At 40.4% G+C, this 72,089-nt stretch overlaps 1 protein-coding gene across 2 annotated transcripts; it reads left to right on the forward strand.

Annotated features, from left to right (window-relative positions):
• Positions 1-27,335: 27,335 nt before the first annotated feature.
• LOC127631024 (peregrin-like) lies at positions 27,336-60,602 on the forward strand. Of its 2 annotated transcripts, XM_052108963.1 has the most exons (16): positions 27,336-27,463; positions 28,443-29,206; positions 35,699-35,888; positions 38,607-38,894; positions 39,128-39,642; positions 40,075-40,249; positions 40,333-40,464; positions 42,594-42,722; positions 45,428-45,779; positions 46,131-46,433; positions 47,316-47,585; positions 51,759-51,906; positions 53,665-53,795; positions 53,886-54,001; positions 54,320-54,474; positions 58,072-60,602. In XM_052108963.1, the coding sequence occupies exons 2-16, from the start codon at positions 28,488-28,490 to the stop codon at positions 58,253-58,255; spliced, it is 3,807 nt and encodes a 1,268-aa protein (XP_051964923.1). In that variant the 5' UTR covers positions 27,336-27,463; positions 28,443-28,487; the 3' UTR covers positions 58,256-60,602. The 2 variants fall into 2 exon arrangements, 1 of the variants encoding a protein (XP_051964923.1); XR_007968908.1 differs by lacking the exons at positions 53,665-53,795; positions 53,886-54,001; positions 54,320-54,474; positions 58,072-60,602 and having other exon boundaries at positions 47,316-48,227; positions 51,759-51,813.
• Positions 60,603-72,089: the final 11,487 nt, after the last annotated feature.

Raw genomic sequence — 72,089 nt, forward strand, 5'->3', positions numbered from 1 at the left:
CAGAACCAGAATTACAAAACATTTAAAAAAAAAAAAAAAAAAGATAATAAATGATTTTTTCATCCACCGTAAGTGTGTGAATGGTGAGCTTTTAAATTTGAGTGTGAAAAATTGCAGGCAGTAGCCCAAAAATGTATCAGAATTTAATGAGTTAATATTTCTAAAACAGATTGCAGAACACTCCTCCGTCTCCCATTGGTTGTACAAACAGGTAGCCCCACCCCACACACACCATTGGTTGAGTCAGTGTTGTTGTGCCAGGCTTGACAGGCTGTATATACAAAGCACATAATGCCACAATGTTACACTTTAAATTGAAATCTACACACAAAAGGCTCACTTAAAGTTGTCTCTGTGTATTAAGCTGAGATGGGAAAAAGTATTTTAACTTTGATGTGATTGGCATACATTCACTACAGTTTACTGTCATTGTTGACTTTGTGCAGTCAGAGGTGTGTGAATGATAGCAATATGTATAAACACAACAAGCTGTTGCTCATGTGAACAGATGTGGGTATTTTACTGGAAAAGCTAATACAGAAATTGAATACAGGTTTCATGTGTGAAAGTGGCTAATGATACAAAGCCACATGAACATTAAACGCTTGACCCGTGTTGTGTGTGCTGATATAATGCATGTCTGATCAGACCGCTGCCTGCTGTTACACCTCTCTCTCTCTCTCTCTCTTTCTCTCATATTCATCTGTTCACAGGCTGGACCATTTACCACCAAACATCCGAGCGAGTCACCTATACATCTAGTAGCAAACTGCGCACTAGATTCCATTCCTTTTCTCCTCTTTCTTTCTGCATGTCTCGACTCATTTAATTTTCATTTTCCTCTCACCTCCATGAACACACACTTATGCCCATTTCATTTCCATGTCAGATGGCACTTTCCATGAATAGATTGCAAAATTATTAAATATGTAATACATTATTGTAGGTTTATTTTGACCTCCTGAGGTTGACGATTGACCAGAGGTTGTCCTCCTGAAGATTTCTGAAGCACCTAAATGAAACAATTCTTAATTTTTGTTTTTAAGGCCTGTTACCAAAATTTGGGACATGTGTAAATATGAAATATTATAGTAGTTTAAAACCCTGATTTGTTGTTATTTATTAACAAAACAACAAAAACAAATTTATTGTAACAGGGTGAAAATCATGAATTCGATATAAAGATTATGACACTGTTGTGTGATTTTAATTGTTGAATACAGACAGTTGAAGTGTTTAAAACTACCCACTATTCATGTTCATTGATTCATATCACATATAATACTCCTCACAACAACAACAACAACAAAAACATGGGACTTGTGGCTCTAATACTTAAAAAGTAATGGGACACCAAAGTTGTACCCTGTTCATGGAAAGTAGCAGATGTCTTCAGGTCCCGGAGTTTCTTCTCATTTCTCCTCTGTATGCTTTATGCTGGGCTGCAACTTTAATAACATGAGCCGTGTCTTCCATGGCCATTCTCGGCCTCACGCCTGAAGCAGAGAGAGTGTGTGTGGATGTGTCTGGCAAAGCCTTTGTATCCTCTATATCTGTGCGTTATTTCCTTTCCTAATGTCTCTCCATGTAAAAGCCCAATGCCAGAATAAGATGATGATTGGAGGTTTTCACGTGTTTGGAATCAAAAGACCAGCATTACAAGGGCAGGAGCTGGTTGCTATGGAGACCATCAGGGCTGTATTCATTTTTTTACCTCCTGTTATTTGGCTGTCACTTGCATGAGTCTAAAATGTCTCTGTCCCAGAAGTGTGTTATGTTTACACTTTGTTTCTGTTACATTTCACTTTTAGTGTTTTGTTTCTCTAGATAAAGGTTGATTTTTGGTTCTGTTTGTTATGTATTATAATGGGTCAAATATGTAATTTGGAAATTCTGCAAAATGTCAATTTTTTTATGCTTGTCTTATATATTTAGTCTCCTTTTTGTCAGAATGATAATATTTAGTAATAATATTTTTAATAAATTAAAATATTAGTGATTAATATAGTGACGTATTTAAAAATATTTTAGGCTGCCGATTTAACATGTTAATGTAAAAAGTAAAGCGTAAAAAATGAACACAATTAATCATGCCCCCAACTCGTACATTATTTCTGTAATATAGAACCATCCAAGCATCGGAGCATTTCAAGTTTGATGTCGGTCCTTGATGTTTTAGTGAATCTGTGTCAGTAGGGGGCAGTCAGCGTGACTCCAGCTGTACAGAAAACCAACGAGAGCAGCACAGTCTTCCATCTCCAGACATGTTTTTCAACATTTGAAACTACATTTACCTTGACACAGCGTCCTAAAATCCAAGCGCTTATGACTAGAGATGCTGAAAACTAGTGAGACGCTCCAAACACGTCCGTCTGATGCACGAGTACAAAGACCAACAATTCAAAATCGAACAGAGGGAAGTCAATAATAGTGTTATGATCAATGATATAGAAATAAAACAAGCAGTATTTTGACTTTTTTGACACCTGTTGTTTTGTTCAAGTCAAGTGGTTTTTATTGTTTTTTTGTCGTTAAACCATATGCAGTTAGTACAGTACACAGTGCAACTCAGGAAATGTGTGCGTGTGTGTGTGTGTGTCAGTCCAGTCCCTGAATAATGAGGAGTCTGATGGCTTGGGGGAAGACGCTGTTACTCAGTCTGGCCGTGAGGGCCTGAGTGTACCTCTTGCCAGACGGCAGGAGGGTAAAGAGTTTGTGTGAGGGGTGTGTGGCGTCGTCCACAATGCTGGTTGCTTTGCGGATACAGTGTTTTTTGTAAATGTCTTTGATGGAGGGGAGAGAGATCCCGATGATCTTCTCAGCTGTCCTCACTATCCTCTGCAGGGCTTTGCAGTCTGAAATGCTGCAAGTCCCAAACCAGGCAGTGATTCAGCTGCTCAGGAAGCTCTCAATAGTCCTTCTATAGAATGTAGTGAGGGTGGGGGTGGGAGATTTAATTTCCTCAGCCTTTGAAGAAAGTAGAGACGCTGCTGGGCTTTCTTGGTAATAGAGCTGGTGTTGAGGGACCAGGTACCAAGTTACCAAGTAATTTGGTGCTCTTGACGATCTCCACAGAGGAGCCGTTGATGTTCAATGGAGAGCGGTCACTCTGTGCTCTCTTAAAGTCAACAACCATCTCTTTTCAGAGACAGTTTGTTGGCTCTACACCAGTCCGTTAGCCGCTGCACCTCCTCTCTGTATGCAGACTCGTTGTTCTTGCTGATGAGACCCACCACGGTCGTGTCATCGGCGAACTTGATGTGGTTGAGCTGTGCATTGCTGCACAGTCGTGAGTCAGCAGAGTGAACAGCAGTGGACTGAGCACACAGCCAGGGGGGCCCCAGTGCTCAGTGTGGTGGTGGTGGAGATGCTTTTCCCAGTCCGGACTAACTGAGGTCTCCCAGTCAGGAAGTCCAGGATCCAGTTTCAGAGGGAGGTGTCCCGGCCCAGCAGGTTCAGCTTTCCAATCAGGTGCTGAGGAATGATTGTGTTGAATGCTGAGCTGAAGTCTATGAACAGCATTCGAACGTATGAGTCCTTTTTATCTAGGTGGGTGAGGGCCAGATGGAGGGTGGTGGCGATGGCATCGTCTGTTGAATGGTTTGTATGATATTCAAACTGCAGTGGGTCTAATGAGGGGGACAGCTGGGTCTTAATGTGCCTCATGACGAGCCTCTCGAAGCACTTAATGATGATGGGTGTGAGTGCGACGGGACGGTAGTTGTTGAGGCAGGACACTGAAGACTTGAACATGTCGGTAAGAACATCTGCCAGCTGGTCTGCACATCCTCTGAGCACCCTGCCAGGAAGGTTGTCTGGTCCAGCCGCCTTCCGTAGGTTGCCTCTACATAGAGTTTTCCTCACATCAGCCATGGTAAGACAGAGCACCTGGTCGTTGGGAGGAGGGGTGGTCTTCCTCGCCACCACATCGTTCTGCACCTCAAACCGAGCGTAGAAGTCGTTCAGTGCATCTGGGAGGCATCTTTGTCACAGGCAACTGATGTTGTCCTGTAGTTGGTGATGGCCTGGATGCCCTGCCACATGCGCCGCGTGTCGCCACTGTCCTGGAAGTGACTGTGGATTCTCTGGGTGTGTGCGCGCTTTGCCTCTCTGATGGCCGGGGACAGTTTGGCCCTCGCTGTTCTTAGGGCAGCCTTGTCGCCTGCTCTGAAGGCGGAGTCTCAGGTCCTCAGCAGCGCACGCACCTCCGCTGTCATCCACGGTATCTGGTTGGACTTGCTGATGTAGCTGGTTACTGATGCTGTGTATTCCTCCTAGTTGGTAGAGTCACCATATGTTGCAGCCTTACTTAACATGTGCCAGTCAGTACACTCAAAACAATCCTGAAGAGAAGAGATGGCTCCTGCTGGCCAGGTTTTCACCTGCTTCTGGAGCAGTTTTGTGCATCTGACGAGCGGTCTGTATGCTGGAATTAGCATAACAGAGATGTGGTCTGAGTAGCCGAGGTGGGGCGGGGCTCCGCCCGGTACGCCCTGGGATGTTTGTGTAAACAAGATCAAGCGTGTTCGCCCCTCTTGTTGCAAAGTCCACATACTGATGGAATTTAGGGAGCACTGTTTTGAGATTCGCATGGTTGAAATCTCCGGCGACAATAAACAGTCCATCAGGGTGAGCATTCTGCAGTTCGCTCATAGTCCCATAAAGTTCACAGAGCACCTTGTTATGACACTTTAGTGTTTTTCTTGTCTGCTGCTATAATTTATGATGTATTGAATTATTATGTTAAATGACGTTACACATAATATCATATTTAGAATGTAATTATTATTTGGTTATTATTAATATTTGGTAATTATTATAGGAGTTGGTAAACAGATCCCTCTGTCCCCCGGTGGAGGGCCGGGAAGAGAAACCTTCAGTTAAAGGTACTTTCTTTTTGCACGTTTTTTACTAACAGGGCAATTTCCTCTTTCTGGGTCACCTGGCCCGGAGATGCTGTTCTCACGGCACTCTGCCGCCACACCTCAACAGTCCCGGCACGCTGGACGTGGACCCTCCGCCCTCAGCCCCACGACTGTTCCCCGGCCGGCCGGATCTGACGAGTCCAGAGGACGCCGCTACTGGACCTCCTCCTCAGTCACTAACCCGCCCCCTGCCAGGTGTGCTTTGAGTCCTTTCTCAGCACTAGAGCCTCGGGACGCGTCCTTGCCTCCCGACGCCGTACTACCTGCTCCGCCCCACTGCGAAGCCCCGCCGGTTACGTCAAAAGTTATCGTCCCCTTAGCGCCCCCAGCACGGAGCTTGGATGCGTGTCTTGGACTTGCCAAGTCCATCCGACTCGGTTACACAATTCAGTTTGCCAGGCCTCTGCCCCCTTCATGGGCATCCGCTTTACCGCAGTACACGGCAAATACGGCAAATCTCTGTGTGAGGAATCGTCTCTTACTTAAAGACGCGATAGAGCCTGTCCCTCCAACTAAGATGAAGAAGGGTCCCTACAGCCCTTACTTCATCGTACCCAAGGAAGCGCGGTGGCTTATGACCGATCTTGAACTTATGAGTTTTCAACCAGGCTTTGCGCAAACTCCCGTTCAAAAAAAATGCTCACGTCGTCTCCTCCTTTTGAGCCAGCAGCGGTTGCTGTGTGTCACTCACATCCCCGGCAAACTCAATGTGATGGTGGATGCGCTGTCAAGACAACGCTTGCCCAGCGGAGAGTGGAGGCTTCACCCCCAGTCGGTCCAGCTGATTGGGAATGATTCGGCAAGGCCCAGGTAGATCTGCTTGCCTCCCGAGAGACCTCCCACTGCCCGATCTGGTATGCCCAAATAGAGGCTCCCCTCGGGCCAGATGCACTGGCACACAGCTGGCCCGCGGGGCTGCGCAAGTACGCATTTCCCCCAGTGAGCCTTCTTGCATAGGTGCTGTGCAAGGCCAGGGAGTGTGTTTAGAAGTCAATATATTGTTTGTTTTATTCCCATGAAATTGAAACTAACCATTCACTGGGCTGCAGTCCTGTTTACCATTGAATTCTTCAATCTGTCTGAGGTAGTCTTTTTTTCTCACTAGACATGTTCTTGCATCTGACTTTTGGAGCGTCTCACTGTGCCTTTTTGATTTTCATTGTCTCCTGCCATAAACACTTTGTTTTAGGACGTTGTGTCAAATTAAATGTAGCTGTTTTGAGACCCCTGCATCTTTGTATTTGTTTTGTATTTTACCTTGTGTAGTTTTGTTCATGTGTTTTAGACTAAGGGCATATCATACTAACATGTTGGCATCTGCCGAATTTTGCTATCATAATTATGCATGATTATATTAATTATGACCCCCCCCCCCCCGCTCTCTGCAATATATCTGTGATCCACCTGTTGAGAATTAGTCCAGTAGTGTCCAAGATTAACTTTTACCAAATATTTGCATGAAAATATTGCAGTCTTTATCTTCCCTGGAAAACTGACTGAAAATGTTGATGACGTCATCATGTCCACAGCGGCGAAGACAAAGTGTTCTCGAATAAAATTAACACTCCACTGGTGTATACAATAAATACATTTTAATAATCCTTACAGTACATAAAATAATATGTATATAAAATAAAAAAATTAAAATAAAAAAAATAAAACAGTATAAAATCAGTATAAAATGAATTAAAACGGTAATCACAGTGCAAAGGGTGACTGGATTTGTCTGACTATTTATTAATAGAAACTATTGCATTTGGAAAGAAGCTATTTTTGAATCTGGTGGTGCTGGATTGTATAGACCTATAACGCCTACCAGAAGGCAACAGTTGAAACAAAAAGTGACCTGGATGAGTATTGTCCTTGATGATATTTTTGGCTCTTGAGAGAGTGCGACTAAGTGCAATGTCTGACAAAGATGGTAAAGGGCATCCTATGATGTTTTCTGCAGTCTTGATGATTCTCTGCATAGCCTTTTTGTCGGCAGCAGAACACGCAGCAAACCACACAGAGATGCAATATGAAAGAATGCTCTCAATGGTGGATTTATAAAAGGACACCAGCAGCCTTAGATTCATGCTGTTTTTCTTGAGTATCCTCAAGAAGTGGAGGCGCTGCTGTGCTTTTTTTACAACTGTTGTGGTGTTGATTGTCCATGAGAAACGATCTGTAATATGGATGCGCAGAAATTTAAATGAGTGAACTCTCTCCACACTCTCGCCATTAATGAAAAGGGGTTGGTGGTGTGTGTTACATTTCCTAAAGTCCATTATAAGTTCCTTTGTTTTTGCAGTGTTTAGGATTAGGTTATTGGCAGAGCACCACTCAGACAGATTCTGCACTTCCTGTCTGTAGGCTGACTCATCCCCTCCCGTTATGAGTCCCACCACAGTAGTGTCGTCTGCAAACTTTATGATGGAGTTAGTAGAAAACGTTGGTGAACAGTCAAAGGTGTATAATGAATAGAGAAGAGGACTCAGCACAAAGCCCTGAGGTGAGCCGGTGCTAAGTGTGATAGTGGAGGATAAGTGAGTGTCAATTTTGACAGTCTGTGGGCGATTTGACAAAAAGTCCTTTATCCAGCTGCAGATAGGTGGGGGAAGGCCGAGAGTCAACAGTTTGTTTATCAGGATGTCGGGAATAATTGTATTAAAAGCGGAGCTATAATCCACGAAGAGCATCCTGATATAGCTGTTTCTCTGTTCGAGATGGCTCAGGGCAGTATGGAGAGTAATGGATAAAGCATCATCTGTAGATCTGTTAGCCTTATATGCAAACTGATAATTATCCAAGGAGTGAGGTAGACTGGCTTGCACATGTTTGAGTACCAGTCTCTCAAAGCACTTCATTATAAGAGGAGTGAGGGCCACGGGTCTATAGTCAGCAAGGCTATTTGATGCTGATTTCTTAGGGATAGGGATAATAGTTGCTGATTTCAAAGAGGAGGGGACAATGGCCTGAGCGAGAGATAAATTGAAAATGGTGGTAAAAACAGCAGAGAGTTCATTACAACATGCTTTGAGTACCTTCCCAGGTACCCCATCAGGGCCAGCTGCCTTCCTGGGGTTCACTGCTTTAAGAACCTGTCTCACTTCGTGCTGTTGAACAGTGAGTGCAGGCATGTCAGTGACCACAGAAGGGGGTAAATTATATGGGCTCTTGGTCTCAAAACGGGCAAAGAAGTTGCTCAATTCTTCTGCCAGTAGGACACCGTTTGTTGTTGTTACAATTTTCTTCCTGCCCTGATAATTAGTGAGATGTTGTAACCCCTGCCAGACTCGTCTCGGATCGTTATCCGAGACATAGTTCTCAATTTTCTCTCTGTAGACCCGTTTAGCGGTGTTAATTCCCCTCTTCAGATCATTCCTAGCAGTGGCATATAGGGCTATGTCTCCTGACCTGAAAGCCCAGTCCCGTGCTTTGAGAAGTTTGTATACTTCCGAAGTCATCCATGGCTTCTGATTAGAAAATACCCAAATACGTTTATGTACCGTCACATTGTCAATTCAGGTTTTTATATAAAAAAGTACTGTATCTGTGTACTCCTCGAGATCCCCTTGTTCAAAAAGCGACCATTCAGTACTTGAGAAGCAGTCCTGGAGTTGTGACAGCGCCCCCTCTGGCCATGTTGTAATGGTTTTGATACATGGCTTTGTTGTTCTTCTTAGAGAGATATAGACAGGAAGGAGGAACAGAGAGAGGTGATCTGAAAGCCCCAGGTGAGGAAGGGGCACTGCCCTGTAGGCATGCTTTAGGTTACAGTAGACATGGTCAAGAATATTTTTTCCCCTGGTGGCGCAGTTCACGTATTGAGTGAATTTGGGAAGCACTGACTTTAAGCATGCCTGATTAAAATCACCCGCAATCATATGGACTCCATCCGGGTAAGATTTCTGCAGCTTGCTGATGGTTTGATAAAGATGAGCCAAAGACGAGCTAACATTTACATCCGGTGGAATGTAGACGGCAGTCACAGTTACTACAGTCAGCTCTCTCGGTAGATAGAAGGGTCTGCATAACACTGACAGAGATTCCAGATCGCGGGAACAGTGACTGTCTATAACGCGACTCTGCTCACACCAGTTATCATTCACATATACACATAACCCCCCTCCTCTTTTCTTACCGGTGTCTCTGGATCTGTCCTGTCTGTGTAGCGTCCTGTCATTCAACTCGACAGCAGTATCGGGGATCAAAGAGGTAAGCCAAGTTTCGGTAATTATCATTATGTTGCAGTTCTGTATTGAATTATTTGCGGCTAAGAGTAGCTCCAGATCGCCGATCTTGTGGACAACAGATCTGGCATTTGAGAGGAAGAGGCTGGGGATCGCTGGTCTGTGTGGGTCTTTCCTTAATCTGACAGTGATACCTGCTCTGCAGCCCCGCTTCTGTTTTCTCTCACGCCGGCGTCTGCGTCGCTTTCCTGGAATAGCAATCCACAGAGAGCCCGGTTCTCTGGTAATGGAGTCAGGTATGTTATGAGTCCGGTGGAAAGATGACATAATTGCCCTGCTGTGGGCAACTCCAATGTTTATTAAGTCCTGACGACTGTAGGAGTTTGTTAACTGATACATATCTATCTGTAGTTGCGACAAAATAAACAAAATTAGACACAAAATTAGACACCAACTCGGAGAGCAAAGAGCCGCTGCACTCGCGTGCGCCGCCATCTACAACTGATATTCTGTAAAGCTGCTTTGAGTGCTAGTGGGCGTTCCCACTACTGGTTGCCTAGTAACGTTTATAAATGACATTCACGGATGTCATTCCATTGCTGTTGACAGCGAATCTCTTTTCTTGCCACTAAAAACAAACATTTTGGAGGGAAAAGACTAAATATAAATGGAATCATTACATAAAATGCTTTATATCAACGATGAATGAGAAACAAGGCGTGCTGTTTGCCATAGCGGCTGTTTATCTGCGGAGAAAATGCAAATGCCGGTCTGTCTGGGTCCATAAAATCCCCGCAATCTCAGATACACCTTTCCACGCAGTATTTTTCTTAAAAAATGTCCTTGTACGTGGGAAGAGACATAGAGAAAATTGCTAACAGCAAGAATTAGCCTTTCATCCATCTTTCCGTTACTGCAGGAGCTGAGAGAGAGAGAAGGATCACGTGAGCTCTCCCGTCTTCTCTCCTATTGGCTGTCGCTTCCGTTAGTCGCTCTTCATTTGAATAAAGTTGAACTTGTCTCAACTTTGTTGCGTCGCTGGACACGCCCACATCTAGTCGCCAACGGTCGCGACAGCTCGTGTCGCCGGAAGTCGCTGTGCTCTCATTGAAAATGAATGGTATGGAGTCGCTGTCGCGCGCAATGTCGCTGGCAGTGTGTACGCACCTTCATGCTATGACAGTAAGCAGAGATACAGCCTAGAAATACAAAATCATAAGCATCCTCCATATGTCATACCTTTGTAAAATTGTTTCATGGGGTTTTTAAAGTAGGATGATTTACATTTACATTTATATTTATGCATTTGGCAAAGGCTTTTATCCAAAGCGACTCACAGTGCACTTATTACAGGGACAATTCCCCTGGAATAACCTGGAGTTAAGTGCCTTACTCAAGGACACAATGGTGGTGGCTGTGGGGATCGAACCAGCGACCTTCTGATTTACAGTTACGTGCTTTAGCCCACTACGCCACCACCACTCCATCCCTTGATTTAGTCAAGCAAGTGTCTCGGACACCATCTTGAAGAGTACAGAATTTATATGAAGGATGTCCATGCAGAAGAACTTTGTAAGCCATTCATAAGACCCCCACCCACCTCATTACATCACAGATGAACCCTTCCTACACCTGATCCTGTGTCTGTTCACTGATAGGTTGCTGTGGTTTGCTGTCTAGCAGCAGCTGTCCAGTGGGCTGTGCTGTGTGCTTTGACCTGCCCCCTAATGGTCTCTGTGTGCTGTTTTGATCTCGTAGGGTCCACTCTCAAACGACTCTGTCTAGGCAAAGAGTGTAGCAGTAGTAACTATCTCATTTCTTTCTTCCCTCGTCCTTCTGTCTGTCTTTTGTTTACTTGACATTGCATTTCTGATGTTGGCATGGCCACATGTGTGATTACTGCTGTCTTTTCTGTTTGCAACAGCAGGTTGTGAGATGTGCGTCACCATCATTTTGATTTCTTTGTTAATGTGGACATTTTCTCTTTCGTAGTGCATGCTGAAAAAGTCTGTAGTGAAGTGCTTATTCACAATCTTGAATATCTGCATTTATGATTTTTTTTAAGTGCATTCATGATATAAATGTGTTCTTTGGTTTGATCTGTAATCCTCCAGCTGCTTATTTTAAAGTGAGAAAAGTATTCTACACTACTCCACGCTAGTTCACAAATGCAGATGTAAATGCTTGGTCAACACATTGCAAGCACGCAGTCCCGTTATACTTACTTATACACGCTTTTAGTTCCCATACTCTAATGATTACAGTACTGAAGTTGTTAGCAAAACTCTTTTTAGAGTTTATTATAGCGCAAATGTATGGTGGATTCTCACACAATTTGGTATAAAGCCAAGTTTTTGCAACCTGTAAGAGAACGCCAAATTTCATAACGATCAGCCATTCACAACACTAGTTATTAGCTGCTGATATTTGATTGGCTGCTGGTGAACATTTTTGTTGAATTATCGAATCATTATTTCAAGGATATGTTAGCACTTGACCCAAAGATGATGCGTATTTGTTTTGAACTTTGTCGATCAAATGGCAGCAGAGTTGAGAGAGTTTTATTTTTGTTGTAGCACCCCCTTTTGCCAGAATATTACAAAATATTACATAATTACATCTTCAAAATGTCCCGTTGTCTAAGCATACCGGGTTTCGTTACGTTTGGGCATTGTGTAGAAAGTAGAAATTGGCTAATTAATCTAATTGTTTTTGTCTTCTAAATGGATTGACATATTAAGTTTCGTTTGATAACTTTTATTCAGGAGCGTCTGTAGATGATGTATACTAAATTTTGTGTGAATCGGACAAACAACCTAGTAGGTTTCTCCAAAAATCAGCTTGACTCTAGGAATTTTGATTCTCGCACTTACAGAGTTATAAGTGAAATCATTAAAGTAATGTAATAGTGCTAACTAGAGTCGGATGGGGGTTTGTGCGGATGAGTAGTGGTTGCCTTCCAAGTTTGGGCTCTCTACGATTTACAGTTTCTGATGCCCAGATGTTGAGGGCAGGAAAAAATAAGAAAATCAGTACAAATAGTACAATAGGGTTCCAGCACCTTCTGTGCACGGACCTCTAAGAATCGAATTGAACAGAATCATAACCGGATTTAATGATGAATCACACCAATTCAGTAAACAAAATCAGAGCAAATATTCACAACCCTATTATTATTATTACATTTGTATAAACCGTGCTTTTCCTAATCACTAAATGATATAATTGGCTTTTGTGTAATTGCTTGACGAGTCTTACTTCCTGTCTTTAAGCAGTGGATCAGGCTCAGGCTCAGACCAACAACAGCAACAATAAGAATGGTACATTCAATTTGACCTGCACAAGCTGGTTGATGACTGGACGAAAGAAACACCTGGCTCCGCCTCTCAACCACGTCCCTCCACAAGTTGGATCAGACAACAGAGATCTCTTAAAATCTTCCAGACCAACCCTCCAAAGACCAGAGTCTCCAACCAGGTACTAGATGCTTTCCTTTGTTGTCCTTTAGAGTCACATAGACATCCTTATTGACACCCGAAATACTGCCGTGCAATTGTCATTGTTTTATCTGGAAAATGATAAGTGCATGGTATCATTAGTGGCTATAGATGGACTGATAATGAATTTTTGGAACCAATAATGATAATGTTTGTTAACTGATATGCAGAACTGATATTTAAGAATTTTTGACTTTTTGCACAATGGTAATTAAAAAATCATTAGACCTACAAACATAAAAACTAGGGATACACAATGTATCGGCCAATGAAATTTATCAGACAATTATAGACCAAATTAAAACCATCAGCAAATTGATTTTAAGCATGAAAAATCTATATGAAAAAAACAATGGTTCATTAAATAATTAATTATCAACTTTGTAAAAATTCAAATGCACAGTCCAGAAATACACAGAATGTGGAAGGGTTGACACATCTAAGAACATGTAATATTTATTTTTAATCATTCTCACATTGAGAATTTTTTTTTAATACAGACATGACAGTTGCGAGAGCGGCACAACTCTACATGATGAGGTAAAACCATCCAAAACAAACTTCGACTTCTGAGACACTGGTGTAGTATTCATTAAGGCTACATTATTGATTGAGTTAAGATTGAAATCGCAGTATGGTCTTGCACAATTAATAAACTTTAATATCATATAAAATGTACTTCATTCAGCGATTCAGTCAGCACTTCTGTCAGCATTGTGTGAGCAAGTGGCACACTCTAGTGGGGTGAATGGCATTATCCATTGTACCTCAATAGAACTCCGCAAGTAGACACTGACTACCACCACTGCAGTCGTGAGTTTGAATCCAGGGCGTGCTGAGTGACTCCAGCCTGGCATTGGGAATTGGGCATTCAAAATTAGGGAGAAAAGGAAAAAAAACTGCACAAACAGATTTTCTTTTTTTTTCCCACCTCATCATTATGCTTTTTTCAATATATATTTTTTATCTTTTTATCTTCTATGTATCTTTCAATGTGTCTCTCTTTAAAGAGCATCTATTATGGTTTTTCAAATATTACCATTCATGTAGTGTGTTATATAGCTGTTTGTGAATGTAAAACAATCTGCAAAGTTTCAAAAAGTGCATGTCAAATAGAGTTATTGACTCCCAAACGAAAGAACCGATTCTGAACACCTGAAACGAGTTGTTAGTAATTCCAGACTTACTTCCTGTACTAACCTACTTAATTTGGTAACAAAACACCTGCCTCTGGTCTTCATTGGCTGCTCGCAAACAGCTTTGACCCGCCCTTAAACACTACACTAAGCGGTAGACCAATCACAACAGATTGTGACATCTGACCGATCAGAGCAGAGTATGCTCCTCTGAAAGGAGGAGTTTAGAATAAATCCTTTAGAACGGATCATTGAACGAGTTGATATTGACACTGGGGAAAAAGGTAATGCTGCATTTAAATTGTGAGGAAATGAAAGTGTTTTTGACATTGGATGCATGTAAATCTATTGTATGAGACCTTTAAAACAAAATTAGGCACGTTTCAAAACCATAATAGGTGCTCTTAAAATATTAGGCCTTTCATGTGTTCAACAGGTCCAATCCATGTTCAATGGAAATTATTTATTTTTAGAACAATTAAAAGCTTTTGTGCCTCTTTGTACATTTTAAAAACCAAATTTCAGAGCAAACCAGTGATCTAATGACAAAATAAGGTGTGGCAAAATATCGTCATCGGGCAATAGTTTTTTGTTCAAATCGGTATAAGTATCGGCCCCAAATTTTCATATCGGTGGATCCCTAATAAAACATAATAGCATTAATATTTTAATAATAATAGTAAAAGTTATTAAAATGTAAATGTATATAAGACATCCATTAAGGGCTTGTTTACAATGGAAATCAATTGAAATAGTGCAGATGTTCACAAAAGTATGTTTAAAGTGAACTCGCTTTTAGTGCCAGACAGTGGATGTTTCACCTCGGAACTTGTGCGATACGTGTAGTGAACATTTTAATGTCATTTTGCAAAAATGTAGCCATAGTAACCTGATTTTCATGAGATCAGGCAGTCATTTCCACCTCACGTTCTCTGTTTTCATCTAGATAAGGGGCTCGATTCCTCAAGCAGCTGTGAAGTTTCATCTGCCCCTCTCATGTCCACTGTCAGCAGCTCTGGGTCCCATTATGCCTCATGGCATCACCAGCAACCACTTCCCCATCCATCAGCGGGGCAGTTACCAGATGCCCACTGCCCCCTTCCCTGGAATGATGCCAAGCGCAGTGTATCCAAACCAGTGGTCCAGTCTGCCCAGTCCAGTGGGAATTTCCTTTGGTGGTCAAAAGTCCAGACAACCCGATGTGCCCCAGCAAAGCCAGGACTGCGTGAGAGCACTGCTCTACAGGCCAGAAACTGCAACTAACACGGTTTATGTGTAATGCTAATCAATGCAGCCAAATAATCACGCTAACTCTACCACAACTGGTTACCGACACAAACAGGACACGTAGTTTCCCCTGGATGGGCGAATCACCAATAGTTTGCCGAGTCGCAAGAGTCCCTGGAATACCCCATACCGCTGTGTTTACTACGTTTCTAACTTGGTATCAGGTATCTTGAATTCAGCTGTGCTTGGATTGTAGTTGGATGGTTGACGCATCTGTACAAAGCTTTTGAGCCTGTAAAAAAGAAGTGTTGACGAGCCAAAAGTGCTTTTGTTTTGTTTTTTGTCTCAAATGAGTCTTGCGGGCAATGCTAGCACTACTATTTATTTTTTTTTTACAAACAAAGTGATCGTGAAGCTCTTACTCTGTATTGAGGTGTGTTAGGTAAGACTGAGAATACTGCAAGACTTTGGCCTTTAGGATTTCTACTGCCATACATTCGATTTTTTTTATGATTTTCCCCTACAATTCTTTGCATGTTGTCTGAACATGCATAGAATTAGTGAAAACACGAGCAGTGCGAATTTGAGTAAATCCTTCATGTTTATCCATCGTTCTTGTGTAAATTGAAATAAGATTTAATGTGAACATTTCAATAGGAATGCTTTTACGAATGAATGATTTGTTCTGCTCTTGAATGAGGCCCAATTCTCCAAAGCAGAAGCAGCTAAATCATTTTAGGAAAGTTTCATATGAAGTCCTATTTTCCAGTAATATTCAGTTTAAAGGAATATTCCGGGTTCAATACAAGTTCAGTTCAATTGACAGCATTTGTGGCATAATGTTGAATGCCACAAAAAAGTATTTAAACCAGTCCCTCCTTTTCTACGGAAGCTCAAAGGCCTTGCGTTATTATTATTTTTCTGTCTAGTTTTCTCGTGATCTCGACATAACAAAAAGTTGTTTTCAATAAGGCTATCTGGAGACAACAGTTAAACGCAGTGTTGCATAACGGATGACCGAATACGTCATTACTTTGATCAAGGACTCACTCAAGCTGAAATAGCTGAATGTCTCTCAGTCATTGACAACTTCCAGATTAGTGTCAGACACCTTAGAACTTTGTCGTAGACAATACAGTGACCCTGAACATTTGGTCAATTTCATTGCCAGCCAACTTGAGGGACCAGGACGTCTACATGACTGCGGTCAAGCCAGCCGCGATTTAGATTCGAGTGCGCACATATTGCCGTAATAATGGTACTTTGCGGAAAGAACAGAAAGACGAGCTTCTTGACTCCTGTTGAGTGCAGAAGAAAGCGAGTCTTACTATATTGATGAAAAAGCGTTTATTAAGTGTCTGTGACGTGCTGGTGTGTATTAATATGTTTGATTTAGCCTGTGTGAAAGGTGACTGGTTTAGAAGACTCTTGGCTAGGGCAGGTGAATATATTATAATCAAAGTGTAATGAACTAACATAACTTTACATTTACATATTACATATAATAAATTTGACGTTTCTGCCAAGGATCTCTCATTGTCCTTCATACCTTATAATAAACTTTGAATTGTAAATCCTGTAGGTCAATTAAAACTGTAGTTTTAATTGGCAAAAACAACTTTTTGTTATATCAAGATCACTAGAAAACTAGACAGAAAAATAATAATAACGCAAGGCCTCTTTGAGCTTCCATTCTTTTCTTAAATAAAAGCACAAATGTGTGTTCTAGTGAGACACTTACAATGGAAGTCAATGGGGTTTAATCTGTACACAGTCAAATACTCACTGATTCAAAAGTATAAACACAAGACATAAACAATATGTGTGTTAACATGATTTTACTGTCATTAAATCACTTACTGACCACATCTGTGGAAAGATATAGACAATTTACAACTTAAGTCCATGAAGATGTAATGTTATAGACCCTTTAAGTGATTTAATGACAATAAAATCATGTTAACACACATATTGTTTACATCTTGTGTCTATACTTCTGAATCAGTGAGTATTTTAATGTTTACAGATTAAACCCCATTGACTTCCATTAAAGAAGTCCATAAGTGTCTCACTGGAACACACATTTGTGCTTTTAAAGAAAAGGAGGGGTGTGTTGAATATTATTATTAATATTGTTATTATTATTTTGGTAATCAACCCTATGCTCCGAATGTTGTCGATTAAGTTTAACTTTTATTGAACCCAGAAAATTATTTTAAAAATATTTGTATTAAATTTGTAAGTTGCTTTTCAAAGTTTTCAGTAGCTATTTACACAAATGTCCAGCATTTGAAACCGTACCATTTCAGACCACAGGACAAATTCCCTCACAGCAGCGTATGAATTCAGGGGAAAAGTAGTGCCTTCATAAATGTTTTCCTTGAAAAGTGTGAATCAACTCAAGTTTCTATGTAGCTGAGTTGAAATCTCTTTTTAGAATGAAATAGCAATTTTCTTTTCACATTTTTATCCTTTTTTCCCCCTCCTGACATGATGGTTTATATTTTGGAATCCCCTTTAGAAGCAAGTTTGCATTAAATAAATTGAGCATGACAATTTTAATTTTACAGTGTAGCTAGTCAATAAAACTCTGTTCTGTTCCAGCCATTAGTTTCTGATTGGTCACGAGCACCTTCATAAGCAATACCACACTAGTGTACTGTACCAAAATGTAATTATGTATGTTTCAACGGTATTTACAAATGCAAACAGCTTGTGTGTTTACCGAGAGATCATGTGACGTACATTGAATGCATCAAAGCATCACAGATCCCTTACACTGTCATTATGAATGACTGATGAAATGGATTTTGGTGCTTGTATGTGATCGTGCTCTTGCAGAAAAACCAAAGTGCGCCACCTTGCTTCAGTGCTGTGAAACGCAGCGACTAGATCCAGTTTTGACTTCAGGAATTCAGGATTGAGGAACCTCAGCATGTCAAATGCAGGACTGATGTGTTGAGAAAGTTCCCCGCATGTAATTCAACCTCCTGCACAAAACACAGCTGTTACGGTGAGAAGCTGAGGAGAACTGAATATGCACAAGAAATGAGTTACTATTTTAATTATAGCTACTGATTTTTTTGTTCGGCTCTGTTATGACCACTTGCTCAGTTTTGACATTCATTTCAATTATTTTAGGAGGGCAGTGCAATCATTCATTTTCACTTCTTTATTGTATACAATTTCTCTCTCTCTCTGTCTCTCTCTCTCTCTCTTTCTCTCTCTCTCTTAAAATCTTATAATAAATCCTGAGTGATCCAGAAAATGCAAGCATTAAATATTAACCCATAGAAAAACACACACCACAATGTGCAGAAGAGTGTCAGTAGCCAAAATACACAATCCGACATATACTTTACAGTTTCATTTGTGTGTTAACGTGAAGCCTTGTTCATTTAGAATCAGTAGTCTTTATCAGAAATGTACATTTGAATTGGTTTTAAAGTGGAGGATACAGTAACAAGCAGCCTGTTTCCTCCACATGAATATTGAATCCTGTCATGTTCTTCTCCAGATGTTGATCACTTTGTTTTCATTGTGTACATCACCTTTGAATGGCTTCGACCTGCACAAGCTGTGAATTGTACAGTCGTGTTGTTTTTATGTGTTTGGTTTCAGTGTATCATCTACTACAATGTTCATGTATTATTCTCTCAGTTCCGTTTGTACAGGATCTTGTGCAGAATGATCTGCTATGCTTCCAGTAAGGAAGAGACTTCTGATATTAAACGTGTTTTCGCTGTTTAATACTAAAACATTGGCAATAATTCAAGGAATTTGCCATGTCTGGACTAAATTGATTGTACATTTTTCTGCATTGGCACTCTGTGAATGAACAATTGCTGATGTACACAATTCTCTGCTTTATTCTGTTTAAACCCAAACAAACTGCACTCGCAACACAAAGACTACAAGTTTCATTCAAAATAAATAAATATTTTGTGCTTAATAGCTATTATTTTTGTCAATTTTAATAGACACTGATATTCTAAGCTGTGCTCTTGAGATATAAATACTATATGGTATAAATTCTAAACATGCAATATAGCCTACATAATGCAATAATTAAATGACACTAAAAAGGCTACATAATACATGTGTTGTCAAAAACAAACTCGTTTTTGCACGTTTACTGAAAACCATAATTCAAAGCATGGTTTTATTATCCTCATTGTTTTATATTTAGGAATTTCAAGATAATTAACGCAGTGGAAAATATAATCGAAACTGATAATTACTTCATGTTTTGAAGCAATATGGCGTTATATATGTGCCTCATTCCTGAGCGAGTAATTGTAAGTTTTGAGCACAGAGAACTATATTTTGCAAGCACATTGCATTATATTTTTAACAGAAATTAACAATCGCAAATAAAAAAATCGTTTGAGCAAAGAAAAAACGATTTTGTGCTCAATAAATGTATTTGCTATTATCCATATTAACGTGCAATAATAACACTCTCACGCAGTTTACTCAGGTGCTCTCACAAATTTATTCTCTGCGCTCTGTCAAGTCCCTCTCTCTCTCTCGCTCAACCTTTTAATTCTGTGCGCGCTCAACTCTTGACACACACACACGCTCAACTCTTGACACACACACACGCTCAACTCTTGACACACACACGCGCGCTCAACTCTTGACACACACACGCTCAACTCTTGACACACACACACGCTCAACTCTTGACACACACACACGCTCAACTCTTGACACACACGCGCGCTCAACTCTTGACACACACACACGCGCGCTCAACTCTTGACACACACACGCGCGCTCAACTCTTGACACACACACGCGCGCTCAACTCTTGACACACACACACACGCGCGCTCAACTCTTGACACACACACGCGCGCTCAACTCTTGACACACACACACGCTCAACTCTTGACACACACACGCGCGCTCAACTCTTGACACACACACACGCTCAACTCTTGACGCGCGCTCAACTCTTGACGTACGCTCAACTCTTCAAACACACACGCGCTCAACTCTTGACACACACACGGGCGCTCAACTCTTGACACACACGCAAGCTCAACTCTTGACACACACACGGCGCTCAACTCTTGACACACACGCACGCTCAACTCTTGACACACACGCACGCTCAACTTGACACACACACGCGCGCTCAACTCTTGACACACACGCGCGCTCAACTCTTGACACACACGCGCGCTCAACTCTTGACACACACGCGCGCTCAACTCTTGACACACACGCGCGCTCAACTCTTGACACACACACAAGCTCAACTCTTGACACACACACGCGCGCTCAACTCTTGACACACACGCGCGCTCAACTCTTGACACACACAGGCGCGCTCAACTCTTGACACACACACGCGCGCTCAACTCTTGACACACACACGCGCTCAACTCTTGACACACACACGCGCGCTCAACTCTTGACACACACACACGCTCAACTCTTCAAACACACACACGCTCAACTCTTGACACACACACACGCTCAACTCTTGACGCGCGCTCAACTCTTGACGCACGCTCAACTCTTGACGCACGCTCAACTCTTAACACACACGCGCGCTCAACTCTTAACACACACGCGCGCTCAACTCTTGACACACACGCAAGCTCAACTCTTGACACACACGCAAGCTCAACTCTTGACACACACACGGCGCTCAACTCTTGACACACACGCACGCTCAACTCTTGACGCGCGCTCAACTCTTCAAACACACGCGCGCTCAACTCTTAACACGCATGCTCAACTCTTGACACACACGCACGCTCAGCTCTTGACGCGCGCTCAACTCTTCAAACACACGCGCTCAACTCTTGACACACACGCGCGCTCAACTCTTGACGCGCGCTCAACTCTTCAAACACACGCGCGCTCAACTCTTGACACACACACGCATGCTCAACTCTTGACACACACGCACGCTCAACTCTTGACACATGCGCGCTCAACTCTTCAAACACACGCGCGCTCAACTCTTGACACACACGCGCGCTCAACTCTTGACGCGCGCTCAACTCTTGAAACACACGCGCGCTCAACTCTTGACACACACACGCGCGCTCAACTCTTGACGCGCGCTCAACTCTTGACACACACGCGCGCTCAACTCTTGACGCGCGCTCAACTCTTGAAACACACGCGCGCTCAACTCTTGACACACACACGCGCGCTCAACTCTTGACGCGCGCTCAACTCTTGACACACACGCACGCTCAACTTGCAACAGCGTTACAAGTGTGCCACAAAATCAACCAATGGAAAAGTAAAGGTCAGTTGTGATTGGCTGTTGGTCTCCAATCACCACGCAGCACAAAGATGACGAAAAATGTATTTTATGGATAGATGTCCTCTCTAGCCACCATCAAACATGACAGAGTCAAATGGTGAAAACTGCAACAATATGCCTCAACGTCAGGTGAGTTAGTAATTTCTAGTTTTATGATGTTATGGTTTTCTATGCCTTTGATTAAACCCTGCTATTATCTACGGAAGCGTATTGCATTCACTTGAGAAAAAAAAAATCTACTCTGTTTTTCTGAATTAACGACTTAATTATCTCAGAATTACGAGATCATTTTTCATGGAAAAAAAAAGTTTTTGCTCTGTTTTTCTGAATTAATGAGATCCATCAAAATCCTGCCAGGAGCTCTATTTTAGCTGGATGCGTATGAATTTATAGAGATACAGTGAGGAAAATAAGTATTTGAACACCCTGCTCTTTTGCAAGTTCTCCCACTTGGAAAACATGGAGGGGTCTGAAATTGTCATCGTAGGTGCATGTCCACTGTGAGAGACATAATCTAAAAAAAAAAATCCAGAAATCACAACGTATGATTTTTTAACTATTTATTTGTATGATACAGCTGCAAATAAGTATTTGAACACCTGAGAAAATCAATGTTAATATTTGGTACAGTAGCCTTTGTTTGCAATTACAGAGGTCAAACGTTTCCTGTAGTTTTTCACCAGGTTTGCACACACTGCAGGAGGGATTTTGGCCCACTCCTCCACACAGATCTTCTCTAGATCAGTCAGGTTTCTGGGCTGTCGCTGAGAAACACGGAGTTTGAGCTCCCTCCAAAGATTCTCTATTGGGTTTAGGTCTGGAGACTGGCTAGGCCACGCCAGAACCTTGATATGCTTCTTACAGAGCCACTCCTTGGTTATCCTGGCTGTGTGCTTCGGGTCATTGTCATGTTGGAAGACCCAGCCTCGACCCATCTTCAATGCTCTAACTGAGGGAAGGAGGTTGTTCCCCAAAATCTCGCAATACATGGCCCCGGTCATCCTCTCCTTAATACAGTGCAGTCGCCCTGTCCCATGTGCAGAAAAACAACCCCAAAGCATGATGCTACCACCCCCATGCTTCACAGTAGGGATGGTGTTCTTGGGGTGGTACTCATCATTCTTCTTCCTTCAAACACGGTTAGTGGAATTATGACCAAAAAGTTCTATTTTGGTCTCATCTGACCACATGACTTTCTCCCATGACTCCTCTGGATCATCCAAATGGTCATTGGCAAACTTAAGACAGGCCTTGACATGTGCTGGTTTAAGCAGGGGAACCTTCCGTGCCATGCATGATTTCAAACCATGACGTCTTAGTGTATTACCAACAGTAACCTTGGAAACGGTGGTCCCAGCTCTTTTCAGGTCATTGACCAGCTCCTCCTGTGTAGTTCTGGGCTGATTTCTCACCTTTCTTAGGATCATTGAGACCGCACGAGGTGAGATCTTGCATGGAGCCCCAGTCCGAGGGAGATTGACAGTCATGTTTAGCTTCTTCCATTTTCTAATGATTGCTCCAACAGTGGACCTTTTTTCACCAAGCTGCTTGGCAATTTCCCCGTAGCCCTTTCCAGCCTTGTGGAGGTGTACAATTTTGTCTCTAGTGTCTTTGGACAGCTCTTTGGTCTTGGCCATGTTAGTAGTTGGATTCTTACTGATTGTATGGGGTGGACAGGTGTCTTTATGCAGCTAACGACCTCAAACAGGTGCATCTAATTTAGGATAATAAATGGAGTGGAGGTGGACATTTTAAAGGCAGACTAACAGGTCTTTGAGGGTCAGAATTCTAGCTGATAGACAGGTGTTCAAATACTTATTTGCAGCTGTATCATACAAATAAATAGTTAAAAAATCATACATTGTGATTTCTGGATTTTTTTTTTTAGATTATGTCTCTCACAGTGGACATGCACCTACGATGACAATTTCAGACCCCTCCATGATTTCCAAGTGGGAGAACTTGCAAAATAGCAGGGTGTTCAAATACTTATTTTCCTCACTGTATATTTTAAACTTGGCCTTCAATACAAAGACATTACTGTCTATGACATTTGTAATACTGTCATGGCTGAGACACGCTTTGATCTTCCAAAGGACACTAATCAAGCAGTAGACTTGTACTCGCATTTAACACGAGAACTACCGGAATTCTAGAACTACTAGAATGGCCATAGTGGTCATTCTGACCGTTCATAATAGACTGTACCAAATGTCATATTTACATTCGAAACTTCTATTGAGGTTTTAGAATGAAGCTTCTAATGTCTGTCGTCATATTTTATGGCGTCATCACCCTAAAAATGTATTGAATAAAATAGAATAATATGGATCAAACGGAGCTGCTTAAGCATGAGATAGTCCAACATAATACGATCTTTTTTGTAATATATAATAGTGCTAGACTATACACATACATAGGCCTATATATATTATATATTAGCTGCTAGACTGTCCCGGAAGGTGCGCGTCTCGCTTTGTGTACAGCAAGTTTTTTCACCACAGTGAAAATGTTTTTGAAAGTCTAAACGCCAACAAACATGGATTGAGGCGGAATATTTCGTTAGATAAAAACATGTTGGGAATTTTGGAAATTATTACATCTATCCTTTTTCAAAACGTGGAGTTTTGGACTTAACAACGCTCTGGAGTTATTGGAAATGTTTGGACAACACGAATCGGAAATAATCCTATGAATATATTATATATCTGTTATATTAATAATAAACACCAGGACACGAAATTTTAATTCTAATGAATGTGAAAATGTATTAGTTCATCGAAAATCACAGAACTTGCTATTGTAGCTGATTACAGATACAAATTTGATTATTTATATTCTATTATTTTCTTTGTAAAATAAAAACAAATCAATACAATAGCTTATAAAAACATCACCAAAGTGTATTTCAATGCATAGTAAAAACCTTAGACATGTATGAAACACATATTATTACCCAAAATGGCCAAAGCGGTTAATAAAGAATATGAACATTCGCTAAACTGTGGGAAAACTGATTTAGAAAGCAATATTTGTTTTACTGTGAGCAAAAATATCATGCTGTAAAACTATAATGAAAATAGTATGCTGTAAAATCATTCTGAACGAATTCTCCTAAAAGTGGGCTCACTTGAACAAAAAAGGGGGCCCCTTTTAGGAGAATAATTTAATATAAATAATCAAATTTGTATCTGTAATTAGCTACAATAGCAAGTTCTGTGGTTGTCGATGAACTAATACATTTTCACATTCATTAGAATTAAAATTTCGTGTCCTGGTGTTTATTATTAATATAACAGATTCATTTATTCATGGATTTTGATTCCAGTGGTGGCTGCATAGAATTGTTTCCAATTTCCAATAACTCCAGAGCGTTGTAAAGTCCAAAAGTCAACATGTTTTGAAAAAGGATAGATGTAATAATTTCCAAAATTCACAACATGTTTTTATCTAACGAAATATTCCGCCTCAATCCATGTTTGTTGGCGTTTAGACTTTCGAAAACATTTTCACTGTGGTGGAAAAAACTTGCTGGACAAAAAGCGAGGCACGCACCTTCCGGGACAGTCTAGCAGCTAATATATATATATATATATATATATATATATATATATATATATATATATATATATATATATATATATATATTTGTATAGTCTAGCACTATTATATATTACAAAAAGATCGTATTATGTTGGACTATCTATGCTCAGCTTAGCTCCGTTTGATCCATATTATTCTATTTTATTCAATACATTTTTAGGGTGATGACGCCATAAAATATGACGACAGACATTAGAAGCTTCATTCTAAAAGCTCAATAGAAGTTTCGAATGTAAATATGACATTTGGTACAGTCTATTATGAACGGTCAGAATGACCGCTATGGCCATTCTAGTAGTTCTAGAATTCCGGTAGTTCTCGTGTTAAATGCGAGTACAAGTCTACTGCTTGATTAGTGTCCTTTGGAAGATCAAAGCGTGTCTCAGCCATGACAGTATTACAAATGTCATAGACAGTAATGTCTTTGTATTGAAGGCCAAGTTTAAAATATATCTCTATAAATTCATACGCATCCAGCTAAAATAGAGCTCCTGGCAGGATTTTGATGGATCTCATTAATTCAGAAAAACAGAGCAAAAACTTTTTTTTTCCATGAAAAATGATCTCGTAATTCTGAGATAATTAAGTCGTTAATTCAGAAAAACAGAGTAGATTTTTTTTTTCTCAAGTGAATGCAATACGCTTCCGTAGATAATAGCAGGGTTTAATCAAAGGCATAGAAAACCATAACATCATAAAACTAGAAATTACTAACTCACCTGACGTTGAGGCATATTGTTGCAGTTTTCACCATTTGACTCTGTCATGTTTGATGGTGGCTAGAGAGGACATCTATCCATAAAATACATTTTTCGTCATCTTTGTGCTGCGTGGTGATTGGAGACCAACAGCCAATCACAATTGACCTTTACTTTTCCATTGGTTGATTTTGTGGCATACTTGTAACGCTGTTGCAAGTTGAGCGTGCGTGTGTGTCAAGAGTTGAGCGTGCGTGTGTCAAGAGTTGAGCGTGTGTGTCAAGAGTTGAGCGCGTGTGTGTGTCAAGAGTTGAGCGCGCGTGTGTGTCAAGAGTTGAGCGTGCGTGTGTGTCAAGAGTTGAGCGCGCGTGTGTTTGAAGAGTTGAGCGCGTGTGTGTGTCAAGAGTTGAGCGTGTGTGTGTCAAGAGTTGAGCGCGTGTGTGTGTCAAGAGTTGAGCGTGTGTGTGTCAAGAGTTGAGCGCGCGTGTGTGTGTCAAGAGTTGAGCGCGCGTGTGTGTGTCAAGAGTTGAGCGTGTGTGTGTCAAGAGTTGAGCGCGTGTGTGTGTCAAGAGTTGAGCGTGTGTGTGTCAAGAGTTGAGCGCGCGTGTGTGTCAAGAGTTGAGCACGCGTGTGTTTGAAGAGTTGAGCGCGCGTGTGTGTCAAGAGTTGAGCGTGTGTGTGTGTCAAGAGTTGAGCGTGTGTGTGTGTCAAGAGTTGAGCGTGTGTGTGTGTCAAGAGTTGAGCGTGTGTGTGTGTCAAGAGTTGAGCGTGTGTGTGTCAAGAGTTGAGCATGTGTGTGTCAAGAGTTGAGCGCGCGTGTGTGTGTCAAGAGTTGAGCGCGCACAGAATTAAGAGGTTGAGCGAGAGAGAGAGGGACTTGACAGAGCGCAGAGAATAAATTTGTGAGAGCACCTGAGTAAACTGCGTGAGAGGGTTATTATTGCACGTTAATATGGATAATAGCAAATACATTTATTGAGCACGAAATCGTTTTTTCTTTGCTCAAACGATTTTTTTATTTGCGATTGTTAATTTCTGTTCAAAATATAATGCAATGTGCTTGCAAAATATAGTTCTCTGTGCTCAAAACTTACAATTACTCGCTCAGGAATGAGGCACATATATAACGCCATACGAATTTCCGAACCGTATGACGCCAAGGGAAGTCGTGTATATTCATGAGCAAAGTGCTTCCTGATTGATCAAATCAAGTATTACACTGCCCCTTAACCTAAACCTAACAAATCAGGAAGCTCTTCACTCATAAATATGAATGCGTCATTGCAATCTAAAACAGCCCCCTCTGCAGGCCAGTGCCTTCCCTCATGATGATGCGACACACTCACAGATCTGCAGCGAAACAATCACACACTCACTACACTCATGCTCAAATGCATATGATGTCCATTAAATGGTAGAGGAACGTTTTATTCTATGTGAACACACTAGATATTACGGCTCTACATCACATTACTTTACATTACTTACATGTTTCCTGCAACACTTGTTTTTTTTACTTGCATTACGAACAGGAGCATGCAGTTGTGGGCAACCATGTGAAACCCATCGGCTGATTCGTCAATTGGTGCAGCATAAAATGAATTTTAACACAGTACATATAGGGATGTCTGGCAAGCTTTACATAATAAATCTTCATAATGTAACCCTATGTCGTGAATTATAATTATTCAGTTTTGCCAATATTTGTGAAAAGAGATTTTTCTATGATGGTGGATTGGCGAATGTGCCGCCGATGATCGGGCCATAGTTCCTTTTGTTCGCGTTCAGTTCCTGATGTGATGCAGAGTGTGTAATGATCTCAATTCACACACGATCCGTTAATAACACTCACATTTCTCGTCAGATCTGAATTAAACTCATCTCAGTGTTGGGGTATGGAGTCTGGAGTAGTAAGTGTTTATCATGAACACCTGTGTGTGGTGTTATTTACGTATGTTCACTCATTAGCTCATGTCTCAAATGATCAGATGTTTATTCTTTTAATATTTGTGGAGGGAAACACGAGTATCATGATAACAACAGGGTTTCTGGACATGTACTATGGTAACGCTAGACTTGATTCCTGTGAGCGTGTAAATAAAGATATATGAATATGGAATAAGGTAACCAGATTTCTGAAATAAAAAACGGACATTTCTAATTCACATGTTACTGATCTATGATTTTAAAAAGAGGGACAATTCGGATGTTATGTATTTTGACCAGGGACTCAAAACAAAACAAAGGAACAAAAACGGAAACCGAGAAAGTTAGTTGTTTTTAGCAGAACGTAACTGAAACATTTTTTTGCCTGTTGTGGATGAAGCACTTTTTTAACAACTATGTATAATTACTAGATGTACAGTACATGCAAAGGTAATCCAGATACAAGGAACATTATTAGAGGTAAAAAGTAAATTTCTCATTTGTTCTTCGCTGAATTTTTGTTAGATATGATGCATTAATAAAGTTTTGATGCTGCCTAAAATGATAGTTAACTGTATATTCTGTTATATATATATGCCGATAAAACCACCACACAGGAAAAAAGTAATTGCTTATTTTCTCTTAATTCGGTGAGTCAAGTGGCATATTTTGGCCTTGTTTTACCATTTGGAAAGGAGGCTGTGGAACTTAAGAATGGGAATGAAAAAATACTGTTTTTGCTGACGGTTCAGATGGTTATTTTGTTAATTTTGTTCTGCTCTCAAATAGTTCCAGCAGAAGCCACAGCAGCGAGTACAAACAAGCGGAGTGATCCGAAAAGTGTTCCAGTGCCTTTATACTAAATGTCAGCTTTCTTTGGAATGCCTCTCGTCCAATCAGATTAGTGGATCAGAAGTAACTGATGTATAATATTTGCACTCTCTTTTTTTGTTGTCCTCATAGATGTAAGCTGGATCTTTTCCTGTCCCTGTAGCGTCGACAGACAGCATGGGGCTGGACTTTGACGTCAAGACATTCTGCCACAACCTGCGGGCAACTAAACCCCCCTACGAGTGCCCGGTGGAAAGCTGCCGTAAAGTCTACAAAAGCTACAGCGGTATTGAGTACCACCTGTACCATTACGATCACGAAAACCCTCCTCCGCCCCAGAGCACCCCTCAGAAGAAGCGCAAAGGGCGACCTCCACGGGCTTCCTTGATGGGGTCAGGCGATGGCCCTGATTCCAGTACTGGCTCTGGGATTACCGGGCAAGGGACGACACCAGGTAGTCCAGCGGAGCGCTCCGAACCCTCGCACTCACCCATGCGAGAGACAATGACCTACGGTGAGGCCCAGCGCATGGTGGAATTGGAGATCCGCGGGCGAGTCCATCGCATCAGCATCTTTGAAAACCTGGATGTGCTCTCCGAGGAGGACAGTGGAGCTGAAGACATCCCGTCCTCTGGAATGGGCGGCTCGGCAGCATGTAATGGGGGTGGCAGTGATGGTGGGGGGATTGATAAGGACAGACCAGATGCTTCTGCAACCAATGGGGAGAAGGGGCCTCAGAAAGCAGGCAAACACAAGAGTAAAGAGAAAAAGAAAGACAGCAGCTCATATCATCACGTGAACACGAGCGGGCCGGCCATCAAGCTGCCTGAGGTGGTGTTCAGAGAACTGGATCAGGACAGACCCAATGCCCCGCCTCGACCCACATCTTACTACAGGTACAGTTCTGGTTGTGACCAGAAAGCCTACACTTAATAAAATGTGCTGCCGGGTTGTTCCATGTCAAATCAACCAAATTTATTCCCTGGCTGACATTTTTGATTTTCATGGCATTTTTAGACCTGTAGCTCATTTCATTTGTTTCGAAACAGGGGCTGAAATTTGTACAATGTTGCGTTTTCTTCTTGGTTCGGTTTGCTTTCACAAGGCAACATTTCTAAATGAACAAAAATAGTCACATGTGAGCAAACAGTCCCATCCATGGTCAGAATGTTTGTGTGCTGTTCCGGGATTTAGATCATGCATCAGTTATATAGCTGTAAAAAAAATTGTCAACCGGTACAACTTTTTGACTACTGGTTTATTTCACACTTTTTCAACATGTTGCCACATGGTGCAAAATGTGTGTAGAGGTGTCAAAGTCAGGGTTATTTTTATCCATTATTTGTTGTTTTTGCGTTGAGAACTGCCGGCTCTTACGGTCACATCTGACAGTCTGAGATTACATGAAGAGACAGAAGCAGTCGAGACAGCCCAAACAGATAGAAGAACTGTGGTGAATTCTCCAAGAAGCTTGAACATCCAATCTGCCAACAACCAAGAAAAACTGTGTGCAGGTGTATCTAAGAGAATTGGTGCTCTTTTAAAGACAAAGATTGTCACACTGAATATTGAGTTAGCTTTTTTATGTTTACTGGACTTTGTATGACATTAAGTGATGATATGAAAAATATTTATGACATTATTTTTGAAGACACCCACACTATGCAATATTTCTCACAAGTGCCTAAAACCTTTGCACTGTACGTACATATATATATATATGTATACAGGTGCTGGTCATATAATTAGAATATCATCAAAAAGTTGATTTCAGTAATTCCATTCAAAAAGTGAAACTTGGATAATGTATACATTCATTCCACACAGACTGATATATTTCAAGTGTTCATTCCTTTTAATTTTGATGATTATAACTGACAACTAATGAAAAACCCCAAAATCAGTATCTCAGAAAATTAGAATATTGTGAAAAGGTTCAATACTGAAGACACCGACCGGGTGCCACACTCTAATGAGCTAATTAACTCAAAACACCTGCAAAAGCCTTTAAATGGTCTCTCAGTCTAGTTCTGTAGGCTACACAATCATGGGGAAGACTGCTGACTTGACAGCTGTCCAAAAGACCACCACTGACACCTTGCACAAGGAGGGCAAGACACAAAAGGTCATTGCTAAAGAGGCTGGCTGTTCACAGAGCTCCGTGTCCAAGCACATTAATAGAGAGGCGAAGGGAAGGAAAAGATGTGATAGAAAAAAGTGTACAAGCAATAGGGATAACTGCACCCTGGAGAGGATTGTGAAGCAAAACCCATTCAAAAATGTGGGGGAGATTCACAAAGAGTGGACTGCAGCTGGAGTCAGTGCTTCAAGAACCACCACGCACAGACGTATGCAAGACATGGGTTTCAGCTGTCGCATTCCTTGAGTCAAGCCACTCTTGAACAAGACACAGTGTCAGAACACAAAAAGGACTGGACTGCTGCTGAGTGGTCCAAAGTTATGTTCTCTGATGAAAGTAAATTTTGCATTTCCTTTGGAAATCAAGGTCCCAGAGTCTGGTGGAAGAGAGGAGAGGCACAGAATCCACGTTGCTTGAAGTCCAGTGTAAAGTTTCCACAGTCAGTGATGGTTTGGGGTGCCATGTCATCTGCTGGTGTTGGTCCACCGTGTTTTCTGAGGTCCAAGGTCAACGCAGTCGTCTACCAGGAAGTTTTAGAGCACTTCATGCTTCCTGCTGCTGACCAACTTTATGGAGATGCAGATTTCATTTTCCAACAGGACTTGGCACCTGCACACAGTGCTAAAGCTACCAGTACCTGGTTTAAGGACCATGGCATCCCTGTTCTTAATTGGCCAGCAAACTCGCCTGACCTTAACCCTATAGAAAATCTATGGGGTATTGTGAAGAGGAAGATGCGATACGCCAGACCCAACAATGCAGAAGAGCAGAAGGCCACTGTCACAGCAACCTGGGCTCTCATAACACCCGAGCAGTGCCACAGACTGATCGACTCCATGCCACGCCGCGTTGCTGCAGTAATTCAGGCAAAAGGAGCCCCAACTAAGTATTGAGTGCTGTACATGCTCATACTTTTCATGTTCATACTTTTCAGTTGGCCAACATTTCTAAAAATCCTTTTTTGTATTGGTCTTAAGGAATATTCTAATTTTCGGAGATACTGAATTTGGGATTTTCATTAGTTGTCAGTTTTAATCATCACAATTAAATGAAATAAACATATATCAGTCTGTGTGTAATGAATTAATATAATATCCAAGTTTCACTTTTTGAATGGAATTACTGAAATAAATCAACTTTTTAATGATATTCTAATTATATGACTGTATACACGTAGTGCAAATCAAATCTGTTATATACAGTGCAAGAGAATGTAATAGTAGAAGAGGTTGGCTGTGTTGGATAAATATAAAAAAACAAGACTGTGTATTGCACATAATTATTGCTCAGTGGGGCAGTTTTAAATGTTCATGAGATGTATAGCCTGAGGGAAAAAACTGTTCCTGTACCTGACGGTTCTGGTGTTCATAGCTCTGAAGCACCGGCCAGGAGTCAACGGTTCAAAAAGGTAGTGGACAGGGTGATTGGGTTCTAGAGTGATTTTTCCAGCCTTTTTCCTCAATCTGGAAGTGTATAGTTTTTGAATGGAGGGCAGGGGGCAACCAATAATCCTCAGTCCGAACAGTCCGAACTGTCCTTTGTAGTCTTCTGACGTCTGATTTCATAGCAAAGCGATTTGTTGGCACAACCAGCTGAGAACTTAGAGCAACTTAGAGAAGCGATCATACCAAAATTACCTCTGGAATTATGTACAACTCCTATTTTAAACATGCAACTATATCTAATATAGTGGTCAAAAGGCCATATCCATGTTTTGATGATGAATCCGTGATGTGCTGACCCTCTTCTCCAAAGATCCATCAGGCATGTTCATGGTTTTTATAGGGATATTGTTTGGTTCATTGGTCTGTTGGGTTTGTTTAGCATTCTCGCCACAAGCAAACCGCTGCAGACTTCGTTTTCAATCAGTCCTAGACCACCTCGTCCAGGTAGTCTCGGACCGATGGTTTTGGTGCGGATCCGAGTGCGATTGCCATATTCATATCAGAATTGTGTAAAATTCTGAATTTTAGAATGAACTTTCAATTCATGAGTTGGAATTGTAATTGAACTGGCTATGCTCCACAGGAAGTTGAATTGGAATTTGAAGTAGAATGATAGGAAGTGGAATTCACTGAATTGCAATTTAAAAGAAATTCAAAACAGTCACTGTAAAAGCAGTCAAAACAGAGACTACTTGGACTAGTCCAAGACAATTTTGTCTTAAATAATTGTTATTATTTTTGACCATTTTGCCTATTTATTCCCTAATGGGTGGAATTATATAACTTTTAAGACATAACATTTCTCTAGAAAAAATATAATATAATAAAGCTAAAATTAACACCGTGATATACTGGTACAACTTCAATTAGGTTTGCATTGATTTTTATGCTGAATTCATGTACTTAATTTTAAGTAAATTAACTGAACTTAAAATGTCAACCTGCCATGACTCTTAAATTATTAGTTGAGTGTATTCAATATTAATTTGATATGTAACAATTACATATTTGTAACTTAAAGCAGATTTTTAAAAAACTGTCAACTTTCTTTAATTACACAATTTGAAACTATCTCACGTACATTCCTGTAAATATATATTTGAAAATGATGCGCTTGCTGTCTTCAACCAATAATATAAATCTTTACTCTTTACACAAGCACTTAAAAGGGGAAAACATGAAGTATTTTAAAATGTCACGCACTGATCCGAGTACATGAAACACAACAAGAGTAACAATCAACGAATTGAGCATAAGAGAAACAACAAGTTGTTTTATGAAGTTCCTGACATCATAAAACAAGTTACCTACCGGCAAAATCAACAACAACAACGATGTACTGTTAGACATGATAAACCAGTATAGATTTTGGATTATTGTTTGTATCATGGTTTGCATTGTGGTAAGGTTGATTACCACAGGTTTATTTTTTGTTTATTTTTTTAAACTCTATGTTTGTCATGTTCCAAATAAAGGGAAAGTTATATAAGAGGAAGTAGTTTTCATTTATAAACGATTTAATTCAATGACTGGATTTTTCAAAAATAGGCATTGCAATATGTTTATTTAATATATAATCCAGTTTTATTGATTTTGTTTGTGTGGAAAAAAAACTATATTGTGATCTATATCGATATATATAATTAGTGATTTCGTGATGTAAGATTTTGGTCACATCACCCACCCACTCTCCCACCATTGGCACATACAGGATTTTTCCTGGGTCAAAAATGGTCGTCGGTGGTGGCTGACATACGCTTTGCAAGTTTTTTTTATAATTGCAATAAATATTAAAGATATGTTGTTGCATTTCATGTTTGTAATGAATATTATAAAAAAAAATTATCATCTGAGCATCTAGAAACTTCTAAATTTAGCCATTTCTGTAATTGAAATGTGTGGTGGGAAGTCAAACTAAAGACAATTTTTCACCAGCGGGCTGAACTGTTCTCGTCGAAAAACCATACCGTTCTGTGCCGATTTGGGCCACTTGGCATGGGCACACTTTCTTTTTCCACTGTGGTGCTGTGAGGTCAGGTTAATGTACATAACAGATCTGTGTGAGAGCAGACCAATCCACATTGGAGCGAGTACACTATGGAGGATGATGGGATATTTCCGTTTTTAGGACTGTTCTTTCCCCTGGTTTTACTCCGCTAACAAACAGCTAAGACACAGACCAGGAAATGCTGAAAAATTTAGTAAAGTTCACTGTGATAAATGTTAGTTAGTGTGTGTTGATGTGGAGATGTGAAAGTCTTGTAATTGATGCTGATGCAGGTGTTTCTCTTTCCCTCATCAGTGCTGTTCAGAATGTCTGAATGTGCTGTAGGGGTTTGAAATGGATGAATTGCTCCATAGTGCTTTAAAATAGAAAACTGTCATGTACAATTCAAATGGGTCACATGAGGCTTGTGCGTCATGATATCGTGGTGAGCCCAATTTAATTGTGGATGTGTTCCGCTCTGCTCTATCCTGTCACCAGAGCTCATATATCGAGTGAAACCCAGTTGACACATGCGCACATGCTCCAGTATACAGTAGTAGGATAGAGAAGAGCGCATCACTTGCACGAGAGATTCTCGATGGAGTTCTGTTCTGTCTTCTGTCTAACCCCACGCACATCAGCGTACCACATGAGAAGGATATTTAGCACTTATTCATCTTGCTTTCCTTATATAATCACATTTGCTTCCGAGGCCTGAAATTTCGCTTTGACTGCTGCTGACAAATTTTCAATGCCGTAAAAACCCTGATATAATGCAACAGGAGGTGCTGATTTGAGTAATAGATCTACCTATCTCTGTACAAATGAAAATATCACACTGACACCTTCATAAGAGTGTTTTCTTGACCTGTAATTTTGCTCCAAAATCACTGGTGAAAATTGACATTTTGACCCTCTACTCCAAAATAATGGATTACTTGTTTGTTTCAGTCAAAAAAAAAATGTATAATCAAAAATGATTTTTGAGCCAGAGATCTATGGTTGGGTTGACAGAATGATGATCTAAATATAGGAGTGATTAAGTCAGTTTTACTCTATTTTATTTATTTTTTTCATATTCTAAATATGCCAAGTTAACTGTGAGGTGTGTAATATGTGCGCCACTAGGGTCGCCAAAAAGATTGACTATTTTCAAGCATTTTTATTCTGTCTATCTTTGGTTGGCAAGAAGCTAGTCCCGCCCCCTAAACTCATGCCACTGGTTGAGCCAGTGTTAGGAATGTGAGTTTGTCTTTATACTTTTGAGGAAAATCCGCCTACAAGTTGCAGTTTAAGCATGTTTAAAGTCATTGACTTTCCTAATACATGTTTCTGATTCATCAATACGCACATTCCAAAGAAAAAACGTTGCTTTCAATGTAATAACTTGCTCTGTCTCTTCGTTTGTTATCACTTTGGCCGGAAATAATGTTATCCAGTAGTCAAGTAGCTATTCAGTCATTGCTTGTTTTATGGTACTGTTGTGGGTAATGCAGACTCTCTGAATGCAGTCATTTAATGCTGGTTAATATAATAAAGCTTACGGCAATAATAATGAGAGGTTTGAAAGAATCATTACCATTTAAGATAAAAAGAGATGCTCTGGAGGGTGAATTTGACCGTCAGCCACCACGTCTTGGTCAAACAACCTCCCCCAAAATGTGTGCCAGCAGTGTTTCAGGAGGGGAATAGTCTTCCATAATCCACTGCAAAATAATGTTCACCTCTGACTCTGGTATCTGGTATAGCACACCAACTCATTATGGAAGTAAAATGTCTTGTGAACACTGTTTAATGGTCCTTGACCTCCTGTCAGGTACATTGATAAGTCTGCTGAGGAGTTGGATGAAGAGGTGGAGTATGATATCGATGAGGAAGACTACATCTGGCTGGACATCATGAACGACAGGCGTCGAGCTGAAGGTGTGGCTCCCATCCCGCAGGAGGTGTTTGAGTATCTGATGGATCGACTGGAGAAAGAGTCGTACTTTGAGAGCCATAACAAGGTGAGATCAGTGCCTTGGTCTGATGAGTGCTGTATATTAATTCAAGTGTCGCTTATACTGTTATACTTAAACCACCAACCCTAAATATTAAGCTTGTTGACCGGTCTGCTGTTACTTTATTAGCAAGCAGATTTTTTTACCTGGTGAATGATCAAATGGGTTATAAGAAATTCGCTAAGACTTACATTGAAGGTGGGACCTTAATCATACAGAATAGCTATTATTATGTATGTGGTAAAATGTACAGATATAAAATAAAATGCAATAAAAACATAACACTCGTCATCTATTCAAACGTTTCGAACATGTGTACTCTTGCTCCGGAGTCGACTGTTATACCACATGTACACCCATTGACTTATACTTCAGGAATTTTGTAGCATGGGATAACGGCACCATTGATTTAATGCATAATCATTTTATTTATTTTTTTCAGTATGGCTAACAACCCAAATTATGAATGATCACACTGTATTTTCGTTTCGATTTGCAGGAAGGTGGTGCGATTAATTAATTCCGAGTATGAAGCGATGGTTTCCATTTATTGAAAAAAGCCGACATTCTAGAATTTATTCAGTTATACTATGCCAGTGTTAAGAGGTCATGGAAAATCAAACTTACCATGATATCTTGACATATAAGAGTTCATAGCACTCTAAAAACATACTGTACATTTCAGAACCGAAAACTTTACGCTAGTCCAAAAAAAGGCTTTATTGAAACCATGGTGCCAAAATGGCTTGTTCTCTACTTCCTCCTCTCTAATACGTGCATAAACAGATGAACGCCTACTTTACGCTTAGGCCCACCCGCTGGTCTTGTAGTTAGAGTAGAGCGGTGAGATTATTTTTGGAGCAACAGGAGGTGTCACGATGGCCATGAAGATGTCAAGACGTTGTGCAGTTCCAGGTTATGGGAAACTAGATTTCTTGCATTTGCTTTGCAAGGATCTCAATATTAAGAAAGAAAGGCCGACGTTTATTTTTAATGAGGTCCCGGATCACTTCGGTAAGAACGTGTTTGTTTTCTTGCTTCATTTTGCCGATGGTTCTTTCACAAACAAGACACCGTTTGAAGCAGGCTTTGTAGAGAGACTTGTTAAAAGTTGATGCAGTGCCAACTATATTGGACCTGACAGTGATGTAGCAACAAACAAGTGCGAGTATCCATGTTCATTGTTTTGCTTAGTATGTTGCAGACTGTTAGATGTGTACTGAGTATTTGATTTGATCCTAGTGATTTTAGACGCTCATGTATTAGTTCTAATGCACAGGGATCTCTAAGCAGCATATATTTTCTTATTCTGTTGGCATGATGGCACAGTTGCCACAGATGCACCTAAAGAGCATTGATATCAATATATTTAGATAATCTCTTTCCTTTTTAATGAAAACATGACTCATTGCAGTGAACAACATATGCGTTTGTCACTACATTGAATATATAATGAACGATGATTATATGACGAATGACAAACACCGGTGAATGTATCCTGTATATGTTTACATGTTGCATGGTAAGTGTACCCTTTCAAAGGGATTGAAAACCCAGAAATGTTTCACCGTTGGAAAATGCCCCAACTATGGAGAGAGCTCGATTGTTGGTGGAACAAACGGTGCATTTGTATTGGAGGCAAAAAACTGGATAGAACATGACCAATTATTCCTAAATTATGAATACTTTTAATGAAAAAAAATCAGACTAACATTATAAGTGGACCTCGAGGAACATTTAAAATAAAATCCAATTCATGACACCTTTAAATTCACTGTCGTGTTTGATCTCAATTTATAAAACTACAGTTAAAATAGTAATAAGGTTAACCGTGTTAGTGAATGTAATGACTCTTTCTTCACACTTATCAAAGGGGTAAAAGGTGTCTCTTGCACCACCTGGCAGTGATTTTGAGGTGAGTTTCATTTGTGACTTGTACTGCGTTGGTACACGTGTGTGGTGAGTGTCATTTTGGTCTGGTACCTGCTATATCTTGATACCAGAGTATTGCAGAGACTTGTAGATTGGATCTTTTGCCAATAAGTAACCACTTATAAACAACCTAGCAACTGCATGGCAACATGCCAAAAAAAACCCTCAGAACTTTGTAGTACTCAGCACCGTAAAAATGAGGGCTGTCAATTTGACACGTCAACTAATGAAATTCATTATATAAAAATAACACTTTTTTATTTTTTGTTACTCAAAACATGCCTCCTGATCTGCACATAAGTTCAGTAATAAGAGTACATATTTTCATACCATCGGAGCAATTCAAGCATGAAGTTCATGTAACTTTATGTTTTTCTTTGGCGTGTCAGCAGGGGGCAGCGCAGCCACAGAATGAGAGCTGTTCACACAGGACGTGTTCTTGACAGCTGGATGAAACGCAACAGAATGCAGGGAATGCCACAGTAGTGCAATATATTCAATCTGAATATCTGTCGGCAACTAAGGTGTTGGAAAAGGCCGATAATCAATTAAAGAGCCGATAATTTTAAAATCGATTTATAGAATAATAAAAAAAAAACATCTTAGCCCAAATTTACCTTGAAAGGCACAAACATTGAGGCTACAAGAGTCCAAAATGACTAAACACCCAAAAGCAGTTTATTATGCAACCGAAATCTCAATAATAACCTGAAAATGTTTTAGTTTGGTGCATATTTGTCACATAAACAGACCTATGATTGACAGTTATAATCGACCTCTCTCTCTCTGCAGGCTGACCCGAGCTCTCTGATCGATGAAGATGCCGTGTGCTGTATCTGTAATGACGGCGAGTGTCAGAATAGTAATGTCATCCTGTTCTGTGACATGTGTAATCTGGCCGTGCATCAGGAGTGTTACGGGGTTCCTTACATCCCTGAGGGCCAGTGGCTGTGTCGACGCTGCCTGCAGTCACCCTCCAGAGCCGTGGACTGTGCCCTGTGCCCGAATAAGGGTGGGGCTTTCAAACAGACAGATGATGCCCGCTGGGCACATGTAGTGTGTGCGCTCTGGATTCCGGAGGTGAGTGTGTTTGATCAGGGGGTGCTGGTGTGGAATGTCCGATTCATGCATAAGAGCTAGCAAATTTTTTCTCTTGTGTCTTAACGAGGCGCGACGCTATAACGCAACAAGCTATAAACAAGCAAGACATTTTGTCCATCGCTTGCAGTGTTAATTTTCACTTAGTTTTTACATTTTTCATCTTTGTCATATTTTTATAAATTTACATTCGCTCTTCCTTGCTATCCTTGCAGGTGTGTTTTGCAAATACAGTCTTCCTGGAGCCCATCGACAGCATTGAGCACATCCCACCCGCACGCTGGAAGCTCACTTGCTACATCTGTAAACAACGCGGCTCTGGCGCATGTATTCAGTGCCACAAAGCTAACTGCTACACCGCCTTCCATGTCACCTGCGCCCAACAGGCCGGTCTCTACATGAAGATGGAGCCCGTGCGAGAAACCGGCGCCAACGGGACTTCCTTCAGTGTACGCAAGACTGCCTACTGCGACATCCACACACCACCAGGCTCCGCCCGTCCGCTGGGAGGAGTGGGAGGGGCCAGTATGGGCTCCTCCCACAGTGAGGGTGAGGCAGAGGATGAGGATGACGTGCCAGTGGGTGAAGAAGATGGAAAAGGGTGGAGCTCTGAGCGAGCGAAAAGAGCGAAAGCAAAGTCCCGTCTGAAGATGAAAAGAGCGAGGAAGATACTGGCTGAGAGGAGAGCGGCCGCACCGGTGGTGTCTGTGCCATGTATACCACCTCACAAGTACGCAATGAGATCAAGATCATGCTTTGTGTTGTGCCAGTTGTTTTTGCCTTTTTCAATTAGTCTCTTTGCATCTCATTTCGTAATAATAATTTTCCCAAATTGTAATAGTTATTATTCATGTTATTAATGTCCTGACTATACATTGTGATCAGTTGAATGACACTTTGGTGAAAAAACGTACCAATTTCTTTCCATAAGAGCAAAATCTGTGCATTATTCCAAAAGTACAGATGTGTAATAAATGACTGAAAAGTGCATTAAAATGACTGATATTCATAATGATGCCATTCAATATATTGCCCAGACCTTTGTGTTCAAGTGAAGATTTTCCAACCCAATGACCTGAACTGATTCTGCATCTAAAGCTGTAGTGTGAAAGCACCTTGAACGATTACTGGAGCTCAAACTGTGTCATCTCTTGTGTTTTAGGTTGAGTAAGATCACCAGTAACCTGACAGTGCAGAGGAAGAGTCAGTTCATGCAGAGACTACACAGCTACTGGACCTTAAAGAGACAGAGCCGCAATGGCGTCCCTCTCCTGCGACGACTCCAGACACACCTACAGTCACAACGCAATGCTGAACCGCTCCCAACCGTGGCCGCAGTTAGTACATGAGTGCGTTGATTCATTGGAACATGTGGATGATTGTTTGCTTATTGACACTGTATTTGTGTGTGTTTGCACAGAGGGACAGTGAAGAGAAGCCTTCCATGTTGAAGGAGCAGTTGAAAGCATGGCAGCGGCTCAGACATGACCTGGAGAGAGCTCGATTGCTGGTAGAACTCATCCGCAAGAGAGAGAAACTCAAGAGAGAGACCGTAAGATATCTTCTGTCATACAGATGGCTCATTCCTCTTATGCAGAACCTCTTCAACCCCGTGGGGTGAATTCATTAGACGCTTGTGCCACTTTTGCTCACGGGACAGCACTGTGCCATGCAGAGTAATTCATTGTCATTCTTTTCAGCACAAACACACCTCAATTCTGTCTAAATTCAGCTTATTATGGACTCTGCTGAAGTCAGCGCTATTTGCTCGGCACAGTTTACACGGGGAAAGCTGGTAGAAAACAGAATTTTCTAATAAGTAATAGTTCACCAATATGATAATACTCTCATCATTTACTCACCCTCTCAAACTCGTATGACTTTCTATCTTCTGCAGCAAACAAAGATATTTTGATGGCGATCCAATGTGAATATGTCCATATAATGCAAGTCAATGGGGTCCAACACTCTCAAGCTCTTGAGAGGACATAAAGGCAGAATAAAAGTAAATCCATATGACTCCAGTGGTTTAATCCATGTCTTCTGAAGAAATAAGTTAGGTGTGGATGACAAACATAACAATATAAAAAGTCCTTTTTCACTATAAATCTTGCCATATTCATCTCTTTGGCACAATCATGATTTGAAGCTCGATACACTTTCTAGTGCTTGATGCATGTGTCATTGTATGGATATGAACAAATCGTATCTCCAAACAAATCTTCTTTTGTGCTCCACAGAAGAAAGAAAGTCATGCAAATTTGAGATGGCAAGTAGACAATGACAAGAGAATTATGATTTTTGGGTGTACTGCTCCTGTTAAATAGAGATTGTCGCTGTGGTAATTCATCAAATTGTGGATAAGTGTTATAACCACATATACAGACGCAGGGCAAAGTGGAGAATTTTTGGGTCTTCTCTCCTGATTTGCACATTTTCTTTGGTCTGTCGGGGCAACACAAAGAAGATTGTATGTTAATATACTGTGGATTAATAATGCATTCTTGGGGAATTCACTCCTGTAACTTTAAAAACAAACCATAATAATTTGTGATGTACTGAAGTGTTTCTATAAAGACTGTACCAGACTTTTAGAAAAATCCTCTGTTCAAGCTCAGCCATGTGAGGGTTATTTATTACATTTTTTGAATCAATATAACATACAGATTTCAGTGATTACATCAAACAGGATGGGATAGGCACTACCTTTAGAGTGAGACAAGCCAATTAAGACCAGAAAGCATCAGTCAGCTCATCAAATCCATTTCTGGCTTTCAAAGAGAGGAAAAAATGTGAGAATGCTGGATTACAGCAGTCAAAAGAGAGAATATGGCAAATGTACTGTCACTGTTGTTTTCCCACTAAACATAATGTCACTTCCTGGAGGATGATGTCATTAAGGAACTGGCTTCTTTTACACAAGTCTAACAGGATGCAAGGTGATATTGAGGATACAGCGAAACCTATAAAATTATTATCAATTAGAACAATATTCGCAAGAAAATTTATATAAAGGAAATCATCTGGAATTCTTCGTTAGGTCCTTCAGCTCTGCTGCAATATTTTACACAGAAACTTTAAGCTCAACTTACACACACACACACACACACACACAGTGGACTCATTGCAAAATATTGGTCTCCTTTTACAGAAACCACTTTCTTTATTTAATCCTGTCTTTGAGAGTCTGTGATTCAGGCTCTGTTTGCTCTGTGTCCCTGTTAAAAGTGTTCGTTCGTTCCACTAGACGGCAGCAAGTACCAGGAAATAGAAATGTTCCTCTATCACTTTCCATCACAATATACAGATGTGAAAAGCAGGATGACGCTCTAATGCAGCTGAACACTCGCCATGTGCTCGTTCATAGACATTCAGTCTATTTTATGATCACACACTGTTTCCTCAAAGATCTCGGCCTCTGAGTGGACTACGAGCTTAAGCTAGAACATCTGCTCAATCGAAATGATTGAAAACCCACCTCTGTGCTAACTTTTGATATAAGATTTCCATCTTCAGCCATTGCGAGTTTCATATTTTATCCAGTACATGAAGATATCTGTGAGTATGAAAATGTTGTGCATGGTAGGAATGATCCGGATTTGTTTTTGTCTGGGGAATATATTTTTATCTTTCTTGTTTGTTTTATTATTTGTGACTCGTATGTACTTAATGTGTGTTTAGATTAAGATTCAGGAGCTGGCATTGGAAATGCAGTTGACTCCATTCCTGGCTTTGTTGCGCAGCACTCTGGAACAACTGCAGGAACGAGATACCAGTAACTTCTTCACTGAGCCTGTACCTTTAAGTGAGGTACACAAACACACACACACACACACACACACACTCTCTCCCAGATCTTCTTTAACAAGTGAAATATGCTCAGACGATTCTGCTAAAAGGCTTCAGACTAACATTTTAAAATATGGACAAAAACTTGTATTAATTATATTTTATGATAATATTGCACACATATGTACAGTAAGTACAGTTACCAATAACATTGCATATTTGTGTCCCATTGAAATGCCCACTTAACAGTAAAGTGTTGATTTTGTGTTTGGATGCAGATGTAAATTTACTGATATGAACACCAGTTAAAAGAAGAAGCACATCAGAGTTGGCCAACTTTGTACTCACACGGCATACTCTGGGTTCTAGGCTATATATATATATATATATATATATATTTTATTATTTATGTTTTTTTTATTTTGTTACTAAATGTGTCCATTTGGTCACAGTCGACTGTAAAAATGTGTAGAGATTTTACTATACCATTTATACCACAGAAGAGGCATATATTGGTGCTTCTATTTCACAGTGGGTTTGAATGTGGCTCATCCAGTCAGGATTTAGAGTCAGAACTATTTGTTTTATAATATTAGTTTTATAGAGTCTTTTGTTTTTAGATCATGTGTGACATAAAATAAAGCTATTTTCTTATCTTTTATTTTTATGAATGCACCCGTCAATTTCAGAATAAAGAGAACATTATCAAATGTTAAGTGTTTAATTCAGTGGATTAAAGAAAAACATCCAATTCCACTTGGTATTTATTATTTTAAGTATTTATTTCCAGCTATATATATATATATATATATATATATTACACAGTATCTCACAAAAGTGAGTACACCCCTCACATTTTTGTAAATATTTGATTATATCTTTCATGATCATGTGATCCATGTCCTTAGTCTGCTTGTCTTCAACAAACTGTTTGCGGGCTTCCTTGTGCATCATCTTTAGAAGAGGCTTCCTTCTGGGACGACAGCCATGCAGACCAATTTGATGCAGTGTGCAGCGTATGGTCTGAGCACTGACAGGCGTACCCCCCCCCCCCACCCCTTCAACCTCTGCAGCAATGCTGGCAGCACTCATACATCTATTTCCCAAAGACAACCTCTGGATATGACGCTGAGCACGTACACTCAACTTCTTTGGTCGACCATGGCGAGGCCTGTTCTGAGTGGAACCTGTCCTGTTAAACCGCTGTATGGTCTTGGCCACCGTGCTGCAGCTCAGTGTCAGGGTCTTGGCAATCTTCTTATAGCCTAGGCCATCTTTATGTAGAGCAACAATTCTTTTTTTCAGATCCTCAGAGAGTTCTTTGCCATGAGGGGTCATGTTGAACTTCCAGTGACCAATTTTAGGGAGTGTGAGAACGATGACTCCAAATTTAACACACCTGCTCCCCATTCACACCTGAGACCTTGTAACATTAATGAGTCGCATGACACCGGGGAGGGAAAATGGCTAATTTGGCCCAATTTGGACATTTTCACTTAGGGGTGTACTCACTTTTGTTGCCAGCGGTTTAGACATTAATGGCTGTGTGTTGAGTTATTTTGAGGGGACAGCAAATTGACACTGTTATACAAGCTGTACACTCACTACTTCACATTGTAGCAAAGTGTCATTTCTTCAGTGTTGTCACATGAAAAGATATAATCAAATATTTACAAAAATGTGAGGGGTGTACTCACTTTTGTGAGATACTGTGTATATGTGTGTAATATATATATATACACAGACACTGTACATTAGGTCTTTTGATTTAATGCATTCATTTAGTGCAATTTTATTATTAAAAAAAAATTAAGGCAATTAATTTTGCCCTCTGACATGTACATAAATTCTGTAATGAAAGTACAGATTTTCCTACCGTACGAGCAATTCAAGCTTGAAGTACATGAGTTTTTACGAGCCGTGTCAATAGGTGTCAGCGCGCCTCAACAAACATCACAAGCAGCAGAAACTGAATGAGAACCACTCAATGAGGAGGAAGCACAACAGAATACAGGAATCTTGAGAAGTGATTTTAGATTCCACTTCTTTTAACTTGTCACAGTGTCCTAAAAATGTGGCGTATATGATGATGAATACCAGTGAGACGCTTCAAACGTGTCAGTCTGAGGTTCACACAAGAGTGCAGATTAAAAATAGCGCAGACAGATTGCAAGATCTCGTCCTGAGAGAACTGGACAGATAGCTGTCAGCTGTAGACTTGTTCAATGAGATGAGAATAAAACAAGACACTTTTAGTGTTGTCTGATCTCTACTTTATTCAATGGCCACAATAATGCAATTTATTTCAAACTGAATTTCAATCTGTAATACACAGTATATTTATTACAGGTCATACATGTTATATTGAATTATTATATTATTATTATGCATTATTTATATGAATTATCTTTATTTGGGGTCCTTTCTCAGCAAATAATGATGCGATTAATTGCGATTAATATGATTAATCATCATGTAAATTTTTTGTAGATTGAGTCACCTAATATACAGTATGTATATATATATATATATATATATATATATATATATATATATATATATATATATATATATATATATATATATTATATATATATGATATAATGAATGTAATGTTTTGGTCATTGCACCCACCCCTAATGAACGGATGTGTGTCTTTGTGACATGTAGGACAAAATGAAATGTGCAGCATTGTGTCTTTCATGGATGTGCTCGTGTTTCTGCAGGTCCCAGATTACCTGGACCACATTGACCGTCCGATGGACTTCCAGACTATGTGGAATTGTTTAGAATCACATCGTTATCTCAGCTTTGACGCTTTCGAGGGCGACTTCCTGCTGATCGTCAACAACTGTTTGAAGTACAACGCCAAAGACACCATCTTCTACCGTTCTGCACTGCGATTAAGAGAAGCAGGTGGCGCTGTTTTACGGCAAGCTCGCAGGCAGGCTGAGAGGATCGGTTTCGATTATGAGACGGGCATGCATCTTCCCCGAGATCCGAGCCCAGAATCGCCTCTCGAACGAGAGAGACAGAGAGACCGCGAGAGAGAGAGAGCAGCATCAATGGCTGAAGATGGTAAGTTGGGTTTTTCTGCACGTGTATTGGCACTCTCCATGAATTCACTTTGGTGTCCCACTTTTTTTTTTTTAAATCATTAGAGGCACAATACACTTTTTTTATAATGAAAACTATAAGATGTGTCCGGGAGTATTTTTCCCATTAATTTTTTCCATCGGGATGTCCGGGAGTATTTTTCCCATTAATTTTTTCCATCGGGATTTCAGCTGTGAACCAAACCAACCAGCTCCGAGGTGAATTACAACATTACAAAACAAAAACATTTGAAAATCAGACAACATTTTTTTTTAGTTTAGGCCAGGTTTTGTGCTCAAACTCTGTCAAGTCTTATGTCATCTCCTTTCACAGATCTGCTTCCGGAGACACGGCGGCGTTTGCCTCTAGAGGAGCAGCTGCAGATCCTGCAGGCGCATTATGATGAGGTCATGTCAGGCAAGCACAGCATTGGTCAGTCCCGGCGAGCGAAAGCCTTGAAGAAGGAGATGACAGTGATTAAGCGGAAGATGGCCCACCAGCGTGAGGGCAGCTGTGGGATGGGCAACCACGAGTCAGGCGTGTCGCTGGAGTGCGGCTCAGTCCTCGCGCATCACGCCTCTGCTAGCACACGACACGATGAGGGGGAGAGCAGCAGCCACGAGATCGGCGGGAAAGGTGAATAAACACTAGTTGGGTTCAATCTTTGATATTTGCACTAGTAACAGTGTAGTTACTAATATCAAATATGTGCATTTTCACTTGTAAAAGTGTAATCGTTGATATTTGCACTGACATGTCCTGCACATGATTTAGGTTTAGGGATATGTTCAAATCACTAACACTAAGTATGAACAACAGTAATAGTGATGCTAGACTTCATTGCAATGTAGTAACACACTAATTACTGGTTCCCATTAAGAGTCACTTTTTTTTGTTATTTGCTGTTTTACGTGGTTGAAATTTTATGCATGGCACAAAGGCAAATCCACAAACGTCAAATAATTTTAAATAACTTTTTTTTTAATCAATCATGCAATTGATAAGGATCTCCCAATTTGGAACGCCCAATTCCCTGTACTTTAGTAGGTGTACAAGTTTAGTAGGCGCGATAACTCGCCTCAATCCGTGTGGCAGAGGACAAGTCTCAGTTGCCTCCGCTCCTGAGACCGTCAATCCGCACATCTGATCACGTGACTCATTGTGCATGACACCGCGGAGACTCACAGCATGTGGAGGCTACTCTCCACGATCCACACACAACTCACCACACGCCCCATTGAGAGAACCACTAATCACCACCACGAGGAGGTTACCCCATGTGACTCTACCTTCCCTAGCAACCGGCCAATTTGGTTGCTTAGGACACCTGGCTGGGGTCACTCAGCACACCCTGGATTGGAACTCGTGACTCCAGCGGTGGTAGTCAGCATCAATACTCACTGAGCTACCCAGACCCCCCTGAAATAATTGTTTTTAAAGAAACAAATATACAGTGTGTGTTGACTGAGTTTCTCTCTCTCTCTCTCTCTCTCTCTCTCTCTCTCTCTCTCTCTGTAGATCTAAGCACGTCCTCATCTGTGCTGGCACCTGAGGTGGGTCGTCGTACCTCTGTCCTCTTCAAGAAAAACCCTAAAGCTGCGGGGCCTCCCAAGCGCCCGGGTCGACCCCCTAAGAACCGAGATGCTCTTCATGGCCTAGGGGTGTTGAGCTCAAGTCCCGTGGGCCCACCACAGTTGCCCTCCCTCATCTCGTCACGCAAAAGACCCCACAGTCCTCAGTCCAGCTCCAGTTCAGAGTCCGACAGCGAAAACGATCACCTCTTGTTGGGTACGCCACTGACCCTGACCCCTAAAACACACATCAACCATGGACTAGAATTAACTGCAATGTTTTTTTTCTGTTTTCTTAAGTGTAAATCTCACTAATTTGTTCTATTTATGCTTAAAGATACATTGTTATGTGGTGAGAACTGTTTTTAAATTACGTTTTAAGAATTCTTAAGAATTCTTGGGCTTTGTTCACACTTTAGGAAAAATCTGATTTTCTTTCTCAAATCCAATATTTTAGACTGACTGTTCAAACTGCAAGTTATTTGTGGAATGATTTTGCTTGTCATAGTAATGATGCAAACTTGCGTTATGTTCACCATGTGTGAGAGTTTACCAATGGATGATTTTCATGAGGGCAGTCTCCTAATATTAACACATTCTGCACAGACAACGGCTTAAAAAACGATAGACATGTGCAGTGTTTATTTCTTTCCCGTTTTAGCTAATCTGTTCTGTATTTTATACCATACGGAATAGTCAGCCTATTGTCCTGTATTTTAGTGGGTAGCGAAACGTACCGTATTGAAGAATAAAAGGGTCAGACAGAGAGATTCTTGAAGAGGACCCCCGCTCAATCGCCCCATATTTGCGTTGTGGCGACTCGCAGCTGGTGTTACTGCACAGTAGCACTACGGTTTTGGTGAGTAAAGCCAATGTCTGTATTATTTAAGAGGTTTGCACTGCTTTGTCTGCCCTGTAACATATACAAGACATATGGGTTAGAAAAGATCATCTGTTCCCCTCATTCACCTTCCACTGTCAGAGGGCTGAAAGGTTTAATAAAGCAAACACTCTGAACTCTCATTTTAAGTCATTTTTTATTGACAATTCTCTTGTAATTCACCTACAGCGTGGACATCATTATTGTTTTCCTTTCTAAATGTCCAGTGAAAAGGCATCATTTAAGCAGTTTGGAATGCAGTACATGTCTTCTCAAGACAAATCTGATCTGACCATTCAGGCTGAGACGCATTAAGAAAAATCTGATTTTAATCCCTTTCCAAACTACCTACAAATGTGGTTTGGATCGGGCTTGCAAAAATCATTTTTTTGGTCTTGTTGTCCTGTTTAGAGTACAAAAACGTAAATTGATTGTAGTCAGATTGGCCAAAAAATGTATAAATCAGATTTTTTTCTGCCTGTGTGAAGAAAGCTTTAATGTTGTATGCTGTTTTACTTCAAGTTAATATATCATGTTTTAGGATTACATTTACATTTATTCATTTGGCAGACGCTTTTATCCAAAGCGACTTACAAAAGAGTAGGAACATCAGCGAATCATCTTAGGGAGACAGTGGTACAAAAAGTGCCATATTACAAAGTTTCACTATCATCAGAATAGTATACAAAACAGATTTAAGTGCAACAAGAAATGTAAATAATTTTTTTTTTTTTGACCGGTTAAGTGCTTTTGGAAAAGATGTGTTTTTAGCCGTTTTTTGAAGATAGAGAGTGAGTTAGCTTCCCAGATTGAGTTGGGAAGGTCATTCCACCACCGTGGTATGATGAAACTGAAAGTCCGGGAAAGTGTTTTGGTGCCTCTTTGTTTTGGTACGACAAGGCGACGTTCCTTAGCCGACCGCAGGCTTCTGGTGGGAACGTAGCTCTGCATAAATGTTTTTAGGTATGCTGGAGCAGACCCAGTGACTGTTTTATATGCCAGCATTAGGGCCTTGAATTTAATACGTGCATGAACCGGCAGCCAGTGGAGAGAGACAAAGAGTGGTGTAACATGTGCTCTCTTAGGTTCATTAAAGACCAGACGTGCTGCTGCATTCTGGATCATTTGGAGAGGTCTAATAGCACATGCAGGAAGGCCTGCAATGAGAGCGTTACAGTAGTCCAGTCTAGTTATGACAAGGGACTGAACGAGCAGTTGTGTGGCATGTACAGAGAGGAAGGGTCTTATCTTCCTGATATTGTAGAGTGTAAATCTACAAGATCTTGCAGTTTTTGAAATGTGGTCAGTGAAATTTAGCTCATCATCAATGGTTACCCCTAGATTTCTGACCGTTTTGGAAGGTGAAACTGTAGTTGGACCCAGCTGCACGGTGATGTTGTGTTCAACAGCCGGGTTGGCTGGAAAGACAAGGAGTTCGGTCTTGGCAGGGTTGAGTTGAAGGTGGTGTTCCTTCATCCAGGCTGAGATGTCTGCCAGACAGGCAGCGATTCGAGCGGTCACTGTGGTGTCGTTGGGCTGGAAAGACAAGTAGAGTTGCGTGTCATCAGCATAGCAGTGGTAAGAGAAACCATGTGACTGGATGATGGTTCCCAGTGATGTTGTGTATATGGAGAAGAGAAGTGGCCCAAGCACTGATCCCTGAGGTACCCCAGTAAGTAACTGGTGTGGCTTGGATACTTCCCCTCTCCATGCTACCTCAAAGGACCTTTCTGAGAGATAAGAGTTGAATCAGTCAAGCACAGTTCCAGTGATACCCAGTTTAAAGAGGGTGGAGAGAAGGATCTGATGGTTGACTGTGTCAAAGGCAGCAGAAAGGTCCAGCAGAATCAGAACGGATGATCTGGATTCAGCTTTCGCCTGTCTCAGCGACTCGATGACAGACAGCAGGGCAGTCTCAGTGGAGTGTCCACTTTTGAAGCCTGACTGATTGTCATCCAGCAGCTTGTTCTGTGAGAGATAGGCAGAGATCTGATTGAAAACTGCCCTTTCAAGTGTTTTTGCCATGAATGGGATGAGAGAGACTGGTCTGTAGTGTTCTATCTGTGTGGGGTTAAGTGCAGGTTTTTTCAGCAGTGGGGTTACTCGAGCCTGCTTAAATGTAGTGGGAAAAGTGCCTGCAAGAAGGGATGTGTTAATTATGTGTGTAAGTGCCGGTAGGATGGACGGAGAGATGGCCTGGAGAAGGTGTGATGGAATGGGGTCAAGGGAACAGGTTGTGGGGTGGTTGGAGAGGAGGAGTTTAGAGACCTCAGTGTCAGTTAAAGGAGAGAACATAGGGAAAGAAGGGTTGCATACAGGAGCCAGGTGTTTGACAGGGTGTGGTGCTGTGAATGTATTGCTGATGGCTGTAACCTTATCAGTAAAAAATGTGGCGAATATATCTGCTGTCAGTGATGTGTCAGGTGGTGGAGGGGAGGGCAGAGAAGTGTGTTAAATGTTCTAAACAAGCTACGAGTGTCTGTGGTGCTGTTGATCTTGGTCTGGTAATATGAAGTTTTTGCAGTTTTAACGTTAATTGAAAAAGTTGCAAGCAGAAGCTGATATTTACCTAGATCAGCTGGATCTTTAGATTTCCTCCATCTCCTCTCAGCTGCCCTGAGATCAGTCCGATGTTCACGAAGGACGTCAGACAGCCAGGGGCTGGGTGCTGTAGTCCGTGCTGGTCTAGAGGAGAGAGGACAGATGTTGTCTAGACAGTTTGTTAAAGTAGAGCTAAGTGTGTCTGTGGCAGTGTTTACATCAGGATGTTTAGATTATGACAATGATTTTTAGCTCTGTTCACATTCTGACTGAATTGCAGTATGTTTAAGAACAAAGAAAGAGCTCCAGGTAACAATAGCTTTAAAATTGCATATCAGACAGAAAAATGTTACTTAATTCTGACCGTTGCAGCTGCTGCCATTTTGTTTCTTTTTACTTGACGTCATGATGGTCATGTCGGTGCTTTTATAGTAATGAATGGTAATTCCAACATGAAGGGATCGCACTATAAAACCTAATGAACTTACTTGCTGTCTATTAACTACGTAGACAGCTATCTTCCAAGGCAGCATCCTTTTTAAAATTGAAATGTATAAGTAAATGATTTGGAGCGCTCTACATAGACAGACAACTCAACACATGATATAAATAATGCTCCTCACATGAAGCACACTAAAGACACAACACACAATTGATTCCAATAGAGTGTGATGTTAGCATGTTGCTAAGCTAACAACAACACAATATTCTAATAGAAATTCATAGCACAGACAAAAAAAAGGTGTAAATGTCGAGGTGCCTTTTTTTTATCTGCACGCAAATGATATTATTTAGCAAAGGGCAAGGTTTTAAGTTGACTTAAATTTCAGTCTGTTAGACAAAGATATTGTGTGACTTCAGAAGACATACTCCAGTTGCATGGACTACTTTTATGGTGTGTTTGGAGCTCATTGGTGCTACGTGGAACAGTTCTTTCATGTTTATTTTGCTGCTGTGTTCCTCTGTCAGATCTTCAGAGTAATGGTTTTGGTGGCAGCAGTCAGCCGGTGACTGAGAGTTTTCGGGTGTACAGGAACGAGCGCAGTCTGCCGCGCTCCAGCTCTGATTCTGAATCCACCAGCAGCAGCAGCAGCAGCGCAGCATCAGACAGAACCAGGTACAAACACACACTTGTGTCAGAGATCTGGCTTTACAGCACTATATCATTGGGAAACTTAATAAATTCATTAATAGGGTTTAAATTCTTTCAATGTGTGTGTGTGTATACTGTAAAATGTATATATCCATTATAAAAATCCAAAACTATTGTGATTTAAACAAAGAGTGAACTAAACATTTCAGTATTTGTGTTAAAAAAAAATCTATTAATTTATCAAAGATTTGGACTGTCCTGCAGTCGTGTCGTCATTTCCAGCACAACAAACAATTTTGCCACAAATCCGGTTTTTCAAATGTTAGATGTTAATAAAGTGGATAAAAGTGTCAGTGAAGAGCACGCTTGAGGTGAAATATGACAGAAGACAAATCAAGGGAAATATCACCAGTGAGCACTAGAGTTTTTAATAAAGCTGTCATTTTACCAAATTACACAAAGTGTGAAAATATGATTGAATTGTGTGTATTTAGGATAAGTCAAATGTTAGTTATGAAATTAAGTTGATCGGTTTTTTTAAAGTGTTAAAAATGTCATTTCCATCAGCATCATTTCCAGCACAGAATTCTATTAAACACAAAACAGAATTTGACACGAGCTGGAAATGAATGACATAAATCTCCTGTGATGCAAAAACACACACTGTTGGACATTGTTATCAATGTAAAAAAAGAAACATTTGATCCGCATAAATGTATTTTTAGGTGGCCAAATTAATATTTGAAATATTTTTAGGGATATTATATATATATATATACATCTCAGCGAGTATTGCCGTTGCCTATCACACCTGGAGTCGTGAGTTCGAATCCAGGGTGTGGTGAGTGACTCCAGCCAGGTTTCCTAAGCAACCAAATTGGCCGGTTGCTAGGGAGGGTAGAGTCACATGGGGTAACCTCCTCGTGGTGGTGATTAGTGGTTCTCTCAATGGGGCGTGTGGTGAGTTGTGTGTGGATCGTGGAGAGTAGCATGAGTCTCCACATGCTGTGAGTCTCCGCGGTGTCATGCACAATGAGTCACGTGATCAGATGTGTGGATTGACGGTCTCAGAAGCGGAGGCAACTGAGACTTGTGCTCCACCACACGAGGTGAGTAACCGCACCACCACGAGGACCTGCTAAGTAGTGGGAATTGGGTGTTCCAAATTGGGAGAAAGGGGGATAAAAAAAAAAATACATTTATTGAAAATATGTTATTTTATGTAGGTATACTATGTTTAAAAAATTAAAAAATTAGGAAAAGTGTTCCTTATTTTGTGTGAGGCAAGTCCCTTATTGTCTTGTTTCTCTTGTAAGATCTGGTAACACTACACTTTTTTTTTAAATTCATTTTAAAATTATGAACCGTTCTTTTATTTCATTCTGACCGATTAACATGTGGAACACCAGAACTGAAAAAATATAGTTTCTGCTCACAATGGAAAAAATGAAAAAAAAAATTTTCTTGGTCCCTGATATATATATATACAGTACAAATGCAACTTTAATGTCATTGCTATTGAAGTTTGAGACACTATTAAAACATCTACAACAGAATTGCAATCATACTCACGAGTCGAGAGATGAGATCACAACACAAGTCTAATGATGCGCTCTTCATTCACAAAGTAGCTTTTAGCTCAAGTCTTTACTTACGTCCAGTGATTTACAAATGCTTTGTTAGTCGATTCGATGATATCATTAAAAAGAACTGGTTCTGTAGAATCGTTTGACTTTGAATCAGGAGTTGGGTCTTGCTGATGCTTTCACTGTGTTTCCGCAGCACTCCCTCTAAACAGGGCCGTGGCAAAGCGTCGTTCTCTCGCTCCGCATTTCAGGAGGACAGCAGTGAGGAGACGTCTGGAACAGAGAACGACTCCTACTCCATGGGTGGAGGCCGAGGAGTCTCACACTGTGTGTACAGCAACACACACACACATGTGTACTGATCCTGCATGTGACGTGTTTGTGAGCTGACGTGTGTGTTTGTGTATGTGTGTGCAGTGGTTCGGAGCAGGGGCCGCTCTGGCTGCTGGATGAGCTCAGATGACTACAGTTCGTTGGACGCTCTCGATCTGGTGTGGGCCAAGTGCAGAGGATACCCCTCTTACCCCGCTCTGGTGAGTTGCAGACTGCAGAGTTGTTTGGACCAAAAGGCCAATAATTGAGGCATATATATGACAGACAGTTTCTAAAATATGAAACCACACAATAAAACAGATCTCAGTACTTCACTTGTAATAAAGCCAATGTGTGTGAGTCATGTCCCGATTCACCTAGAGTTTCTTGTGCCCTCACTAATGTTGCTAAAGAGTTGTGAAGTCCATAAACACAATACAGATATGCTGTTGCGGTCTCTGACCAGCAGAGGGCTGCTCCAATCCATGTGTGACTGCAATTGTGATCATCAGTTTTTACCCGTGTTATTCTGCCCTCAGATCATTGATCCTAAGATGCCGAGAGAGGGTGTGTTCCACAGGGGTGTCCCAATCCCCGTCCCACCGCTAGAGGTGCTAAAACTGGGAGAGCAGATGACACAGGAGGCGCGAGAACATCTCTTCCTAGTGCTCTTCTTCGACAACAAACGAACCTGGTTAGTCTCTCACTCATGCACACACACACACAGAGTTCCTTAGCTATCCAAACTGTGTGTGTACACCCAAAAGTGTGTGTGTGTGTGTGTGTGTCAAAAATGTTCACACAATTGAGAGTCAGCTTTTTGCTAACACTCATTTTTCATTACTTTCTTGATCATTTCTCATTCTGAGAGTTCTTTTGACATAAAACTACATTATTCAGATTAAACGGCATCCAGAATGAACTTTTTGACACATCTGCCAATCCCAGCTGAACTGAGGAAATGTATCAGCCAGAACTAGTTCTTATCAGCCTTGAAACTGTATTTTGCATTATTATTATGTATAAAAAACAAAATCGGAAGAAAATAGGATTATTTATCTGTTTTTCCTTGTATATTAGTGACAAACAGTGTAGATTGTGTCGCTCACACCTGCCACAAAAACATGACGATATATCACGATTTTGTTTGATTTGTTGTCTTTTTTTTTTGTTTTTGTTTAAATTGTTTTATTTATTTTGTGGTGGCTTAACCTCATGCGACCCCACATCCTTCTGTGTAGACATTGTATTTTGGCTTCACGTTACGCAATGCATCATTTAAACCAATTGATCTCAGTTCAGGACACTCATGGGTTGTCAGTAAAGGTTCAACTTTATACATATAGAGTCATGTGACAAAACAACATAGAACGATCACAGCAGAGTTTGTCTTTGGGAGAAACGCCAACAAAACTACTACTGATAAGAAGGCTCATTGAGTTTTGACATTGAAACTTGTTTGAGTCTCTGGTTTCATCTGATACGCCATTTTAAACATCTGAGCGATTTATCACGAAGCAGCACACTGTTAAACACAACGACCACTGACACGAGCGCTCGTTTTTCATTAAAGTCCCAGTAAAATTGACTCTCAGAGGGAGTTATGATGAAAATAAGATGCATTTTTGAACTGTTCTGAGACCACTGCAGACAGACAACACACTGGAGGTTAAGTCATGCACTAAATGGGGAGCAAGGGTGCATCCTATATCTCTCCTATAACTGTTCTGAGACCAGTGCAGACAGACAACACACTGGAGGTTAAGTCATGCACTAAATGGGGAGCAAGGGTGCATCCTATATCTCTCCTATAACTGTTCTGAGACCAGTGCAGACAGACAGCACACTGGAGGTTAAGTCATGCACTAAATGGGGAGCAAGGGTGCATCCTATATCTCTCCTATAACTGTTCTGAGACCAGTGCAGACAGACAACACACTGGAGGTTAAGTCATGCACTAAATGGGGAGCAAGGGTGCATCCTATATCTCTCCTATAACTGTTCTGAGACCAGTGCAGACAGACAACACACTGGAGGTTAAGTCATGCACTAAATGGGGAGCAAGGGTGCATCCTATAACTCTCCTATAACTGTTCTGAGACCAGTGCAGACAGACAGCACACTGGAGGTTAAGTCATGCACTAAATGGGGAGCAAGGGTGCATCCTATATCTCTCCTATAACTGTTCTGAGACCAGTGCAGACAGACAGCACACTGGAGGTTAAGTCGTGCACTAAATAGGGAGCAAGGGAGCATCCTATAACTCTCCTATAACTGTTCTGAGACCAGTGCAGACAGACAGCACACTGGAGGTTAAGTCATGCACTAAATGGGGAGCAAGGGTGCATCCTATATCTCTCCTATAACTGTTCTGAGACCAGTGCAGACAGACAGCACACTGGAGGTTAAGTCATGCACTAAATAGGGAGCAAGGGAGCATCCTATAACTCTCCTATAACTGTTCTGAGACCAGTGCAGACAGACAGCACACTGGAGGTTAAGTCATGCACTAAATAGGGAGCGAGGGAGCATCCTATAGGTCTCTATGCAGTTAAGTGCGTTCACTCCTAAAATCTGATGAAAAGTTCAGTTTCAGGTTTGAATCAGAATGAATTATGCAAATGTCTGTTTGATAAAATGCTTCAGCAGTTTCTATCACTTGTTTGATTGACAGTGTAAAGAAACATTGTCACATAAAAGTCAAATCATTTTTATTTGTGTCATTTTTTTCATTTGTTTCCAGAAAATCGTCTGTAACGTCTCAAAAACAGGAATAATCATCACTCCTGCACACATTATAAACTATTTGATGAAAACAATCAGACTTTCTATAGCTTGAAATTACCCGCTGTTCACATACGTGGAGATCAAGTTTTAGGATAATTTAGGTTTTTTTTCTTGTTTATTTGGTGCTATTAGTTACAAATCAAAAGGGAAATGGAAAATGCACACAGCCGTCACACGGGAGTCTCTGGAGGTTGATGTGTGGAATATTCCATGTGTTGAAAAGTTCCAAAGGGGAAAAGAAAGCTGCTGATGTTACGCTGCGTCTAGATTCACGGCAGATGTTTTCTTTAGTAGATGCTTTATATGCATTTAATCACGTCTTACGCTGCCAGTTAGACTGAATTAGTTTATCATGATTTTGAAGCATTTTAATCTCAAGTATTATGATTTTGTAGATAAATATTAATTGTGCCTACATGTGAATTTCTTTATCCAGCTTATTTTTTAAAGGAGCCGTCAATCATACAAGATGTGTTTTGAGTTGTTTAACATGCTTTTGTCACTTCAGAATTGCTAAACTTAAATTATGTGTGTTTATGACTTTGTATTATTCTGATTTAGCACATTTTAGAATAATAGAGTGTGTAGGTGTGTCTGAACTTTTTCTGGAAGTGTATATCAGCGAGAGTCCGTAGCATTTTACAATTTGATTAACGTTTCCAAGTAACTGTTTTATTAATTCATCAAAGCTCATTTGAACTTCCAGCTGGTGCTTGACGAGTGTTAATTTCAGACCCTGTAATTGACAATATATGAATCTTTGTCAACACAAGAGGGTTTCATATTGAGGTGTTGTAGTCAACGAATCTCACATTCTTGTGACCCACTTTGACTCTCAAGTGAGTTTTATAGCCGTCAGCATCACTGAACATCCTGTGCTTAGAGACACAGTGAAATAGGACGGAGGAAACATCATAAACATGCTTCTGAGAGATGAAATTAGGCGCGAAACAATCAGGCCAGCATTTTCACTGACCCATCACAACTTTTACTTAATCTCTTTAATGAGGGAATGAACTACAATCCCATGAAGCATTGCAAATAGCACAATCATAATACATACAATTGTTGATTACAAGTATAGGAAAAATATATTTTAATTGTTGCAATATATTCCGATTTGTACAAATATATAAGTAGTGTTGGGAGAGCGACTCTCTTGCATCATTCTCAGTGCATCGTGGAAGTGGGCGGAGCTGCAGAGCTCTTTTGCACTTTGTTTAATGCAGATCTTTCTCCAGGGTCATGGGTAATGTAGTTCTTCTGTTTGGCTCTATTTGTAACAATATTGTTCAATATTTCACACAAAAGCAAATGTTTGAGTTTAAGGTGTAGAAACACAGTATATGATGAATATAACATGTAGTGACCGTGCAGCATTGGCCTGAAACTCCCTCACACTGACTCCAGACCAGCCGTCCTTATTGTTGATCCCAGAAAGAGAACATGATGCATGGCACAAAATGAGTCCTGTGTAAATGTGTGTGTGTGTGTGTGTGTACAGGCAATGGCTGCCGCGCTCCAAACTGGTTCCTCTCGGTGTCAATCAGGATCTGGATAAGGAGAAGATGCTGGAGGGCAGGAAGTCAAACATCAGGAAATCTGTTCAGGTGGCATACCACCGTGCCATGCAGCACCGCAACAAGGTCCAGGGCGACCCCAGCAGTGATACCAGTGACAGTGACTGAATAAACACATGCGCACACACACATCCAACTGAAAGAACTACAGAAAGAGATGCATTTACTGAAACATAGCACAAAATGACTTCCTTAATCAGTATTTTTATCTTGTTCTCCAATGAAAATATCTAAACATCCTTAAAATATTAAATTATTTTCTTTTAGATGCAAATTTGCATAAGATATTAGGTCTTGTTTTCAGAGAATCTCTTGAATTACATAATTTTTTCGTGCTCTGCCAATATATATTTATAAATATATACACGTTCAGCCACAACATTAAACCACCAGCCTAAAATCGTGTAGGTCCCCCTTGGACCAACCGGCATGTCAGAATAGTATTCAGAGATTATATTCTTTTTACCTCAATTGTACAGAGTGGTTATCTGAGTTACAGTAGACTTTATCAGTTCGAATCAGTCTGACCATTCTGTCTTATCAACAAGTGTTTCCATCCACAGAACTGCCGCTCACTGGATGTTTTTTGTTTATGGCACCATTCTGAGTAAATTCTAGAGACTGTTGTGTTTGACAATCCCAGAAATACTCAAACCAGACCATCTGACACCAACAATCATCTATGCAATTATATAATGAGCCAATCATGTGACAGCAGTGCAAAAAATCATGCAGATACAGGTCAGGAATTTCAGTTAATGTTCACATCAACCATCAGAATGGGGAAAAATGTGATCTCAGTGATTTGGACCGTGGCATGATTGTGTCAGACGGGCTGGTTTGAACTGATAAAGTCTACTGTAACTCAGATAACCACTTTGTACAATTGTGGTAAAAAGAATATAATCTCTGAATGCTATTCTGTGTGTGTGTGTGTGTGTGTGTATATATATATATATATATTGTAATCAAATATCTAACACGTTTTTAAGTGGCCAATCCGTAAACGTTCAAATTGTCACTGTTTCAAAATTATAGACAAAAGATGTAAACATGATTTAAGTGTGATAAAATCACTTACTAACCTTTTCTGAGTAAACTTACAGACAATCTTTGTAGGCATGATGATGTAATGTCAATAAGCCCTAAAACGTCTGAAATAATGATGATTTAAGCAACTTTACAGCTCAAATAATACACGAGTTTTAACAGAAGAATTCATGTAAGTGCTTTTATAAAATTAGGCACATTGAATTCTATTGTAAGTGCCTCACTGGAACCTTGAAGAAGGGACGTTACAAAAATAGATTTTTATTTGTAATCAGCATTATGCCACAAATGCTGTTCATTGAGCTTAACTTGTGTTGATTCCAGATTATTCCTTTAAAACAAGATACATTTACTCGAGAAACAATTAATGGCAGAATATTAAGACTTGTTTTCAGAGAATTAGATTGTTCTGGCAAAATTGGGGACAGAATTTTCAGATTTGGTAAACCATACATTTCATATCTTATGTAATTATGTTAATGTAAATCTATCTTGTTTAAAGGATGTTTTGAGATTTGAACTGGGATACAAACAAAAAAAAGATTAAGAAGTTTTTACATCCCCCTACAATAAACTAGAGACAAAGATGCATTTGAAGTAAACACACACACACACACACACACTGTAATGCTCTCTACTCTGGTGCTAAACTGCTTCAGGCCTGATGTTGAAGGACGTGTCCGCCAGGATGTGTGTATGAGTGTGTTCACTGATTAAATGCACCTGGTTGCGAATAATAAAGGACAAATACGCAGTTCATGATCCTCACACTACTGCCAGTATCAATATTTGAAGAACACTTTGATAGACCCCTGCTTTCTACTTTTTACAATGCTTGTGAAAACACAACTCCAAATTTAGCACACCTAAACCATGTGCTCTGCTGATTGTCTGTGAGTGTGTGAGAGTGATCATTCATGCGTGTGTGAGGCTGAAATGAACAGCATGCACTACATTTTGTGCAGAGGATGCAAAAATGTCAAAAGAAATGTATTTATTTGTTCTTCCAAATGAGACAAGCCCTTCTCTTCCCATAAACACACCCACACACACCCTCAGCTCGTAAATCGGTGTACCTGTCGGTGTTTGTTGTGTATATTTCTCGTGATCTGAATCGTTTCTTGAATGAATGAATGCATTGATAACTAAATGTTGTCTGGTCATGTGCCAGTTCTGTTACTGTAGAAATTTTTTATATATATATATATATATATTACAAATGTATTTGCGATAGACTTTAATAAAAAGATTTGAGTTTTGTACATTTGTTTCATGAGTGCAGAATCAAATTGTGTAATGAGTGTGAAATAAGAGTTGGGAAATCTCTGTTACACAAATCAAGTTAATTCCCAAGTGGAATATAAATAACTAAACTGATTGGATAAGAATTTGATAAACAGCTTTAAATAAAATGCGGTCATTTAAATGACCGCAAGGAAAGGTTAAGAGAAAACATTTTCTGAAATAGTGTTTCATTCAGTTGCAAAATGTTTTTAATAAATCAACCAAAATGTTACTACAGAAATATTTTAGTAACCATGATTGTAATGCATAAGAAATGTGCTTAGTATGGTTTTACCATAAATATCATAGTTTAACTACAGTATGTGTTACTGTATCAGAAGCATGATTCATTTTCGGAAGCGTTAACCATGGTTTTTCTACAGAAAGCATATTTTAACCACAACATTTATGGTAAAACTGTAGTAATGATACCAAACCAAAACTATGGTAATAAAAATAATCATTCTCCCAAAAAAAAAAGAAAGTGGTAGTTTTACTATAATAACACTATGATTCCTTTGTAAGACAGACATTCCCTTTCACATGCTATGGGACCTCCTTGCAGGAGTGATGATCTCTATAACCCATCATGGGCATATAAAAAGGAGCACAGTGCCACTTTGCCAGATTTCTTTGGACCGAAAGGAGGAGCCATTGCTCAGTTCCTTAACCATGAGAAATCAGCGCAGCAGCGTCTCGTTCCCTCCTTTTAGGTGATCAACGTTACAGTCATAACAGAGTCATTCCCTTTCAAGTCAATCTATGACAGTTGTATACCATAACACTGTGCTACAATGTAAAAACATTACAATAAAATCCTGTTGTTTTTAAAGAAAAATCAGCAGCTGTGGTTACCAGAATAATTATTTAAAGAAACTGAAAAATATAATCAACTTTACAGAACAACCTGTACATTTTACAGTTTAAAACTAAATCTACGTTTTACTTTATACGGTATTGTTAATCACTGGCGTAACTACAGAACAGCACATAATGAAATACATTTCATCATTAATGATCCTTTCAGGAGCAATGATCAACAAACACGTAGAGATAGCGCTCAGTGTCACTCACACAAACACTAAACACCATCAGAGTGACACGTGTGAAATTAAAATAACGCAGTAAACACGTAGAGACGGCGCTCGGTGTCACTCACACAAACACTAAACACCATCAGAGTAACACGTGTGAAATTAAAATAACGCAGTAAACACGTAGAGACGGCGCCGGTGTCACTCACACAAACACTGAACACCATCAGAGTAACACGTGTGAAATTAAAATAACGCAGTAAACACGTAGAGACGGCGCTCGGTGTCACTCACACAAACACTGAACACCATCAGAGTAACACGTGTGAAATTAAAATAACGCAGTAAACACGTAGAGACGGCGCTCGGTGTCACTCACACAAACACTAAACACCATCAGAGTAACACGTGTGAAATTAAAATAACGCAGTAAACACGTAGAGACGGCGCTCGGTGTCACTCACACAAACACTGAACACCATCAGAGTAACACGTGTGAAATTAAAATAACGCAGTAAACACGTAGAGACGGCGCTCGGTGTCACTCACACAAACACTGAACACCATCAGAGTAACACGTGTGAAATTAAAATAACGCAGTAAACACGTAGAGACGGCGCTCGGTGTCACTCACACAAACACTGAACACCATCAGAGTAACACGTGTGAAATTAAAATAACGCAGTAAACACGTAGAGACGGCGCCGGTGTCACTCACACAAACACTGAACACCATCAGAGTAACACGTGTGAAATTAAAATAACGCAGTAAACACGTAGAGACGGCGCCGGTGTCACTCACACAAACACTGAACACCATCAGAGTAACACGTGTGAAATTAAAATAACGCAGTAAACACGTAGAGACGGCGCCGGTGTCACTCACACAAACACTGAACACCATCAGAGTAACACGTGTGAAATTAAAATAACGCAGTAAACACGTAGAGACGGCGCCGGTGTCACTCACACAAACACTGAACACCATCAGAGTAACACGTGTGAAATTAAAATAACGCAGTAAACACGTAGAGACGGCGCCGGTGTCACTCACACAAACACTGAACACCATCAGAGTAACACGTGTGAAATTAAAATAACGCAGTAAACACGTAGAGACGGCGCCGGTGTCACTCACACAAACACTGAACACCATCAGAGTAACACGTGTGAAATTAAAATAACGCAGTAAACACGTAGAGACGGCGCTCGGTGTCACTCACACAAACACTGAACACCATCAGAGTAACACGTGTGAAATTAAAATAACGCAGTAAACACGTAGAGACGGCGCTCGGTGTCACTCACACAAACACTGAACACCATCAGAGTAACACGTGTGAAATTAAAATAACGCAGTAAACACGTAGAGACGGCGCTCGGTGTCACTCACACAAACACTGAACACCATCAGAGTAACACGTGTGAAATTAAAATAACGCAGTAAACACGTAGAGACGGCGCCGGTGTCACTCACACAAACACTGAACACCATCAGAGTAACACGTGTGAAATTAAAATAACGCAGTAAACACGTAGAGACGGCGCTCGGTGTCACTCACACAAACACTGAACACCATCAGAGTAACACGTGTGAAATTAAAATAACGCAGTAAACACGTAGAGACGGCGCCGGTGTCACTCACACAAACACTGAACACCATCAGAGTAACACGTGTGAAATTAAAATAACGCAGTAAACACGTAGAGACGGCGCTCGGTGTCACTCACACAAACACTGAACACCATCAGAGTAACACGTGTGAAATTAAAATAACGCAGTAAACACGTAGAGACGGCGCTCGGTGTCACTCACACAAACACTGAACACCATCAGAGTAACACGTGTGAAATTAAAATAACGCAGTAAACACGTAGAGACGGCGCCGGTGTCACTCACACAAACACTGAACACCATCAGAGTAACACGTGTGAAATTAAAATTACGCAGTAAACACGTAGAGACGGCGCTCGGTGTCACTCACACAAACACTGAACACCATCAGAGTAACACGTGTGAAATTAAAATAACGCAGTAAACACGTAGAGACGGCGCTCGGTGTCACTCACACAAACACTGAACACCATCAGAGTAACACGTGTGAAATTAAAATAACGCAGTAAACACGTAGAGACGGCGCTCGGTGTCACTCACACAAACACTGAACACCATCAGAGTAACACGTGTGAAATTAAAATAACGCAGTAAACACGTAGAGACGGCGCTCGGTGTCACTCACACAAACACTGAACACCATCAGAGTAACACGTGTGAAATTAAAATAACGCAGTAAACACGTAGAGACGGCGCTCGGTGTCACTCACACAAACACTGAACACCATCAGAGTAACACGTGTGAAATTAAAATAACGCAGTAAACACGTAGAGGCGCGCCGGTGTCACTCACACAAACACTGAACACCATCAGAGTAACACGTGTGAAATTAAAATAACGCAGTAAACACGTAGAGGCGGCTCGGTGTCACTCACACAAACACTGAACACCATCAGAGTAACACGTGTGAAATTAAAATAACGCAGTAAACACGTAGAGACGGCGCCGGTGTCACTCACACAAACACTGAACACCATCAGAGTAACACGTGTGAAATTAAAATAACGCAGTAAACACGTAGAGACGGCGTCGGTGTCACTCACACAAACACTGAACACCATCAGAGTAACACGTGTGAAATTAAAATAACGCAGTAAACACGTAGAGACGGCGCTCGGTGTCACTCACACAAACACTGAACACCATCAGAGTAACACGTGTGAAATTAAAATAACGCAGTAAACACGTAGAGACGGGCTCGGTGTCACTCACACAAACACTGAACACCATCAGAGTAACACGTGTGAAATTAAAATAACGCAGTAAACACGTAGAGACGGCGCCGGTGTCACTCACACAAACACTGAACACCATCAGAGTAACACGTGTGAAATTAAAATAACGCAGTAAACACGTAGAGACGGCGCTCGGTGTCACTCACACAAACACTGAACACCATCAGAGTAACACGTGTGAAATTAAAATAACGCAGTAAACACGTAGAGACGGCGCTCGGTGTCACTCACACAAACACTGAACACCATCAGAGTAACACGTGTGAAATTAAAATAACGCAGTAAACACGTAGAGACGGCGCCGGTGTCACTCACACAAACACTGAACACCATCAGAGTAACACGTGTGAAATTAAAATAACGCAGTAAACACGTAGAGACGGCGCCGGTGTCACTCACACAAACACTGAACACCATCAGAGTAACACGTGTGAAATTAAAATAACGCAGTAAACACGTAGAGGCGGCTCGGTGTCACTCACACAAACACTGAACACCATCAGAGTAACCGTGTGAAATTAAAATAACGCAGTAAACGCGTAGAGGCGGCTCGGTGTCACTCACACAAACACTGAACACCATCAGAGTAACACGTGTGAAATTAAAATAACGCAGTAAACACGTAGAGGCGGCTGCGGTGTCACTCACACAAACACTGAACACCATCAGAGTAACACGTGTGAAATTAAAATAACGCAGTAAACACGTAGAGGCGGCTCGGTGTCACTCACACAAACACTGAACACCATCAGAGTAACACGTGTGAAATTAAAATAACGCAGTAAACACGTAGAGACGGCGCCGGTGTCACTCACACAAACACTGAACACCATCAGAGTAACACGTGTGAAATTAAAATAACGCAGTAAACACGTAGAGACGGCGCCGGTGTCACTCACACAAACACTGAACACCATCAGAGTAACACGTGTGAAATTAAAATAACGCAGTAAACACGTAGAGGCGGTGCTCGGTGTCACTCACACAAACACTGAACACCATCAGAGTAACACGTGTGAAATTAAAATAACGCAGTAAACACGTAGAGGCGGCTCGGTGTCACTCACACAAACACTGAACACCATCAGAGTAACACGTGTGAAATTAAAATAACGCAGTAAACACGTAGAGGCGGTGCTCGGTGTCACTCACACAAACACTGAACACCATCAGAGTAACACGTGTGAAATTAAAATAACGCAGTAAACACGTAGAGGCGGCGCTCGGTGTCACTCACACAAACACTGAACACCATCAGAGTAACACGTGTGAAATTAAAATAACGCAGTAAACACGTAGAGGCGGCGTCGGTGTCACTCACACAAACACTGAACACCATCAGAGTAACACGTGTGAAATTAAAATAACGCAGTAAACACGTAGAGACGGCTCTGTGTCACTCACACAAACACTGAACACCATCAGAGTAACACGTGTGAAATTAAAATAGCGCAGTAAACACGTAGAGAGCGGCTCGGTGTCACTCACACAAACACTGAACACCATCAGAGTAACACGTGTGAAATTAAAATAACGCAGTAAACACGTAGAGACGGCGCTCGGTGTCACTCACACAAACACTGAACACCATCAGAGTAACACGTGTGAAATTCAAATAATGACAATATCTGTCCTCTAAAGGGCTCATTTGGTCCCACAATTTTAAATCAATGTAAAATACTAAAACTTTATATTTTAAAACAGATCTGACTCTATGATTGGATGAGCAGTGTTCAAAGCTGTTGTAAAATACCAATAAAGCACACCTGGGACCCTACATTGTCAGAGGGAATTTTTCCAGAATATGTATCTGTGAGATTAGTGTTTATGTAGTTGATAGATTTGAGGTATGCTCTCACACACACACACACACACACACACACACACACACACATACTGACTCACTCTTGCAACAGCAGATGCACACCTGTAAAACAGGTTATTCTAAGTCTTGATACACCTACTCCGATTGCCTTACCTCGGCATATAAACACAACACAGCCTCAGGTTACACTGCTAATATAACTTGAGAACTCCCAGTGCTCTGAATCATATTAGTTTCCATTAGTAGGGAGGGCTCACACAATGTTTGACCATATGGGTTGTTCACTGCTTTTCCCTTGCAAGGCAGCACTGTATTGATATTCCACAAATATTTCATTTAAAGTATTAAATGTATGAATTAATGTACAGATTCCAGTTTGTAGATAAGATTAGTCTTAGGTGTGCTAGCTTCCTGCTTAAGAAAAACATTTAAAGCTGTATGGTTGGCTGATCTGGTTTAAGCTGGTCTCCAAGCCTGGACAGCTAAAGTGCCCAAAATCCAGAACTACAGTCACAAGCATGCTCTTCACTGACACTTTTGTCCACTTAAATAACAAGTACACTAACTTTTAAAAACTTTTATTAGGGGTGAAAATGTTTGGTGTGGTTGCTAGATTGGTCTGCCTTGTCAAAGTCTCTCAGATCTTTACTCCTGCCCATTTCTTCTGTATTTAACATGTTGACTGCAAGAACTGATTGTTTGCTTACCATCTATTCTACCCAGACCTTGGCATGTGCCCTCATTAGATGATAAACGTTATTTGATTAACCTGTGAGTGGTTATAATGTTTTTAGCTCATCATTGTGTGTGTGTGTGTATATATATATACTGTATATATATGCACAGTATATGGATATATACATACAGTTGAAGTCAGACGTTTACACACACCTCAGCCAAATACATTAAAACTCAGTTTTTCACAATTACTGATATTTAATCATAGAAAACATTTCCTGTATTAGGTCAGTTAGGATCACTACTTTATTTTAAGAATGTGAAATGTCAGAATAATAGTAGAGAATGATTTATTGCAGCTTTTATTTCTTTCATGACATTCCCAGTGGGTCAGATGTTTACATACACTTTGTTAGTATTTGGTAGCATTGCCTTTAAATTGTTTAACTTGGGTCAAATGTTTTGGGTATCCTTTCACAAGCTTCTCACAATAAGATGCTTTTCTATCGGATTGAGGTCAGGATTTTGTGATGGCCAATCCAATACATTGACTTTGTTGTCCTTAAGCCATTTTGCCACAACTTTGGAGGTATGCATGAGGTCATTGTCCATTTGGAAGACCCATTTGTGATCTAGCTTTAACTTCCTGGATGATGTCTTGAGAGGTTGCTTCAATATATCCACATAATTTTCCTTCTTCATGATACCATCTATTTTGTGAAGTGCACCAGTCCCACCTGCAGCAAAGCACCCCACAACATGAAGCTGCACCCCCATGCTTTATGGTTGGGATGGTGTTCTTCGGCTCGCAAGCCTCACACTTTTCCCTCCAAACATAATGATGGTCATTATGGCCAAACAGTACAATTTTTGTGTCATCAGACAAGAGGACATATCTTTGTCCCCATGTGCACTTGAAAACTGTAGTCTGGCTTTTTTATGGTGGTTTTGGAGCAGTGGCTTCTTCCTTGCTGAGCAGCCTTTCAGGTTATGTCGATATAGGACTTGTTTTACTGTGGATATAGATACTTGTCTACCTGTTTCCTCCAGCATCTTCACAAGGTCCTGTGCTGTTGTTCTGGGATTGATTTTCACTTTTCACATCAAACTACATTCATCTCTTGGAGACCGAATACATCTCCTTCCTGAGCGGTATGATGACTGTGTGGTCCCATGGTGTTTATACTTTTGTACTATTGTTTATACAGATGAATGTGGTACCTTCAGGTGTTTAGAAATTGCTGCCAAGGATGAACCACACTTGTGGAGGTCTGCAATTTGTTTCTGATTTTTTCTGATTTCTTTTGTTTTTCCCATGATGTCAAGCTAAGACTCACTGAGTTTGAAGGTAGGCCTAAAAATATATCCTCAGGAACACCCCCTATCAGAAGCTAATTGTCTAAAGACTTCACACAATTTTCTGTAATTTTCCAAGCTTAAAGGCACAGTTAACTTAGTGTATGTAAACTTCTGACCCACTGGAATCGTGTGTGCATGCATGCGTGTGAGTGCGTGTGTGCGTGTGTGTGTGTGCGTGCGTGTGTGTGTGTGTGTGTGTGTGTGTGTGTGTGCGTGAGTGCGTGTGTGTGTGTGTGTGTGTGTGCGTGTGTGCGTGCGTGCGTGTGTGTAATAGCTGAATGGCCAAATGAAAAGGGCATTAAAGGGATAGTTCACCCAAAAATGAAAATTCTCTCATCGTTTACTCAACCTCATGCCACCCCAGATGTGTATGACTTACTTTCTTCTGCTGAACACAAATGAAGATTTTTAGACTATCTCTGCTCTTTTATTTCATACAGTGTAAGTGAATAGGTTAAAAATTTTGAAGCTGCAAAAAGCACATAAATCAGCATAAAAGTTATCCAGTGGTATAATCCATGTCTTCAGAAGTGATGTGATAGATGTGGGTGAGAAACAGATCAATATTTAAATCCTTTTTTACTAGAAATTCTCCTCCCTGCTTAGTCAATCTCCAAATTAACTTTCACATTCTTCATCTTGTGTTTAGATAAAATTGAAATAATCAGAAATAAAATTGGAATTATGCAATCATCTGTCATAGCACCTCAGAAATCAGAGTCGACTAATTTCCCTCATGTGCATCTTCAATCCTTCGCTATCATAGGTCATGAAGAGCTAACAAAACTTATCGAAACATCAAAAGCCACAACTTGTTTGTTAGATCCAATACCAACTAAGCTCTTAAAAGAGGTATCTCCTGTAATATCAGAACCTCTTCTTAATATCATTAACTCCTCGCTATGCTTAGGACATGTCCCAAGAAACTTTAAAATGGCAATTATCAAACCGCTAATTAAGAAGCCACAACTTGATTCTGGAGAACTTGCTAATTATAGACCGATTTCAAATCTCCCGTTTATGTCAAAAATACTAGAAAGGGTAGTATCCTCCCAAATATGTTCATTTCTACAGAAAAATAGTATATATGAAGAATTTCAATCTGGATTTAGGCCTCATCACAGTACAGAGACTGCACTTATCAGAGTTACAAATGACTTGCTCTTATCATCATCGGCAGCATTTCTCTTCTAGTGCTTTTAGATCTTAGTGCTGCATTCGACACAATAGATCACGACATTCTCTTGAATAGGCTAGAGAATTATGTTGGAATTTGTGGAGTGGCATTAGCATGGTTTAGGTCATATTTAGCAGACCGTTACCACTTTGTCTATGTAAATGAGGAATTGTCAAACCAAACAAAAGTAAAATATGGAGTGCCACAGGGATCAGTTTTAGGGCCTCTGCTTTTCTCCATATATATGCTTCCCCTGGGAGATATTATCAGGAATCGTGGAATAAGTTTCCACTGCTATGCTGATGATACACAACTTTATATTTCTTCAAAACCTGATGAGATTTCACAATTATCAAAATTAACAGAGTGTATCAATGAAATAAAAGATTGGATGGCCAGAAATTTCCTTCTACTCAATTCTGACAAAACAGAGGTTCTAATTATTGGACCAAAAAGCTCTAAAAATAAGCCACTAAAATATAATTTGACTCTAGATGGATGTACCGTTACATCATCTTCAACAGCAAAGAACTTAGGTGTTATATTTGATACAAATCTATCCTTTGAAAATCAAATTACAAATGTTTGTAGAACAGCATTCTTCCACCTAAGAAATATTGCTAAATTAAGGCATATGCTCTCGGTTGCTGATGCCGAAAAACTAATTCATGCGTTCATGACCTCAAGACTAGATTATTGTAATGCATTACTGGGAGGATGTCCAGCAAGATCAATAAATAAACTTCAATTGGTTCAAAATGCAGCAGCCAGAGTGCTGACGAGAACCAAGAAATATGATCATATTAGCCCCATTTTATCATCGCTACATTGGCTACCTGTTAAATTTCGTATTGATTTTAAAATTCTGTTATCTACGTACAAAGCTTTGAATGGTCTAGCTCCGCAGTACTTAAGTGATCTTCTACCACGCTATATTCCAACACGTTCATTAAGATCGCAAAATTCTGGCCTATTAATAGTTCCTAGAATATCAAAATCCACTAAAGGAGGAAGATCCTTTTCATATTTGGCTCCTAAACTATGGAATAGTCTCCCAAACACTGTTCGAGATGCAGACACACTCTCTCAGTTTAAGTCTAGACTAAAGACTCATCTATTTAGCCAGGCATACACCGAATTTATCCCACACTTAGGCTGCTTTAGTTGAGTCTGCCGGAACTAGAAACATTGAGCATGATCTCAAACTCTGCAATAAATTGAATGGCATCTACGCTTACATCTTTTTATTTGTTTCCCTGTCTCAACCTCGGGACTCCTATCCTGAGGTCACCAGAACCGGCTGGATCCAGCACCATTCCTGCTTCATGTTGGACTCCACTGCTACATGTCGCTGAATGATGATGACTAAATGCGGTCGATTGATGGACTACGATCGTGAAATGGAATGCATAGACTAACTATTGCCCACAAAAGCCTTCGTCGGCCAATTGACAGGGACACTTGCATCTACGTGAACCTCTACAATTAATCTAGATGGACTTCAAAGACTTTGGTCATTAATCTTACAGTTCAAACACAATCGATTTTTACTCACTGACACCTTAACACTTAGTTTAATGATTTTAAAACATGATTTTACCTATACATAATTAATATTTACATTACATTCATAATGTTAGTCAGAGGGAACTGGCCCCCACAGTGAGTCTGGTTTCTCCCAAGGTTATTTTTCTCCATTAATCTACATCTTATGGAGTTTTGTGTTCCTTGCCACAGTGCCTACGGCTTGCTCACTGGGGTTATTAACTCTTTCCCGCCAGCGTTTTAAAAAAAAAAAGTTGCCAGCCACCGCCAGGGTTTTTGACGATTTTAGCAAAACTTTAATGGCCCACAGAATATTTAATTCCATGAATATATGAAGATGCTATATATCAAAATAAAGATCTGAGCCTCTGCTTTTAGGCAAATAAAAAACGATTTTATTTTATCTTCATTTGTTATTTTTAATGCCATTAAGGCATTAAAGGTAGGCTTTGTCAAAAACAACATTTCGGACAAAAAGCTGAGAAAAAGGCATTTCTATCTACATTTTGAGCTACATTCTCAAAACTCCACTTACGTTTAAGACGATCGCAGTCTGTTTCTTTGATCAAAGAGTTGCGTACTCTTTCAAAACATGCGTCGTGGTCTTTCTTACCAGTATTCCACCTAAAACACGGATACCAGGAAAATTCCGTGTTTGGCGGAAGCTTTTTCATAAAACCCGGAAAATTCCGTGTTTGGAAGGGAAAGAGTTAATATAATTATCATTTAATTATTTTTAAACCATTAAAATCAAATTTTGTCTAAATTACACAATGATGATTAATCGACTTTATGGACGTTGCAGTTTTTGTCGTCTGTTAATGCTGATGTTCTGTGAAGCTGCTTTGAAACGATGTGTGTTGTGAAAGGCGCTATACAAATAAAATTGACTTGAATTGAATTGAATTGTTTTTGGTGATTCACGTTCTTCATATCGCATTATAAAGTGCAAAATATGGCAATGAAGGCCCTGTGCAACTGCACAGCTGAAGACCTGCATAATAGATAAATGAAGGAAAATACTGCTTGCTAAACTTAACAAAATTGTGTCTTCAGTGCTCAAACGCTTAAGTGTTATCAGAACAAATGGTGCTTACACAGAAGTAAACACGCGACTATCAACTTTTTTGGAGCGTATT

This window comes from Xyrauchen texanus, chromosome 37 (assembly GCF_025860055.1).
Source record: "Xyrauchen texanus isolate HMW12.3.18 chromosome 37, RBS_HiC_50CHRs, whole genome shotgun sequence".
Classification (NCBI taxonomy): domain Eukaryota; kingdom Metazoa; phylum Chordata; class Actinopteri; order Cypriniformes; family Catostomidae; genus Xyrauchen; species Xyrauchen texanus.

Excerpts from the sequence above, each read along its gene's own strand:
- LOC127631024 (XM_052108963.1), top strand. The coding sequence starts at position 28,488 with ATGGGGCTGGACTTTGACGTCAAGACATTCTGCCACAACCTGCGGGCA. Across the intron at positions 47,586-51,758 it reads AAACGATCACCTCTTGTTGG|ATCTTCAGAGTAATGGTTTT; the intron begins GTACGCCACTGA and ends TTCCTCTGTCAG. Across the intron at positions 54,002-54,319 it reads ACCCCTCTTACCCCGCTCTG|ATCATTGATCCTAAGATGCC; the intron begins GTGAGTTGCAGA and ends TTCTGCCCTCAG.